The 72,089-nt window shown below is 38.8% G+C and overlaps 1 protein-coding gene across 2 annotated transcripts; it reads right to left on the bottom strand.

Moving 5' to 3' along the window:
- Window positions 1-20,518: 20,518 nt before the first annotated feature.
- Window positions 20,519-63,453, bottom strand: GSPT2 (G1 to S phase transition 2). 2 transcript variants are annotated; one of them, XM_060183546.1, is made up of 2 exons: window positions 63,375-63,453; window positions 20,519-22,818 (listed from the first exon to the last, which is right to left on the bottom strand). In XM_060183546.1, the coding sequence occupies exon 2, from the start codon at window positions 22,805-22,807 to the stop codon at window positions 20,936-20,938; it is 1,872 nt and encodes a 623-aa protein (XP_060039529.1). In that variant the 5' UTR covers window positions 22,808-22,818; window positions 63,375-63,453; the 3' UTR covers window positions 20,519-20,935. The 2 variants fall into 2 exon arrangements, with proteins under 2 accessions (XP_060039529.1, XP_007536907.2); XM_007536845.3 differs by lacking the exon at window positions 63,375-63,453 and adding an exon at window positions 22,926-23,005.
- Between the last annotated feature and the right edge of the window lie 8,636 nt (window positions 63,454-72,089).

Genomic DNA, 72,089 nt, shown 5'->3' with positions numbered 1-72,089 from the left:
CTGAGTCAGTTAAAAGTTGCTTCCAGGGAGCCGGGCGGTAGTGCAGCGGGTTAAGCGCAGGTGGCGCAAAGCGCAAAGACCGGTGGAAGGATCCAGGTTCAAGCCGCAGGCTCCCCACCTGCAGGGGCATCACTTCACAGGCGGTGAAGCAGGTCTGCAGGTGTCCGTCTTTCTCTCCCCCTTCCTGTCTTCCCCTCCTCTCTCCATTTCTCTCTGTCCTATCCAACAATGATACATCAATAACAGTAATAACTACAACAACAATGAAAAACAAGGGTAATAAAAGGGAAAATAAATAAATAATTTTTTAAATTTTTTTGAAAAATAAAAATTTAAAAAGCTGCTTCCAGTTTTCTTATCACCAGGAAAAACTATTTTAGGCCCCATTATAGTTTATAGTTTTAATGCTGAACTTTAGTTTGAATTCATTTGATGTGGCTTTTAAAAATATTCATGCCCTACCCCTTAATCCAGAAATTACCATTTCATTATTTCATATTTTGACATTGTATAGTTAAAAACTTCCTGATTTAGAAGCACACTGTTTCTTTTTATTAGTGACTTAATAATGATTAACAAGTTTGTAAGATAACAGGGGTACAATTCCACACAGTCCCCACCAACAGAGTCCTGTGTCCCATCCACTCCATTAGAAGCTTCCCTATTCTTTATCCATTTCTGGGAGTATGGACCAAAATTCTTTATGGGGTTCAGAATGTGGAAGGTCTGCCTTCTGCAACTGCTTCACCGCTGAACACTGACATTGGCAGGTCAATCCATGCCCCCAGCCTCAAGCAAACTTTTTCTAAGACTTCATTAGAACTGTGTTGGTTATCTTTGGGAGGTAAGAAAGACACAGAACTTTGTTGGTGGATAAGGTGTGGAACTATACCCTGAAATCTTATAATCTTGTAATCCAGTATTGATTACAAATATAAAAATTGACAAAAACATCCTGTGATACAAATTGCCATATCAACAAATAAATCATATTAAAATAGATAGCTCACATACAAATTTTGCCAACATTCACCTATCCTTTGGTTGATTTCTTTTTATTATCAGCCGCTTACCCCCTATGCCCACCCCCTGCTTCCACTCTAGGATTTTTTAAATTATCTTTATTTATTGTATTGAGACAGTCAGAAATTGAGAGGGAAAGAGGATATGGAGAGGGAGAGAGAAAGAGAGACACCTGCATCACTGCTTCACCACTCACAAAGCTTTCTCTCAGCAGGTGGGGACCGGAGGATCAAACCCTGGTACTTGCACATTGTAACATGTATGCTCAAGCAGGTGTGCCACCACCTACCCTCCACTCCCCTAGGATTTCTTCTGTAAAACTGGACATTTTATCTGACAATACCTTAAAAAAGATGAAACAAAGATGTACTTAAAATGCTACTGGAGTAATGTGATAGGTGCTAATATGCCTAGACAATAATGAATACCTTATATCTCCAATATTCATTCACAGGTAAGATTTACCTTACTCTGTTTTCATCAACCCTTCAGCCTCATTACTCTGGTGAGACCTTTCCTTTCTCATAGGATTCTCTAATTCCATTTTGACTGGTTCACTTCCTAACAAAGCCCCAAAATACGTATATCGACCAGGTCCCATGAGATAGGGCATATGTACAAATGTATCCATAAATTAGGGCAAAATGTATACCTGAAAGCAAAAGTGCACAATAGTTTGCAGTGAGTCAATAAATGGAGCAAGCAAGTAGAAAGACCTAAAATGACATTATAAAGTTTCTAATGAAATAGTTTCCACTTAGACCTAGGTACCGTCCTCTCCTACTTCCTATTACACTTCTCTCAGTCACTCCAAAGCTGACCTTATCAGACAAAGTAAGGACTACAAAAGCTAAATAAGGGCAAGGGACTGACTGGCATACTTTAATGATGTCACCGGTCATCTCCATCAGGAACAACATAATAGACCCCTTTGTGGGCCCCCATAGGACCTTGCATACTCTACGCTACACCTGAGGAAGATGGGTCCTGATTTTGGGGCAGCTAGGAATGTTCTTACTCATGACCACAGAATGTGAACTCAGATCTAGAGGGATGCAGAGGTTACATAGGCTCCTAAGCTGAATAGGGGCCCCAAATCACATCAGATTGATGGGGTTTACAGTCAACAATATTTATATACCTTTCCCATATTTGGGAGCTACTCTTTTCCCTGATCCAGCTTTCTAGCCCTTTATCCAGCCATGACATCATCTCACCAGACAATAACTTGGATCCACCTGCATATCAGAGGTCAGGCTCAGGAAAAAAACCAGTATAGTCATGGGCCCTTTGGAATATAACTAAAACAGGCCTACTAGCTTTTTCCAAATCTTCATCTGCAATATTCCAGCCTTTAGGTTTATGATTAGTCAGCATTTTTGGCTTTATATTTTAACTCTTTTTCAGCCACCAGGTTCCAGATGCTACCCTGTTGCCAGGGGACCTCCCTGGAAAGACGACACCAACAATGTGTCCTGGAACCCAGCTTCCTCATAACCCCGCCCCACTAGAGAAAGAAAGAGACAGGCTGGGAGTATGGATCAACCTGCCAACGCCCATGTTTAGCATAGAAGCAATTACAGAAGCCAGACCTTCCACCTTCTGTACCTCATAATGACCCTGGGTCCATACTCCTAGACGGTTAAAGAATAGAAGAGCTATCAGGGGAGGGGATGGGATGTGGAGTTATGCTGGTGGGAACTGTGTGGAGTTGTACTCCTCTTATCCTATGTTTTTTGTCAGTTTCCTTTTAATAAATAAAAAAATAATAAAAGCTTATTTTCCACTTGTTTCCTTCAGCTCTGTGTCTCTTATTTGTTTCATGGATTGGTGACTGGAGACTTGAACCTGGGTCCTTGTACTACTTCTCAGCCTCATATTGATATGTTTTTTGGGAGTCGGGTGGTAGTGCATCGGGTTAAGTGCACATGGCACAAAGTGCAAGGACCGGTGTAAGGATCCCGGTTTGAGCCTCCAGCTCCCCACGTGCAGGGGAGTCGCTTCACAGGCGGTGAACCAGGTGTGCAGGTGTCTGTCTTTCTCTCCCCCTCTGTCTTCCCCTCCTCTATCCATTTCTCTCTGTCCTATCCAACAACGACAACAGTACTAACTACAACAACAATAAAAAAACAAGGGCAACAAAAGGGAAAACAAATAAATGTAAAAAATTTTTTTAAGATTTTTTTCTGAATGAGTCAATGTCACACTTCTGTGAAGTTTCTGCCCCACATTGATGCCCCACACCTTACTGTAGTAGTGTCTGAAATTATGTTGCTGCTGAGGTGAAGTATAATGTCAGCCTCTGTGGTTCTTTGTGACCTTTTTATATTCTACTATCCTAGAATATCTAGTATCCAACTAGTATCCTGCAGTCTTGCTGTAGATGTTGATTAAAACAAGGCCTGACAGTGAAAGAAAGCTTTTACTCTGACATTAGGGCCCCTCAATGCAGTTGCTATGGGAGATGATGCATCCTGATTATGTTGCTACCATGGTAACTTATGCACTTGACCCAATCTTGGTCAGACTTGACACACCAAAGGCAGCTTTTCCACAGCTGCCAGCGTTCTTTGTCAGTTCTGAGTGAGAAAACAGAGCAAATGTAATTATTTTCCTAAAGATATTTACTACCCTTATTATTTATTTGGTTTCATAATTAGAAAGGATTGCTTCTGGGTTTTCCAAAAATATTTTGTTAGAAAGTATGTACACATACATATTGTTGATATTTGGGTTATATTAGGATGGGCACACAAATCGTTGAAGAAGCTGCTGGAGGAGCACCATGATCATACATTAACAGTTACTGAAATGAACCAGAGTAAAGGCAGTCTTTTAATATATATTATTAGAAAGAGGCAGGGAGAAATTGAGATGGAAAGAGGAGAGAGGGAGAGAGAGAGAGATACCTGAAGATCTTCTTTACCACCCTGCAGGTGGTGACTCGGGCCTTGAACCTCAGACCATGAGCATTATAGCATGTGTGCCCAACCAGGTATTTCACCACCAAGCTCCCAGTAAAGACAGTCTTCACTGAGCACACTCTAGTTACCAGGCTGTACTTCTTGTCCTTTATATGTAGCTTATTAGCACTAGCTTATTCAATGCATAATAAACATAAAATAATGAGTACATGGTGCATAAACTGCAACAGAAAAGAATAAAGAAAATAGACAACCTGTTAGATGAGAAGTGATTTTAAAAAGTTATAATTTACATTTCTCCTGCCATATAGATTTGATAGTCTTCAAATATATGTGGAAGTCATTTGTATGTACTTTTCTAAACCATTTGATCAGGTCATTAACCCATTTGTATAACTGATTTTTGGTATTTATAACTTGATTTTAAAGAGTACAGTTATTTGGAATATTAGATCATTGTGTCATATGTAATAAAATATTTTCTTCAAGTTGGTTGAGTTTCATTTGTTTTTCTAGTTTTACTTCTGTACTTGCCATAACAACAGTGTTTACTTACTTATTTGTACATAGGTCATATGTGAAATTTTCTTTTGCTTGTGCCTGAGCTTTGATTCCTTGATAGAAGTTTTCTCCACATGCCCAAGTTATTATAGAATCTACTTCAATTTTCTTTTAAAATTTAAGGACTCCATTTTTTTGTCAGTACATATCAACCAGAAAACAGTTTGGAATCATTACTTGTATGGCACTTAGTAAAATGCTCATCTTTTCCACAAATATGATGTAATCTCTACTATGTTACATTTTAACATGTACATTAATGTTTTCCAAAACTTTCTATACTGGTTCACTAGTTATTCATTCAAAGATCAGTACCATATGGTTTAGACAATTAAAACTTAGTCTTCCTTATTTTTTGGTGGTATATTAAAGTTATTCTTGAATTTTTGCATTTTCTTTCTCCAGAGGAACCACTACTTCTTTAGGAATAACAAAACAAAAAATAAATGGTTGGTATGATCTTATTTAAGATTTATTAAAATGCAAAGCAACTACACATTTTATTTTATTGGTGCTTTTGAATAAATTATATCTTAATGATATTGAACCTTTCCATCTAAGACCAGGCCTACTTTTAGAGTTTTCAGGAGTCTTGAAAGTTTTCTTCTTATTACTTTCCACATTTATATTTCCACTTTTCAAGTTTATACCTAAGAATTCTAAGATGCTATTGTTGTTATTACAAGTAAAGTCTTTTTTCTCTATATCTTGATTCTGACTATCATAGGTGCATTTATGATCGATTTAACTCAAGTTTATTTATCTATTCATTTATTTTGAATAGAAACAGAGAGAAATCAAGAGGGAAAGGGGAGTTAGAGAGATACGTGTAGTACCACTTCCCTACTAAATAAGGCTTTCCCCCTCTCCAGGTGGGGGCCTGGGTCCTTGCACACTGTAATGTGTGCACTCAATTAGATGTACCACTGATCAGCCTCCATTTTAACTGATTTTATATTAACTTAAGCCTTCTTAATTTACCAACCTTTCATTGTTTTGCTAGCCTTCAAATAGTTTCAGATTTGTGCCTAGAAAAATTTGTATGTAAATAATTAAATTAAAAAAACACAACCTAATATCCATAAGTAGAATTATCTTTTAAAAAAATTAGTGTTTTGAAAAATTGTGTTGGCTAAGAAACTCCACTGAAAGTTTGAACAATTGAGAGAAAAGACATCATTTTCCTTGTTGTTGACTTTCTCTGGAATGCCTCTTTTATTTTACATTAAGGATATTAATATTCTTCCTGGGACTCTGGAGCCTCAGACATAAGAGTCTCTTTGCCTAACCATTTTGCTATCCACCTCCTACCACCACCTCCCCCTGTCTTCATCTCCTCTCCTGATTTCTCCCTGTATGTACCCAATAAATAAATAAATATTTTTTTAAAAGGTGGTCTAGGAGGTGGCACAGTGGATAAAGCATTGTATTCTCAAGCATGAGGTCCTGAGTTCAATCCCCAGCAGCACATGTACCAGAGTGATATCTGGTTCTTTCTCTCTCCTCCTATCTTTTTCATTAATAAATAAATAAATTACTTTAAAAAAAACTAAATAATAAAAAAAGAATCTGGCAGTTTTCAGGTGATCTTTGGTAATACTTAAAAAAAAATTCTAAAGTAAAAATTAGATACCAAAGGTCCTAATTTCTTTCTTCCTTTCATTCTTTCTTCTTCTTTCTTTCTCTCTCCCTTTCTTTCCACCCTAGCACTGTTCAACTCTGGTATATGGTAGTGCTGTGGACTGAACCTAAGACTCTAGATCCTCAGGCATGAAAGCCTTTTTGCATAACCATTATGATTTTTCATTTTGCACATTTCCAAACATACTTACTTCCATTTTATTAAATGACTCATGTAAACTCTAATATAGCAGAAGATTAATGAGTATTACCCTTTTTATTTAGGAATAAAAACCTAGTTTTTTTGAGAGATAATTCATATGTCATACAGTTAATTAAGATGAGCAGTTGGAGTGGAGATGTTCTGCTTTTTGTCTTTTGTGTTTAATAAAAAAAAGAATGTTAATGTTCTTTAAGTACTGATACAAGTTTATGTACACATGCACACATACATATATGTGTACACAACTTTGGGTGTATATTTGTGAGCAAAAATGAACCCATGTTGATACAAGTAGTGTGCCTTGATAAATATGTATTTTATCTATAACACTCACATATCTCCATATATGTGTAATATAACAATGATTTTCTATTTTGTTGCATATTTTTTGTTTGGTTTTGATAGTCTGTAATGAGTGTTATATTTAAATTTCATTGAATTGTTTTTCATGATTTCTAGAGATTTTTCACATTTCCCTCTTAGACTCATCACAATATTAATTACATCAATATGTTTCCTAATTACTGAATCATACCTGATTGCCTAGAATAATGGGATCATTGGTTCACGATGTATTACATTCCTAAAGTGTTATTAGAATCAGTCCACTGAGGAGCCAAGTAATGACATACTCTGTTGAGAACACACATTATCATGCTCAAGGAGTCAGGTTCAAACTCTTAATCCCTACATGCAAGGGGGGAAGCTTAATCCCTACATGCAAGGGGGGAAGCTTCAGGAGCAGTGAAGCAGCGTTGTAGTTGAGTGCCTCTCTTTCTCTCTCCCTCTCTATCTCTCCTTTCCCACTCAGCTTCTTGATGTCCTATCAATAAAATAAAATAAAATAAAATAAAATTTAAATGAATCAGTCTAGGAGCCAGATAGAATGCTCATGCTACAATTTGCAAGGACCCCGGTTTGAGTTCCAGGTCCCAACCTGCAGGGGAAGAGCTTCATGAATGGTGAAGCAGTGGTACAGGTCTTTCTTTCTTTTCCTATCTTCCCCTTCCTTCTCAATTTCTGTCTGCTTCTATTCAATAAACAAATAAAATATTAAAGCATTTTAAAAGAATCAGTTCAGTGATAGTACATTTAGGATATCTGCACCAAATCCATAAAACTGCATTTATTATACTGTCTTCATTATGTCTTGGTGTCAGTGTTATACTAATTTCCTAAAAATAATTCACCTTTTTATTGCTATCAGGGTTATTATGGGGACTTGGTACTTGCAAGAATGAACTCACTATTCTCAATGGCCATTTGTTTCCTTTATTATTTTATTTTTATTTATTTTTCTGTTTTGTTTTGTTTTGGATAGAGACAGAGAAATTGAAAGGGAAGGGGAGATAGAGAGAAAGAGACATCTGCAGTACTGCTTCACAACTCATGAAGCTTCCTTCCTGTAGGTGGGGACCTGGGACTTAACCTTGGATCTTTGTACATAATAATGAGTGCACTCTACCAGGTGAATCACCACCTGGTACCAATAATTAATATTTTCATTATGTTGAGATAAATACATTATATTAATACATAATATTAAAGAAATAAATTATGATTAACTGGGGGCAACATTTTGACAAAACTGAAAAGATTTAACATCTAATGCTTTGTTATGAGGCAATTATGTAATAAGTCTCGATTTCTTCTATGACAGCTATTAATTTTAAGACTTTCATTTGCTGGGAGTCGGGTGGTAGTGCAGTAGGTTAAGCGCAACACAAAGCGCAAGGACCAGTATAAGGATCCCAGTTTGAGCCCCCAGCTACCCACCTGTGGGGGAGTCGCTTCATAGGCAGTGAAGCAGGTCTGCAGGTGTCTTTCTCTCCCCCTCTCTGTCTTCCCCTTCTCTCTCCATTTCTTTCTGTTCTATCCAACAATAATAACTACAACAATAAAATGACAAGGGCAACAAAAAGGGAATACATAAATAAATATTTTTTAAAAGACTTTGATTTGCTGGGCTGGGGAGATATCATAATGGTTATGACAAAAAACATTCATGCCTGAGGCACGAAAGGTCCCAAGTTCAATCTCCAACACCAGCATAAGTCATAACTGAGAAGTGCTCTGATAAAACAAACAAACAAACAAAATCTGTCAGTATCTGGGGAAATTGCTCAATATGCAGGATTTGCATGCTTGAGTCTCCATCGGTGCCAGGTTCAATCTCCATAAGCCAAACCTGACAGGCACTTTATTTCCTCTTATAAAAATAAATGAATCTTTAACAAACTATTTCCATCTCTATTAAAGTCATTTTGAGAAATTATTTCTTCTTAGGGAATCATACTTATCATTTAGGTTTTCAATGTATTGTGAAATAAATATTTCATTATTATTTGATTTGTTGTTTCAGTGGTTGTCTTCTTTTAATTTATTATTTTGTGTATCTGCAGGTTTTTCCCCTTATTAATTACATCATCTAGTCACTGATTCTTTATTGTTAACTATTTCAAGGGATCCCCATTATCTTTTTTTTTAATAGGGATTTTTTTATTTATAAAAAGGAAACACTGACAAAACCATAGGATAAGAGGGGTACAACTCCACACAATTCCCACCATCCCCTCCCTTGAAAGCTTTCCTATTCTTTAACCCTGGGAGTATGGACCCAAGGTCATTGTGGGATGCAGAAGGTGGAAGGTCTGGCTTCGGTAATTGCTTCCCCGCTGAACATGGGTGTTGACAGGTCGATCCATACTCCTAGCCTGTCTCTCTCTTCCCCTAGTGGGGCAGGGTTCTGGGGAATTGGAGCTCCAGGACACATTGGTGGGGTTGTCTGTCCAGGGAAGTCTGGTTGGCATCATGGTAGCAACTGGAACCTGGTGGCTGAAAAGAGAGTTAACATATAAAGCCAAACAAGTTGTTGACTAATCATGAACCTAAAGGCTGGAGTAGTGCTAATGAAGAGTTGGGGGGGGGGCTCCATTCTGTATATAGCTAGTAGGTATATTTCAGTTATATTCCAAAGGGCATGTGGCTATATGAGGGTTTTTCCCCCCTGAGCCTTAAATCTGATATGCAGGTAGATCCTAGTTATTGTTTGGAGAGATGATGTCATGGCTAGAAAAAAAAAAAAAACAGAAAGCTGGATCAGGGAAGACAGTAGCTCCCAGATATGGGAAAGGTATATAAATATTGTTGACTGTATACCCCATCGATTTGATATGATCTGGGGCCCATATTCAGCTTAGGAGCCTATGTGACCTCTGCATCCCTGTAAATCTGAGTTCACATTCTGTGGTCATGAGTAGGGACATTCCAAGTTGCCCCCATATCAGGACCCATCTTCCTCTGATGCAGCATAGAGTATGTTGTCCAGCCTCCTTTCATAGGATGGAACATTCTCTAACATTGTTAATCCAAGTTGAGAGCAAGGTCCTATAAAGGGATCCCCTGTATGTTTACTTAATTCCACTATTTACCCATCTATTATACACTTAATGTTTCCTTCTATTTCTATCATATCTTTTTTGTGTTTTCTTTTGGTTGATGTCGTTGCTTTTTTCTTAATTAAACAAATTAAAATATAAGTGACCTGGCAGTGGCACACCTGCTTGACCACACATGTTACCATGTGCAAAGACCTGACTTTGAGTTCCTCACCTGTGGGGGCTGAGGTGGGGCATACTTCAGAGTGGTGAAGCATTGTGGCAAGTGTCTTTCTTTCTTGTCATTTACCACCCTTCTCAATTTTTCTTTGTCCTATCAAATAAAAGGCAAGGGAAAAATATGGGGGAAATGGTTGCCAGGAGAGGTGGGTTTGACATGTATAAGCACACTTCCCCAGCAACAACCCTGGGATAAATTATATATATGCACCTCACATGTTTTAGTTCCTCAGCTAGCCACTATAGGTGTAGAGAAGAATTTAGTGTATTCATAGATCTCTACTAGCATTAGGTTTGGTGGGGACATCTCAATTATTAATTGTGCATTTATTTCTAACAACAACAGCAAAATTTAAAAGAACAACAATTCAAATCACTTTACTGCATAGGAAGTTTTTTTTTTTTTTTGCTTTTTTTTAAAGATGAAATCATTATAAAATAGTAAAGTGGAATTTGGCAATATCTCCCATTAATTCCAATTCTTTTTTTAATCTTCTGTTTTTTTTTTATTTTTTAAGAAATACTCTTATAGGGGTTTGGCGATAGCTCAGCGGGTTAAGTGCACGTGGTGTAAAGCGCAAGGGCCAGTGTAAGGATCCCAGTTGGAGACTCCAGCTTCCCACCTGCAGGGGAGTCACTTCACAAGCGGTGAAGCAGGTCTGCAAGTGTCTATTTTTTGTTCCCCTCTCTGTCTTGCCCTCCTCTTTCCATTTCTCTCTGTACTATCCAACAACGATGACAATAACAACAACAACCACCACCACAACAACAATGATAAAAACAAACAAACAAAAAACAAGGGCAACAAAAGGAGGAAAAATAGCCTCCAGGAGCAGTGGATTCATAGTGCAAGCATTGAGCCCCAGCAATAACCCTGGAGGAAAAAAAAAAAAAAAGAAATACTTTTATTTATTATTGAGTAGAGAGATTGAGAGGAAGAGGAGTTAAAAAGGAAGACAGACAGAGAGGCACCTGCAGCCCTGCTTCACCACTTTTGAAGCTTTCTCTCCAGGACGAGGAACTGGAACCTATGTCCCTATGCACCGTAATGTGAGCGCTTAACCAGGTGTGCCATGGCCTGGCCCCAAAATAGTCAAGATAGTCATTCAGGGGACAATTCAAGGGGTTTCAAATGAACCCTTGAAATTAGTTTTTTCTTTAACCAAATTACTGCTCAGCTTATAGTGGTGGGGGAGATTAAACCTGAGATCTGGGAGCCTCAGGCATGAGTCTATTTGCATAGCCATCATGTTATTTCCCACTGGAACATAAATTCTAATTCTCACAAATCAAAGAAACACTGAGAAAATGTTGATTGCAACAATATATCTTAAAGCCAAATGAGAATAATTAAATGTGTATGAATAGTGGGAGAAATTGAAAAATAAATAATTGAATGTAAAATATAATGACTATATATATTTATATGAAACAACCTCTAGAATATACTGACATACAAAAATAACATATGAAGATAGGGAAAACCATATAGTACATTATCATTATCACATATGGTAAGCATAAATATAAATGGAATTTTAATTAGTAAACTAAAAAACTATGTCTATGGGAGTGAGAAAGTACATAGTGAGAAGAAAAAAAACAAGGTGAACATTGCTAAAGCATGTAGTTCTGTGGGCTTGAGTTTGGTATTAGGTAGCAATTTTATGAATAGCATTTTATATATTCATAAAAATTAAGATAAATGAAAAACATCATGAGCTTAATAAGATTTGCTGGTACATCCAGTTGGTGTGATTACCACACAGAAACTATCTTGAATGAATTTACTTACTTTTTTTGTGATCACTGAAGCTTCACCACAATCAGCCAACATTTTTTTCAGATAGAGAGAAACAGAGACAGAGAGAGGAGAATGCTACAGCATTGAAGTGTCTGCCAGTGCTCAAACTTGAGTCATGAGTGTGGTAAAATAGGTGCACTGTCCAGGTGAACTCTCTGACCAGCCCTCAAAATGGTTTTAAAATATAGTAAATTGGGAGTCGGGAGGTAGTGCAGCGGGTTAAGCACACGTGGCATGCAAAGCACAAGGACCAGCATGAGGATCCCGGTTCAAGCCCCCATCTCCCCACTGGCAGAGGAGTTGCTTCATAGCCAGAGAAGCAAGTATGCAGGTGTCTTTCTCTCCCCCTCTCTGTCTTCCCCTCCTCTCTCCATTTCTCTCTGTCCTATCCAACAACAACATTAATAACAATGACAATAATAACTACAACATTAAAACAACAAGGGCAACAAAAGGGGATAAATAAATAAATATTTAAATATATATATATATATATTAAACTGCGCTGGGCAGTGGCGCACCTGCTAGAGTACACCCATTTTCCTGCACAAGGACCCTGGTTCAAGAACCTGGTCCCTACTTGCAGGGGGAAGCTTGAAGAGCAGTGAAGCAGCTCTAAATGTATCTCTATCTCCTCTTCCTTTTTCAATTTTTCTCTGACCTATCAAATAAAATAATAAATAAATATTTAAAATGTAGTAGATTGACTTGTTTTGTACATTCCTAGTGGGATGCAACCCGAGGACCTAAAAATCATTTGAAAATTTTAACGATGTTTTCAGATTCATTGTTGTTATTGATATTTTCAGTCATGTTTTTTTTCTACATTGTTGGGTGTGAATTTGAGAACACTAGTAGGTAGGTGGCCAGGTGATGGCTCACCTAGTTGAGCACACATTATAATGTGTAGCCCAGGGACTTCCGTTAACAGCACTGAAGCCATTGGGGTCCTTTCTTATTCACATGATATGTGATAATGTGTTCTTCCTCTTTAAATTTATTGGTGTGACAAGAGGTCACAGAAAGACAATGGTAAAAACTGGGAAAAAAACAGCTGCAGGAGGAAATAACACATCTACATCTCTGTTGGAAATAAGAGGATGCCTTTTATTCAGTGTTGCAAATATGACTGAAGAGCTACTATTAAATATATATTGGATATGCATAAAATAAAGTGAGTGATTCAGTGACTTAAACATGATTTATTTTGCCTTCTCATATGCTTAAACTGGGGCTAGATTTCAATATCCTCTGTTTGGACTTTTGAAGAAGTTCATCAATCAGTGAGAGGTATCTTCATTAGAAGGCTGAGAAATGTATGCAAATGTCAGTGCATGTAAATTCTGATTGCTTGATAATAATCTGTGTAAAAAATAAGGGGCTTTTATGAATCTCCTTTTGATTAGTTCATGATTTTTTTCTTAAATTTATTTATAAAATAGAAAATATTGACATAACCATAGGATAAGAGGGGTAAAATTCCACACATTTCCCACCACTAGGGTTGCATATCCCATCCCCTTTGCTGGAAGCTTTCCTATTCTTTATCTCTCTGGGAGTATGGACCCAGAATCATTATGGGGTGCAGAAGGTGGAAGGTCTCACCTCACCCCTGTGAGAATGGCACACATCTAAAAGGACAGCAGCAACAAATGCTGGAGAGGCTGTGGGGACAGAGGAACACTTCTGCACTGCTGGTGGGAATGTAAATTGGTTCAACCTCTGTGGAGAACAGTCTGGAGAACTCTCACAAGGCTAGACATGGATCTTCCATATGACCCAGTAATTCCTCTCCTAGGGATATACCCCAAGGACTCCGTAACACTGAACCAAAAAGATATGTGAACGCTTATGTTCATAGCAGCACAATTCGTAATAGCTAAAACCAGGAAGCAATCCAGGTGCCCAACAACAGATGAGTGGCTGAGAAAGCTGTGGTATATATACACAATGGAATACTATACATCTGTTGAGAACAATAGCTGACTTTCTCTGACCCATCTTGGATGGAGCTAGAAGGAATTATGTTAAGTGAGCTAAGTCAGAAAGATCAAGACGAGTATGGGATAATCAGACTCATCAACAGAAGTTGAGAAAGAAGAACAGCGAGGGGAAACTCTAAGCAGGATTTGCCTGAATTTGGATTAGGGCACCAAAGTAAAAACACTGGGGTGAGGGTGTATGTTCGGCTTTATGGGGCAGGGGTGGGGGGGAGGATGGGACACAGTCTTTTGGTGGTGGGAATGGTGTTTATGTACACTCCTATTGATGTGTAGTCATATAAATCACTATTTAATTAATATGAGGGGGGAAAATTGAATGTCTCAAACTTTTTAATGCACAGACCATAGGCTGAGTCTTTGATATGTTGACTCTCCTAAAAGCTTAGACCAGTAAGAACAGAAACAACCGGTGGCACAGTTATATACAAGTAATGAAAAAGGACATAAATTATGGTGATGTTGTGTATGATACAGTAAATCCCAACAAAGGGATTTTTCAAAGTTAACCCAATTGCCAAATAATGTGATTATAACAATAACTGTCTATTGTCTTCTTAACCCTAAGACAGCAGGAACCGCCCACTTCCTCTATAGAGCCTATATTTCTCCAGTCCTGGAACCTCTAGGGTGGGGCTCACTCTCCTGCATTCTTCTCTCAATTCATACCAAATGATATCACATCTGCTAATCCCAACCTAATCAACGCAAGTACCACCTCAGTATGCTTCATTTCAGACTGTGTCCAGAGATGTGAGGCATGGAATGTCAACCCCTCAACCTCATTACTTGGGTGAGACATTTCCTTTCTCATAGGACTCCTTAATTCCACTTAGGGTGGTCCGCTTCCTAACAAAGCCTCAAAACCTAGATATAGACCAGGTCCCATGAGATAGGGCATATGTTCACATGTATCCATAGATTAGGACAAAATATATACCTGAAAGCAAAAGTACACAATAGTCAACAGTGAGTCAGTATGAAGTTCATAATGAAATAGTGTCTACTTAGACTTAGCCACCCTCCTCACCTATTTCCTATTATACTTCCCTCACTCACTTCCAAGCTATCCTTATCAAAGCAAGAACTACAAAAGCTGGAAAAGGGCAAGAGACTGGCATACTTTAACAATGACCCTTTAGTCACTATCAAGCCACCCCATCACCTGGGGCTCTATTCAGGGAGTCCTGAGATTCCCAAACAGACATGATGGTCCTAGACTTTGAATAAATTCATCTCTCCATTGTTACCAGTCGTCTCTATGAGGAACAACAAAACAGACCCCTTCATGGGACCCCATACGACCTTGCCCTCAACTTGGATCAATAACAGTAGAGAATGTTTCATCCTAACAGAAGGAGAAATATGGGATGATCTCACTCTCTGGCAGAAGTTGAAAAACAAGATCAGAAGAGAAAACACAGTAGAACCTGAACTGGAATTGGTGTATTGCACCAAAGTAAAAGACTCTGGGTGGGGTGGGGAGAATACAGGTTCCAAAAGGATGACAGAGGACCTAGTGGGGGTTGTATTGTTATATGGAAAACTGGGAAATGTTATGCATGTACGAACTGTTGTATTTACTGTCAAACGTAAAACATTAATTCCTCAATAAAGAAATTTTTAAAAATGGTCCATCCTCTGGAAGGAGGCTGGACAGCATACTCTATGCTACACCTGAGGAAGATGGGTCCTGATACTAGGGTAGCTTGGAATGTTCTTACTCATAACCACAGAATGTGAACTCAGATCTAGAGGGATACAGAGGTTACATAGGCTCCTAAGCTGAATAGGGACCCCAGATCATATCAAATCGATAGAGTTTACATTCAACAATATTTATACATCTTTCCCATATTTGGGAGCTACTCTCTTCCCTCATCCAGCTTTCTGGATCTTCTGTCAGCCATGAAATCACCTCCCCAGACAATAATTAGGATCCACTTGCATATCAGATTTCAGGCTCAGGGGGAAAAAAAACAAAAACTCGTATAGCCACAGGCCCTTTGGATTATAACTAAAATATGCCTACTAGCTATCTACAGAACGGAGACACCCCCGACTCTTAATCTGTACTACTCCAGCATTTAGGTTCATGACTAGCCAACGACTTGTTTAGCTTGATATGTTAACTCTCTTTTCAACCACCAGGTTCCAGATGCTAGCATGATGCCAACCAGACTTTCCTGGACAGACAACCACACAAATGTGTCCTGGAGCTCTGCTTCCCCAAAACCCCATCCCACTAGGGAAAGAGAGAGGCAGGCTGGGAGTATGTATCGACCTGTCAACACCTATGTCAGCGGGGAAGTAATTACAGAACCCAGACCTTCCACCTTCTGCATCCCACAATGACCTCAGGTCCATACTCCCAGAGGGTTAAAGAATAGGAAAGCTTTCAAGGGAGGGGATGGGATACTGACTTCTGGTGGTGGGGATTGTGTGGAGTTGTACCCCTCTTATCCTAGGTTTTGTCAGTGTATCCTTTTTATAAAGAAAAAAAAGAAGGTGGAAGGTCTGGCTCCTGTAATTGTTTCTCCATTGGTTCATGATGTTTTTTATTATTTATTTTCCGTTTTGTTGCCTTTTTTATTGTTGTTGCAGTTATTATTGTTGTTGTTGATGATGTCATAGTTGTTGGATAGGACAGAGAGAAATGGAGAGAGAAGGGGATGAGAGAGAAGGAGAGAGAAAGAGAGACGCCTACAGGCCTGCTTCACCGCCTGCTTCACTCCCATGCAGGTGGGGAGCCGGGGGCTCGAACTGGGATCCTTATGCTGGTCCTTGCTCCTTGTGCCACATGTGCTTAATACACTGCACTACCACCCCACCCTCTGGTTCATGATTTTTATAGGCAGAATCTTTATCTACTTACTTGTGAAAGAAACTATACTTTTTTTTTTAATTTAAGAGCCGACAAAAGATCTCACTTGGATAGTGTGCTGCTTTGCCATCTGATGGATTTTGTTAACATTTATGTGTACCGCTACATGTTTCTAAGTAAATTTTTAAAAGAGCAAGTTCTTACACAGCAGGAAACTGGAATCATTACATTGTGGAAGGAAGTGATATTTGGTTGAGTGTACACATTACCATGTGCAAGGACCCAGGTTCAAGTCCTCAATCCCCATCTGCAGGAAATAAGCTTCATGAGTGAAAGTGTTGCAACTGTCTCTTTCTCTATCTCCCTACTTCCAGTCACCACCTGGTTGAGTGCATGTATTACTATGTGCAAGGTTCAAGTCCTCAGTCCCCACCTGCAGACGGTAGGCTTTATCAGTGGTGAAACTGTGCTGTAGATATCTCTTTATATCTCTTTCTCTCTCTTTTCCCCCTTCACCCAAAATTTATCTGTCCTATCAAATAAAATTTAAAAATTAAAAAAAATGACACTAGAGTTTTAGTGATTTTGTTCTGTTTTGTTTTCCCCATTAGTTTGGTGTCTTCAACAACTGAGATAATGTGCTAATCACTGAAAAGTACTGGCTCCTAAACCTACTTTCAAAGGTTTGTGTCCTCCTCTCATTTTTTTAATTGGAGAATTAATGATTTACAGTGAATAGTTTTTGATACATGTGTACAATTTCTCAATTTTCTGCAATACATTCTCACCCCCAGCCCACTATTGTGTACCAAGACCTGAAAGCCCCCCCCACCCCTCAGAGTCCTTTATTTTGTTGCAAGACAGACACAAAACCCTTGCTTTCATTTTTTTTTTTTTTGCCTCCAGAGTTATCGTTGGGTCTCAGTGCCTGCACTAAGAATCCACTGCTACTGGAGGCCACCTTTTTCCCATTGTTGTTGTTGTTGCTTTTAATTCTGCTATTATTGTTGCTGGATAAAACAGGGAGAAATTGAGAAAGGAGGGGAAGACAGAAACGGAGAGAAAGACACCTGCAGACCTGCTTCATTGCTTGCAAAGAAAACCCCTGCAGGTGCACAGCCAGGGGCTCAAACCAGGATCCTTGTGCCAGTCGTTGTGCTCCACTCTATGTGTGCTACCACCCAGCCCTCCTGCTCTCTCATTTTTAATAGCTGTTAGAGTTCCTGGTGAAGAAATTCCTATACAGCTTAATGATTAAGATAATGAGGGACCAGATTTTGATGGGAAACTGGGAAATGATATGGGGAAAAAAAGTTTTGGTCTGGTTTGTGATTTTGGCCTATTAGTGGATGTGCACAATAATCTTACTGGCAAATGACTAAAACTGCAAAACAATGAGACTGATGCAACATCAAAAATAATTTAAGTGGCTGCCAGGGCAAAAGTTTAAGCACTGGATTGGTCTGTACTTGGTACAAAATTCAAAGCATAGAAGCAAGAAAAGGAACTCTAATGGTGAAATTCTTGTCAAAGACATTTTTTAAACATTTTACTTTTATCATTTTAGTATAATTCTGGGGAGTATAGTGAAGTACTCATGCTATCCTTATACTTAGAGACAATCAGAAAGAGAAGACAGTGGGAGAGACTCTGCTCCATCAACTATGAAAGTTCATTTGGTGCTGTCCGTGGTATTACCATATGAGGTCAGGAATAAAAACCAGTCTCACCTATGGTAAGGTATTAGCTCTGCACAATGAGGTGTTTCTTGACCCCACCACTGATATATTAATTATCAACAACTGAATCTGGGCTGGAGAGATAGCACCAATGTTTATTTGTTTTCTTTTCCTTTCCTTTTCTTTTCTTTCTTTATTTTATTTATTTATTTTGCCACCAGGATGATCACTGGGACTCAGTGTCTACACAATGAATCCACCACTCCTAGTGGTCACTTCTCTTTTTTTTTTCTCTTGTTTGATAGGACAGATAGAAACTGAGAGAGACGGTAGAGATAGAGAGGTAGAGAGAGGCACCTGCATCACCATTTGTGAAGCTTTCCCCCATGCAGGTAAAGACTGAAAGCTTGAACCCGATTTCTTGTACATGGGAACATGTGCTCCTCAGATTTTCATGCCAGAAGGACTAGAAGTTCTAGGTTCAATCCCTGGCATGATAATAATCCAAAACTGAGCAGTGCTCTAGAAAAAAAGAAGAAACCCAAATCCAAGACACTATGACTCCATCCCTGTAGATTAGGTTAGCTAACATGACATAATAAAGAACCTAATTTCCCATGTGAATACCCTGAAGATTTATGATGAATGATTCAGAGTCATCCTACTGGATGATCTGACAAGGTCAGTGTTCATCTCTGATGAGAGAAAGCTTGTAAGTACCTGGGTTCACAAAGAGAACATAGAGAAGGGAACAGGGTGTTCTGGTAGCAGTTTTTACTCTTGTTCAGCCAGTCCATGTGTGTGAGGAATTAACTTTGCCTATCACTTAAGCAGGTTTTAATATTGAACCAATACCCACTTACCAAGACAGAAAATTCTTGTAGCTGTTGTCATTCAAGTGATAAGATCAGTCTTCCAGCAATAAAAGGAGACATGTCAGGATCCACAGCTGGTGCTATCCTCAGTACACTATTCAGAGAGAAGTTTAGTATCTCTAATCCCAAAAATGGTTAGTGTTTGGATTGTAAAAACGACCTTCAACCACCAGGTCCCAGATGCTACCATGATGCCAACCAGACTTCCCTGGACAGACAACCTTACCAATGTGTCCTGGAGCTCTGCTTCCCCAGAGCCCTGCCCCACTAGGGAAAGAGAGAGACAGGTTGGGAGTACGGATCAACCTGTCAACATCCATGTTCAGCGGGGAAGCAATTACAGAAGCCAGACTTCCCACCTTCTTCACCCCATTATGACCCTGGGTCCATACTCCCAGAGGGATAAAGAATAGGAAAGCTATCAGGGGAGGGGATGGGACACAGAGTTCTGGTGGTAGGAATTGTGTGGAGTTGTACCCCTCTTATCCTATGGTTTTTGACAGTGTTTCCTTTTCATAAATAAAAGCTAAAAAAAAATAATAATGACCTTCTACCTTTCCCGTTAAGCCTAAATACTGAAGTACAGAAAGGTAGAATGGTCTCAATTTCCAACTCAAGACTCTACATAGCCCCCACTTTTCAGTAAATGACTTTTCCAGTCCTATTGCAGGAATTAATCTTCTCATCAGCCATGGGTGTCCCATATCACAGGTCACATGGTGAAAAACTGAAGGAAGGGTATTACAATGAGGGAGTATAGATAAGAACTCACTCATCATATGATGTGAATCACCAACTGTATTTGTAATTTGGTCATGCTCAAATTAGGGACCTGATCAAAAGTCTAAGTCTTTCTTATTCAAATCACAATTGAGGTTACAGAAGAATTTCTTTATTCACTGAACTTGGATACAAAAAAATCAAGGTTCATTGGAGAGAGCCCCCATGAAATAAACTGTTTTCAAAATTTTTTTCCATTAATACAAACTTGTGCGTGGCTTGTACATACCTCCAGTGAGTGGAGCATAGTGTTCACTAGCCCAGGTAATCAAGTGTATGCACTAATGTGAGGAAGAATGCTAATTGTAATAAAGCATGTGAAAATGTCAAAGATTGGGGCTGAGTGGTGGCACACCGATTGAGCGCAAGTTACAATGCACAAGGACCTGGGTTTGAGACCCCAGTCCCCACCTGCATGGGGAAAGCTTTGCAAGTGGTGAAGCTGTGCTGTCTCTCTGTCTCTCCATCACCTCCTCCCTCTCGATTTCTGGCGGTCTCTATCCAATAAATAAAGCTAATAAAAATTAAAAGAAAATGTCAAAGATTATTCAAAAGCTTTTCATGAAAAAACCATTTCAAACACCAATGGAGAGTTTCAAGTGTAGTATTTTATTCACATGTTAGCTTTTCTTAAAACATATACACACATACACACTGACACATTCTGGTCTGTGGAACAGGATTGTCTAAATAACCTAAGGGAAAATGAAAAATTAAGAGTATATTAATTTTTCATTGTTATAGACAATTACATCCACATCACTTACAAAACGATTACTGTTCTGTCCACAGAAGCAGAATGGTACAGGAGAAAACTTGTATGTAACTCAACAGTGACATAACTGAGATCTCAACATGAGAAAGCTAACAAAAGATGGATATTTACTGTGAAACTTCTTTTTGCAAAATATTGGTAAAAGTCTATCGATGGACCCTAAATAAAAGGTGGTAGTGAATGTCTGTAGTCAATTTTCACAGTATTGTGTAGGAACATCAAGAGACTGCTTAGTCCTTGTCTGGGACTAGCTTCAGAACTTTTCCGACTGCAATGGTTTTACCCTCATCTCTCAAAGTAAAACGGCCCATCTGAGGAAAATCTTTGAATGTCTCAAGACAGATAGTTCCTGCAGTCCTTAAACGGGCAATGCACACTTGATCTTGCTTCACAAAACGGGGCCGTATCTTACTCTTCTCTCCTGACTTTTTGTCTACTAAGGAGATTAAGGCTGTTATCTCAACTTCCTCAATACAAGTATGAATGTGCAGCACCGCATTATAGCCTGGGCAGATGATGGACTTATGCTCAATGATCACTATCTGAACGTCAAAAGTACGCCCAGAATGGCACAGATTAGTAGGGTCACAAAGTATGAATCCTGGGAGAATCTCTTCTTCTTCAATTCCTTTCAGTCGGATTTTAAGGTTTTCACCTGGGGCTACACAGTCAGTCTCAGCATCATCAGAAAGTATTCCAAGAACTTCCACACTATGCTTGTTTGGCATCATCACAAGCTGCTGGCCTTTAAAAATGGATCCTGATTCCAGCTTTCCTAGAACCACAGTGCCCATATCCTTGTATTTATCCACAATTGGCAGTCTAATAGGTCCATCAATTGATCTGCTGAAGTTTGGCAAATTATCCAAATATGGAATAAATGGCAATCCAGTGTACCAGGGGCAGAAATCTGATTGTGCTTTAATATTTGCCCCAGTAAGCCCTGAGCAGGGCATAAAGTGAATGTCCTTTTTGGGGCTGAAGCCCACTTTTTTCAAAAAGGGTACCAGTTTTTCTTTACATTCTTCATATCTCTCACTGCTCCAATTTACTGTGGGATCATCCATTTTATTAATAAGCACTACTAAATGCTTCACCCCTGCTGTCTTTGCCAACATTGCATGTTCTCGGGTCTGCCCACCTTTTTCAAATCCGGTTTCAAACTCTCCTTTCCTAGCAGAGATTACCAGTACAGCCAAATCAGCTTGAGAAGCACCACCAATCATATTTGGGACAAAACTCTTGTGGCCAGGGGCATCTAAAATCGTGAAATGTTTCTTTTCTGTTTCAAAATAGGCACGGCCCACTTCTACTGTTTTACCTTTGTCTCGTTCTTCCTGGTTTGTATCTAAGGCCCAGGACAAATACCAAGTTTCTCTGTTTTTTTCCTTAGCTTCTCTTTCATATTTCTCAAGTGTTCTCTTGTCAACCATTCCTGTTAGAAACATTATTTGTCCACCAATGGTTGACTTGCCAGCATCTACATGCCCAATGAATACCACATTTACGTGTTCTTTTTTAGGAGTACCTGAGGGTACGGCCACAGATTTAAGTTTTTTCACTTCCTCTTTCTCCTCCATCATTTCCTGACCATTTTCTTCTGGTTGCCCTGAATCTCCCCCTGGTTCAGCTTCACTTACTTCTTTATTATGCTCCCATGACTCTTCTAGGGCCATCTCCACCTCACCATTTTCTACAACAGGTTCTGAAAGTTCCATAGTAATTGATGAATTGGAACCTTCAGGCAACACTAACTGCTCCTCTTTGGGTTTTTCCACAGGTGCCCCCCGTCCCAGCCTTTTACCTTGAGGGTCGCTCGTGCGAGCGCAGATTTCATCCATGCTGGCGATGTCTGCAGGGGGGGTCTGCGGTGGAGCCGGTTCCCGCAGGAATGATGGCACGAACTCCGCGGCGTGCACATTAGGCACGAAGGGTTTGGCGTTGACATTTAGCTGCCGGCTGAAGGCTGAGCTAAGGTGTTCACGCTGGGCCTCTGCCACGTCTGCCAAGGCTTGGTCCTCGTTCTGGGATGAACCCGGTATTTCCATGTCCACTTGATCCCAGCAATCCGGTGCCGAGTCGCTGCTGCTGCTGGGATCCATGGTCTCAGTACCTGATGGGTGGAGGGGAGGGAGCGGGATCAGCGGGCTTAACAAAAAACGGGTGAAGCTGGGAGGGAAAAGGCAGATAGAGGGAGGGCCAAGGGCTAGCGACACGAACCTGAGCAGGGTAGATAGGCAGCGAAGTCCCTACTCTGCATTCGCAGCTGCAGAGGCAGCGGCAGCAGCAGATATGGCGGCTCAACACTCTCCTCTTGTGTAAGCGGATCTCCTCCCCCAAACCCTAACCACTTCCGACTCCTCCACCTTGCACCCAAAGCTGGGCTTAGATTGACCCCTCACTGCCATCCGTACCCCCACCCAACCACCCCTCTTAGGTCACAAACTGGGATGACAATGTCCAAGAATAAAATTTCGTTTAAAAATGAAATTTTTCATTCATTTTTGTGCAGAAGACCCGGGAGAACAATTTGACTACAGTCTGATGGATAGACCTAGGCAGACACACCTGCTTTGTATGTCTCAAAAGTGTCAAGTAAATGTGAAAATTCTTATTGGAAAAAAAAAGGACAAATTAGTGACTAATGACATTCATGACATGCATTTACATTCGCTCCTTGTTTTGAAACCAGGAGTCCTTTAGCCCCTTTTCCACTGGGGTCCGGTAAGCCTGTAAATTTAGCTGATGTCTTCCATGGAGTAAGGTTGAGGGTATGACTTCTCATTTCATATTATACACTGTATCACGCTCTGATAGAATTTCTAAATCTTGACATTGCCTGATAGTCAAGTATTAGACTACCCTGACTAGAGAGTCTGTAGCCAAATTTAGGCTTAAATTGGGTTTAAACTTTTATGTGTCTTTTAACATGATGACCAATTCCTACACGCATTCTGGCAACCTACCTATCCAAAATGCACACCTGTAATTGGGGGGGGGAGCATAGGGACCAGGCGGTGATGCACCTTAACCAGCAATTAATCTTAACCAACACACATATTACAGTGCTGGAGGACCCATGTTTAAGCCCCCGGTCCCCACCTGAAGGGGAAAAGCTTAACTACTGGTGAAGCAGGGATGCATATGTCTCTCCCCCTAAATAAGACCCAGAAATAACATCAGTGGGGGAAAAAAACTGTTTGCATGAGGATAAGGAGGATGTGAGAGGGAAAACGAATTTTTGAACTATCCTGAGAAATTGAGTGAAAGCTGATGGCAGGGGTCAGGCAGTAGTGCAGCAAATTAAGCACCCATGTTGCAAAGCGCAAGGACCTGTGTAAGGATCCCGGTTTGAGCCCCCAGGTCCCCACCTGCAGGGAGGTCACTTTACAAGCGGTGAAGCAGGTCTTCAGGTGTCTGTATTTCTCTCCTCTCTGCCTCCCCTCATCTCCTCTCTAGATTTCTTTCTGTCTGATCCAACAACAGCATCAATGGCAACAATAACAACAATGACAAGTGCAACAGAATGGGAAGAAATGGCCCCCAGGAGCAGTGGATTCGTAGTGCAGGCCCTGAGCTCCAGCAATAACCTTGCAAGCAATAAATAAATACATAAATAAGTAAATAAATAAAGCTGATGTCATAGGGGAACCCACTATAAACTGTAAATGACAATGTAAAGAAATGAGCTAACCAAATCCATGAGTCTAAAATCACTTGACCCTGTAACTACAGTAAAAAGAGCCAGTGAAGGATAATGAATCTTTATTTTTCAATCTACAAATTATAATAATACTTTAATAATACCACAGTCAGCAAAGTGGTAATGCCAACCTCACACATTTGGTGGAGGGCCAGCAAATGCTGTGATGAAACAATCAATTCTGATGTCATCACATGTCACTCACTGATTTCACATATTTTCAGCTTGCATTTTTTAAGCACCTGTTTTGTAATCATCCATGTGAATGCAGATTTCAATTACAAAACTGACTCACATGGGGACAAATTGGATGTCAACAATAACAATGAAGGTGGCTTTAACTGTACCAACTGTGATGACAGATTAGGTTCATGATGGCTCTACAGAACAAAGACCTTATGAGTGTCCATGAAAAATGTTGGGACATAAATTCATGCTTTTGGCATTGGCTTGGCAGAGATAATGAAACAATTATACTAAAGCTTGCTCTCCACTTGTAGGTACTCCCATGAAACGTCACAGGTCACGAACCCAGGTCTTTGGGCATGGTGATGTGTGTGCTTTAGAGGCTGAGCCACCTGTGGCTCCAAACCTGTGCTCTCCCATAGGTTACAAGGGCTTCAGACTTCGTTACTGCATGCTGAACACTTTAATACCCTTGCCTCACATCTGATGCATTTTTTTCTTATTTTCTTTATGGCCACCAGGGTTATCTCTGGGGCTCAGTGCCAGCACTGAGAATCACCCTCCTAGTGGCCACTTTTCTATTTTTTTCATTCTGTTATAGTTGATAAGACAGAAAGAAATTGACATGGAGAAAGAGAGACAGAGAGAGAGAAAGAGTGAGAGAGAGAGAGACCTCCAGACCTGCTTCACCACAAGTGGAACACCCACTGCAGGTGGGGAACCCCTTGCACATGGTAATGTATGTACTTAACAAGGTGTGCCATATCATATTCCAAAAGCATATCATATTCCAAAAAAGTCCCCCAACACTTTCCCCACACATTCCTTTGGGCAGAACTGACTCACATGAATAACATTATCTACAGAGGAGCCTGGGGAAAATTGTGCTCTGACAATAGGGAAATGGATAGTCAGGACTGCATTGCAAAAATTATGAGCTCCACTCTGTGATCCTGCACATAGCCATTCTTTGAACAAAACAGTCTCTCTCACCATGGAGCACTGTCAGGAAAGGCTGTTGGGCTGTTGTGAGCAATGAATGAATCCTGTGTGAAGGAGAAGCAGAAGCCTGGAGCTCAACACAAGTAAGTTAAGGTATAACTAACTGTACACTGAAGTAAGTATACACCAGAAGGTTGAGTCACATACACTAGCCAAGCATTTCCACACCTGCTACTTTCTTCAGTCCTCCTAACTGCCCCATATCAAGGAACTACTGCCTTACAGATTAGCTTAATCATGCCCACATTGCTGTTCTCAGCCCCAGAATGTTGTGACTCAATACCCTGTCCTTAAACTCCATCCTGTAAGACGCGAAGTTCCTGAAATCTCAGTACTGCAAACCGAGTGATCACTATCACCTACTTAAGTGGATATAAGTGCCTCAGTGCCTCTTGTATACTCTGAGTTGTGAAAAATACAGGCAGAGGAGGGAAAGGCTTCATCTAAAATGACTGAGAGTGTAATAACCTGGATGTTGTAAAGAATTTAATTTTAACCAATTATCTCATGTCATGAGAACATCAACTGAGACATCAGAATCCTGCACATTGAAGAGTTGCCATGTGACATTTCCTCTTTCCTCTGACTCTCCTAAGCTCTCTTGAGGATATCAAGACATTGCCAAGTGCCAACCTTTCTGTTCACAATTAATGCTATAGGTATGAAAGAACAAGGCAGCAGGACAGACAGTGGAGACTGCTTCTGTTGATTGCCTTCTATCTTGTTGATGGATGCATGATTGCATCTGAGTTATAAAAACAGTTTGCAGTAAACAAAGGGAAACATTCACATTCAGTGTTGGAGTAGGTAGGTGTTATCTTGTGTGCCTACCAGATGCGGTCCCCTTAAGGACTCAGATGGGTGAAGAGGTTGTGTCCACAGAGACTGACCCTGACACAAGCTCATTTTGTCTTCCTCACTTGAAATGACTGCGGGGGCCAGATATCTCATGTCACTGCTCTGGCCTTCAAAGATTCAATAACTGACAAAAGGCAGTATACATGAGGTCTGAAAAACCTGTGTATATAATTCTTTACCTCCCTTAAGTTATTCCCAAATAGAAATGAAATGCTCTGTGACTTGTATACAATATTTTCCTCCCTATCTTGTAGAAAGCAGAATACATGGCTCACTCATTGACTGGACTGAAGCATCACATCTGTAACCTGGACGGTTTGTCATGGGGAAGAGGAACACTTCCTTTTGGCCTCAATATTTCCCCTAGTGCAGGAGTGGGAAATGGGAACATCCTGCCATAGGCTATAACATTTGGTCTGATTCTGGCAAGGAAACGGGAGCTTTTTCCATAGTAACAGTGATGATTTCTAAACGGATAATTCTGTATGACTCTCAAATGATGCTGCAGATATCCAAATGGTCTTTGGCAAAAAAGGAAAAAAAAAAAAAAGAAAAAGCAGTTGCCCATCTCTGCCCTAAATTCTCAGGAATATGACTCAGAAAGCATACAGAGAATTATGCACAGACCTATAGTGGGTCAGCATTCTTATTGCTAGACTTTTTTTAGACTCTCTAGTAAAAATGGAAACCTTGATATATCTATTAAATGACATCATATTAAAATGAGTTTATGATGGAGAATACAAGAATACTAACCCTGAAAATGTTAGGCTAAATGAGTTAACTCAGACAACAAAGGACAGCACGGCATGATTTCATTTATGTGTAATGTCTAGAATAGTGAAATTCAGAGAGAGGTAACGTGAATGAGGTAGCATGAATGAGAGGTAAGATGAATGGGTAGTAAACGGAAGGAGAAGTCTAACTCAGTGGGGCCAGTTTCTGTTCAGGAAAGAGTATAATGGCGCTGGTTTGCAATATGTTGTATATAATTAATGCCACTGAATTCTACAAATAAAATCACTAAAGTTGCAGGCTTAATCCTATATGTACAATAAGGATCTTCAAATGTTTAGGGCTTTAAAATATTCATCAATTTAAACTATCTTTATTTATTGGATAGAGATAGCCATAAATGGAGAGAAAGGGGAGCTAGAGAGTGAGAAAGACACAGAGCCACCTGCAGCCCTGCTTCACCACCTCCTGAAGCTTTCCCCCTGCAGATGGGGACTCAGGGCTTGAACCTGGGTCCTCGTGCATTGTAATATGTGTGTTCAACCAGGTGCACCACTATCCAGCCCCCATATTCATTATTTTAAAATATATCTGCCACAGTATCTTCATGGCCTCAGACAAAAAAAGTCCATTGCATTTCCTGTGACACACTACTCACTGGTTCTTATATACATTTCTAAAGATTTATTTTAAATTTTTAGATGAATTGGGTGCTTCAGAACAAATCTGGGAATTCAGTCAGGCCAATTCTGTCCTCTACTGATTAGCTAACACCATATATCATTTTTGAAATATTTTTATCTATTTATTTTTATCTTATTTATTAGAGACAGCCAGAAATCAAGAGGGTAAGGTGAGATACAGAGGAAGAGAGACAAAGAGACACCTGCAGCATTGCTTCACCACTCATATAGCCTTCCCCCTGCAGGTGGGGACTGCGGGCTTGACCTGGGTCCTTGAGCATTGTAACATGTTCACTCAACCAGGTGCACCACCACTCGGTCCTATTTTTTTTTCAAGATTTTAATTCTTGCATGAAGACAGAGAGAAATCATGAGAGAGAGAGAGAGAGAGAGAGAGAGGAAAATGCAGCACTGCTTGAACACTCCTGTAGTTTTCTGCTGAAAACGTGGGGACCAGGATTTTAAACATGGGTCCTTGCACATTATAGCACATGTGTTTTAGCATATGTGCCAGCAACCAGCCCCTAATATTTTTATTTATGAATGTATTCTTTAACACAATACAGGGTATCAAACCCAAGGCATGAACCTCACCCCTGGCTTGGTTCCTTTTAATTAGGTATGAGAAGTGTCTACAGACTATCAGGCCAAAGAATCATCCAGAAGGGATCCAAGTCTATCACTGGATATTGACCGCAAAGTCTGGGCACAGAGTCCACTCCATACCAATGGTGCAATTCATATCAGCTGCCACTTCTCCCTTCTCTGCAGTACTTCTATCTGAAAAATCTCAGGAACAAACCACAAACACCATCAACCTCCCCCTTTCTGGGCCCTTTTCTCTATCCCAGTCAGTTCTGTGGTTTCCATTACACAAGTACACTCAAGATTCTTGATATTGGTGATTAAATTGTTCAGTTTTACACTTTCTTAATCTGCATTTGTCTGATCTCAAATTACATATTTTAATTTCTATTTGGGGGATTAATGTATTACATTTGACAGTAAATACAATAGTTTGTACATGCATAACATTTCTGTTTTTCACATGACAATACAACCCCCACTATGTCCTCTGTCATCCTTCTTTGACCTGTACTCTCCCCCCAACCCAACCAAAAGTCTTTTACTTTGGTGCAATATGCCAATTCCAGTTCAGGTTCTACTTCTCTTTTCTCTTCTGATCTTGTTGTTCAACTTCTGCCTGAGAGTGAAGTCATCCCATCCCATATTTATCCTTCTGTTTCTGACTTATTTCAATTAACATGATTTTGTCAAGCTTCATCCAAGATCAATTGGCTGAAAACGGTGAAGTCACCATTTTTAATAGCTGAGTAGTATTCCATTGTGTATATAGACCACAACTTGCTTAGCCACCCATCTGTTGTTGGACACCTAGGTTGCTTCCAGGTTTGAGCTATTACAAATTGTGCTGCTGAGAACATTATGTGTACACAGATCTTTTTGGATGAGTGTGCTGGATTCCTTAGGATATATCCCCAGGAGAGGAATTGCAGGATCATATGGTAGGTCCATTTCTAGCCTTCTGAGAGTTCTCCAGACTGTTCTTCACAGAGGCTGGACCAATTTTCATTCCCACTAGCAGAGCAGTAGGGTTCCTTTGATCCCACAACCTCTCCAGCATTTGTTGCTGCTACCTTTTCTGTTGTACGACATTCTCACAGGAGAGAAGGCGTATCTCATATCTCATTGTTGACTTTATTTGCATTTTTCTGCCTATCAAAGAATTGAAGCATTTTTTCACGTGTTTCTCGTCCTTTTGGATCTCTTCTGTGGTGAATATTCTGTCCATGTCCTCTTTCCATTTTTGGATGGGGTTATATATTTTCTTGTAGAGTTTGGCATGCTCCCACAAGAAAGATATGATATGAACATATATGGAAACTATAAGAATGAATAAAAATCAGGAAGCAGGATGAGATGCATATGGATAAGTGCATGTTACCAGGTGCAAGGACTTGGATAAGCCCCTGTTCCCCACCTGCAAAAGGAAACTTCATGAGCAGTGAAGCAGGTCTGCAGGTATCTCTCTTTCCCTCCACTTCTCTATCTCCCACTCTTGTCTCAATTTTCTATGTCCTTTCAAATAAAATAGAAAAAAAGAAGAGAAAATAAAAGGAAAGAAAAGAAAGGAGTGGGAAGAAGCTGAGAAATTAGAACAGAAAGGAAAACACAAAGTAGACATGAACTGAGTTTCGTGCATTGCACCAAAGTAAAGTACTCGTGGGGGCAGAGGGGATTTCAGGTCCTGGAACATGATGGTGATGGTGAAGGAGGACCCAGGCTGGGGGTCAGAGTGTTCTGCAGAAAATTGAGAAATTTTACACTTTTACCCACAGCTGTATTTACTGTAAATCATCAATCCCTCCAATAAAAATATCTTAACTTTATTTTTGTTTCTCCTTTCTTTTTTTCCTGCATTCTTCTGTATCACTTGTGATTACCTGTGATTACTTATCTACTTGTGATTACTTCTTCAGTTCTCTCTGAGCAAATTTTTATTTACTCTAAATTTTTAGAAGAGATCAGTCAAGTTCAGAGTGGTATGGCCTTAGAATTCTCTGTATTTTCAAATGAAAATTTTATAGTTCTCCAATGATTTCCTGTTGATGAGCTGATCTTTTTAATATTAAAATGTCCCCTCTGCTGTACTTTTTCTTGCATTATTACTAACAAAATATCCTCTTTGATTTTCCCCCTTGTTCCTTAGAAGATCTGTTGTTGTTGTATCTAGCCTCTATCAATATTTTCTTTGCATTTACTCTTCTGCAATGTGAATTAATATGCAGGGTTGCTTTGGGGTTGGAGGAGGGGCAGGTGTCTTCTGAGCTTTCTTGTTATATGATTAATACCTGTTATAAACTCTAGAAATTTCAGTAGATAATATTTAAATTATTAAATTTAAAAAGTGTTAAAGGGATTAATGGTTTACAGTAAACAGTAAATACAGCTGTTAGCACATGCACAAACTTTCTCATGTTTTTGAAAGACATTCCACCTCCCACTCCCCCCCACACACACACACCTAGGTCCTCCTCCACCATTATACACCAGAACCTGACAGCCTTTCTGCCTGCCCCCCCCAGAGTCCTTCACTTTGGTGCAATACACCAAACCTCCATCCAAGTTCTACTTAGTGTTTCCCCTTTCTGTTACTATTTATCAAATTTTATCCATGAATAAGATCATCCCGTATTCATCCTTCTCTTTCTAGCTTATCTCCCTTAACATAATTCCTTCAAGCTCCATCCAAGATAAGATGAAGAAGGCGAATTCATCATTTTAATAGCTAGTAGAACTTACTTTAAATTAAATTCATTAATCTAATAGCTAGTATAACTTACTCAACCACTCATCCTTTGTTGGATACCTGGTTGCTGCCAGGTTTGGGCTATTACAAATTGTGCTGCTATGACCATAGGTATACACAGATATTTTTGAATAGGTGTGTTTGGTTCCTTAGCATATATCCCTAGGAGAGAAATTGCAGGGCCATAAGGAAGGTCCATTTCTAGCCTTGTGAGTGTTCTCCAGACTGCTCTTCACAGGGGTTGGACCAATTTACATTTACACCAGCAGTGCAGGAGGGTTCCTTTGCCCCCACAACCTCTCCAGAATTTGTTGTTACTGTTTTTTTTTTTCTGATGTATAACATTCTCACAAGCATGATGAAATGACATAAGAACTAGGATGAAGGAGACTATTGGAGATATTTTTAAATAAAACTTTGGAGTAAGATGGTGATTCTAGGTATGTTGTAAAGCATCCAGAAAGAAAAAGATGAAGGGATTGAGTATTTAAAAAACAAAGTGAAGCATTACATAATAAGGTAAATCTAGCTAGAGTAAAGTTAAGTCTCCAAACATAGGTTTAAAAATTATTTGCTATTTGTATCACAAAGTATCAATTTTTCTAATGAGCAAATATTTTGGTACTGATCTATTCTTGAACAAACATAGTGACTAGTCTGTTGTAAGGATAACAGTGGCAGCTGAGACACAGGAACTGCCAGAGTCTAGTAACCTACAGCTATAGAAATGTTCCTTGATCAGTACAGCAAAATGAACTTTAACTCACACAGAGGAAACATGGTAAATAAAAATAGGCTAGGGAAAGACAGAAACAGGCTAGCGGTATGAATCCACCTGTCCATGTCCAGAGGAGAAGCAATTATAGAAGCCAGAACTCCCACACTCTGAATCCCAAAATGAAACTTGGTTCATATTCCCAGAGTTAAATGATAGTGGAAGCAAACCAGGAGGCTCTGTCCCTCCATTCCCTCAAGTGCTTGTCACCAGGAATCTTATTTTTATACTATCAATGAAAAGAAACTGAATCTTCAAAACACAAGAGGGGGAGTTGGGCGGTGGCGCAGCCGTTAAGTGCAGGTGGCGCAAAGCGCAAGGACCTGCATAAGGATCCCGGTTCAAGCCCCCGGCTCCCCACCTGCAGGGGAGTCGCTTCACAAGCGGTGAAGTAGGTCTGCAGGTGTCTGTCTTTCTCTCTCCCACTCTGTCTTCCCCGCCTCTCTCCATTTCTCTCTGTCCTATCCAACAGCATCAATAACCACAACAATGTTAAACAACAAGGGCAACAAAAAAACGGGAAATAAATAAATAAAACACCAGAGGAAGCCAGGCATGGTTTTGCTTATCTGAGAGAGAAGAGGAAAAATGAAGATACTTGGAAGTAGTAGGTGTAGGGGTGAACTAGAAATGAAGTGAAATTAAGGCCATTGGAAAAAATGAAGGGAGATTACATATATGGGTAGTTATAGAATTAGCTCATATTGGTGACCTTGAGAGAGCTACTACAGTTTTTTTAAATGTTGTATTTATTTATTTAATCTATTTATTTATTTATTTTTGCAGTTTTTATTGGATGGGTTGGAACACAGGACTCTAGTGGTGGGAACTGTATGGAATTATACCACTATTATCTTACAATTTTGTAAATCAATATTAAATCACTAATAAAAAAGACATGACAGCATCTGTAAGGAACGCTATGAAATAAGCATCTGGACTAAGAAGAGCTATATGTATTGGGGGTTTTGGATTTTATATCATATGTGTTTCCCCTGTGCATTTTTCTTTCTGTTGAAAGTAAAAACAGAAAAACAGAGACAATAACAAGGGTTTTGGAGCTATGCAGTCCTAAATTGGTAGCCACCTTTAACAAACTCGGTTTTAACTATAGAATGAAGTTATCTAGTACAAAATAAAAATGTGGGTGGCTGGGAGGATGTATGTTGCAGTACACAAGGACCTTAGTTCAAGGTTTCAGCCCGCAAATATAGGAGGGGAGCTTCACAAGCAATAAAGCAGAACTGCAGGAAACAGCGAACTATACAATGGGGTTTTTGTTGTTGTTCTAATATTTATTTACTTATTCCCTTTTGTTGCCCTTGTTGTTTTATTGTTGTAGTTCTTATTGTTGTTGTTACTGATGTCGTTGTTGGATAGGACAGAAAGAAATGGAGAGAGATGGGGAAGACAGAGAGGGGGAGAGAAAGATAGACACCTGCGGACCTGCTTCACCACCTGTGAAGTATTCCCCTTCAGGTAGGTAGCTGGGGGCTTGAGCCGGAATACTTCCGCAGGTCCTTGCGCTTTGTGCCACGTGTGCTTAACCCATTGCGCCACCGCCGAACTCTATATAATGGTTATACAAAGCATATTCGTACTGGAGATTCAGAAGTCTAAGGTTCAATCCCAGGCAGCACCAACACTGAGAGTAAAGCAGTTCTCTGGTTGAAAATCCACCTTCTGAACCACATAAAGACGCTAGGCCCGTACTCCCAAGGGGATAAAGATAAAGTTTCCAGTGGAGGGGATGGGATGCAGAACTCTGGTGGTAGAAATTTTGGAATTGTACCCCTCTTTTTTTAAAATCTTTTTAAAAAAATATTTATTTATTCCCTTTTGTTGCCCTTGTTGTAGTTATTATTATTGTTGTTGTTGATGTCGTTGTTGTTGGATAGGACAGAGAGAAATGGAGAGAGGAGGGGAAGACGGGGAGAGAAAGATAGACACCTGCAGACCTGCTTCACCACTTGTGAAGCGACTCCCCTGCAGGTGGGGAGCCGGGGGCTTGAACCGGGATCCTTGTGCTTTGCGCCGCCTGCGCTTAACCCACTGTGCTACCGCCCAACTCCCGAATTGTACCCCTCTTATCTTTCAGTCTTGTCGATCATTATTAAATCAAAAGAAAAAAAAAAAGAAAATCATCGTTATAATAAAATACAAAAGTAAATGCAAATATTCTTGTAATGACCATTTCTACATTACATCTTTAAAATCCTTCAGTACTGGGCAGGGGTAGATAGAATAATGGTTATGCAAAGAGTCTCTCATGCCTGAAGCTCCCAAGTCCCAGGTTCAATCACCCACACCACCATAAGCCAGGGCTCAGCAGTGCTCTGGTAAAGAGAGAGAGAGAGAGACAGACACACATAGAGAGAGAATCCTTGAGTACTATTGTATAAACCATGTTATTTTTTTCATTCATATACACTCCTCCAGCAATTACCCAGAGATTACAGCCATATAAGTATATATTTAGATTATCTTGTTTTGTTACTAACAAACTACTCCATTTAAATGAGCGCTTTGCAGAATCATGTAATATAAAGGTTGCATGGGACTGCTTCATTATTATACTAATTTGTTAGAAGAATGTCATTCCTAGGGAACTCACCAGCTTGATAGAACCATACTATATATTCTGTTCTTAGTACCTTCTCTTTGGTATAAAATGAATGATGAATTCTACTCTCTCTTTTTATGTCTTCATGATGACCTTGAGTCGCTACATACTTTGTTGAATGAATCATTGACTTCATGACATTTATTTCTTCCAAGTAGCCATATGACTATCTCCCTTGTAATAATAATTATTATCCATTTTATTAACCTTGTTAATTGAGTTAAATTATCATTCATACAAGTTCATTTTAACATAATTTTGTATTAGAGTTATTATGGAAGATGGCATGTTATAGAATGTTGTGAGTCTTACATATTCCAGTAAAATATTACACATAAGTATTTCATTCTAGTATTGCATGATAAAATTAAGAGTGTAGACTTCAAAAGTTTTAGCATTTATGAAAATTTTTTTTCTTTTTTATTTAAGAAAGGATTAATTAACAAAACCATAGGGTAGGAGGGGTACAACTCCACATAATTCCCACCACCCAATCTCCATATCCCACCCCCTCCCCTGATAGCTTTCCCACTCTCCATCCCTCTGGGAGCATGGACCCAGGGTCATTGTGGGTTGCAGAAGGTGGAAGGTCTGGCTTCTGTAATTGCTTCCCCGCTGAACATGGACGTTTACTGGTCAGTCCATACTCCCAGTCTGCCTCTCTCTTTCCCTAGTAGGATGGGTCTCTGGGGAAGAGGAGCTCCAGTACACATTGGTGGGGTCTTCAGTCCAGGGAAGCCTGGCATCCTGATGACATCTGGAACCTGGTAACTGAAAAGAGAGTTAACATACGAAGCCAAACAAATTGTTGAGCAATCATGGACCCAAAGCTTGAATAGTGGAGAGGAAGTGTTAGGGGGGTACTCACTGCAAACTCTAGTGTACTTTACTTTTACAAACTCTAGTGTAGCTTTCAGGTATATATTCTGCAGTAGTTTATGGATACGTGTGAATGTTTTAACATTTATGATTATGCTTCTGTAACACTTTAAAATTTAAAAAATGATCATTTTAAGAATTGAGTTAAGATTGCATTTATAATTTGCTGATTTATCAAAACTAAACACAGATTTCAGTTTTTAATCTACTGTTTCTGGAGATCTATATCACATATTTTCCATTGTACACACCACTGTAGTTTTTATAATTTATATAAAAATATATAAAACATTATATAAATATATAATATAAATATATATATAATAAATATATATAAAAAATAAATATATAAATATATAATATAAATATATAAAATATATAAATAAATATATAAAACATTATATAAAAATACATGTGAGTATCTTAAAAACTGTTCTTGTTTGGAAATTCTTTGCTTGAACATCCTCTAACCATTGTTTTCTGCCCTTTCATACTTTATAGTTTTCATGGTTGTATGACTTGTGTTTATAGATCCATTTTATTTACTTATTATGTGTATTTATCTATTGGATAGCGACAGCCAGAATTTGAGAAGAAGGGAAAATACAGAGGGAGAGAGAGACACGTGCAGCATTGCTTCATCACTTGTGAGGCTTTTCCCCTGAAGGTGGGGATCAAGGGCTTGAACCCAGGTCCTTGTGCATTGCAACATGGGACCACCACCTGGTCCCAGTCTGTTTAATTTTATATCACCTTGTTGAGAGCTAAATGGACCTTGTTTCTTTCTCGTTGGCACTTATTTCAGTAACTCTTGCAAGGTAGATCTGGTGATAGCAATCTCCTTTAGTATTTTATGTCTGGTTTTGTATGTCATTTTTTATTGCTTCTTCATATTTAAATGTTATTCTTGCATGTTAAAGTATTCATGGATGGTAGTTGTTGTATTTTAAAACCTGGGGTATACCACTGCATGGCAGATAACTTAGTGGTTATGCAAAAGGATTCTCATGCCTGAAGCTCTGAAACCTCAGGTTCAATCCCCTGCACCACCATAATCCAGAGCTGATCAATGCTCTAGTGAGAAAAAAAAACTCTGCCATCTCTCCTAGTCACCATGGTTTCTGCAGAAAATTTTGATATGAGTATGATTATAATGTCTTTAAGTTACATTCTTCTTCTCTCTTACAATTTTTATTGTCCTTGACTTTTGATGTGTCTTGGTATAGGTCTATTTGAGTTTAGGAATCTGTGAATTCCTTCTGCTTCCTAAACATGTTCAACTTGACTATATCTCAGATTTGGAAATTTTTCTTCTATTATTTCTTTGAAAATTATTTCTTCTTTTTTCTTTCCCTCGTCTTCTGAGACCCCTATAATTCTGATATTTGTTTTCCTAGTGGAGTTTTCAATCTCTTGAAGAGTTGTCTCATTTTTCCTAAACTCTTATTCTCCTTCAAAGTCAAAGAGTGTAACCAGTTTTTCTTCTATTTCTAATGTTCTCTGTTCTACATGGACAAGTCAACTTTCTTGACTTATTGTTTGAGAGTGGAATGGATTCAAAGTGTCCTTAATATCCTGTAACTGTTTTCAAGTTTTCCATTTTCCTATCAGGTGAATCTTTGAAGGCATAGATTTCTCTCTTAATCCATTTTCACCATGTTAAATTAACAGTTTTCTATTTCTTCCAATTCCCGACAGTATGTTTCCTAAGTTCTTTCTCTGATAGATCTTCTGTATTTGCATCATTAAGTTTATGACCCTCATCTTAGTTTTGTAGAACCAGTATTTCCCTAGTTTTACCCATATGTTTTGGTTTTGTTATTGATGACAGGTGATGCTGGGTCCTGCTTTGTATGTGAGTTGTGGAAGGAGGGGAGGAGCTTTGAAGTGACTTACTATGGTGGCACCTGATGTTCCTTAAACAGAAGTCTAGCCTGGTGCAGTGGTTGAGGGAGGATCTCAGACCTCACTCTCATCCCAGGCTGATTCCTGAACATAGAAACTCTACTATGAGATCAAAGTCACTTTTCTCACATAAAGGGTTGGCTGATAATGATTGCAAGGGTCTCCACAGCATCTGGGATGCCATAGAGTTTGGGAGGCTTCCCTGATGCCACAAAAGTACGGCATTCCCTGGTTCCTTTGAACACTTCCCTGGGGGTTGCTCAGGAGCCTATGGCTTCTTCTACGCCTCTAAACAGAAGTCCTAAGCTCCTTTTCTTAAGCCACTTGGTACCTGAATAATTGTTTAGGCATGTGGATTTGAAGTGATCACAAATATGACAGCCACTAGCAGTGCTGTACTGCCTTTCTACTTGAGTCCTTTTCTCACTGCCCTCCTGTTCCTGCTGTCTATGTACAATATCCAGAATTCAAATAGTGATGTTCCTTTCTTTACCATAAATCCCAGCTGTTCTATGATGAAATCCATCAAATTATTTTGCTGTAATAATTATTTTCTGAAAGATAGACAACTTTCTGTGACAAGTTTTCCATAGCTCTATCCTGGAAGTCCCACATTACTTTATTTTTGATGGCTGAATAATGATAGGAGATGAAAGCCATGATACAGATACATATATGTTTTTCTTATTTAATTTGTAATGGTGGAAACCTTGGATTGAGTTCAAGTGAAATTTATTGTTAGGTGATAAGAAGTTAAGACTCCCCCCTCCTAGAAAATATTATAGCTCTTCTGTATATGTTAGAAAGATTAAAAGGGACATTACTTTTCATTACAATGTAATTAAATCAATGTTATTATTATCACACATTCTCATTAAAAACAAAATTAAAAATTATGAAAAAAATAAAGAATGGCTGGGAAAATGGCCTGAGGTGCCAGGTTTAATCTTCTGGGCCATTTGTACTGGAGTGGTGCTCTGGCTGGTTTCTCTCTCTCTATCTTAGTACCTCTTCTCTGACCATGTGAAACTCTGTCCAATATATAACAAATAAACAAGTCTTTATAAGCACAACACTCAAGGATATAAGGTGAAAAATTTCAGGAAGAAGCATTAGGCTATAAGCCCAGTTACTCCTCAGCAAGGGTGCTGTTGATCTGCACTTTTTGCAAGACCTTGAGTGATTTTGCTACCATGTGCTAATTGTGGATCATCATTGCATTTCTCTGGAGCTTCAATTTCTTTATAAGTAAATGAAGACTTAAAAAATATTACTCAAGGTCGGCCAGATAGATCTCCTGGATAGTGCGTCTGTTTGGTAATAGCATCTGCCAGGTTCTAGTCGGCATCCCGCAATACCAGAAGGAGTTTTTGTATTATCTATTTCCCCTTCACTCCCTATGACTCTCACTTTCTAAATGAAAAAAGAAAGGCTGCTCACAGCAGTGAAACTCAGGTAACAAAAAACAAAGCAAAACAAAACAAACAAACAAACAAAAACCTTAAAGGTTTCTCTGTGAGATTTTATTGGGATTTTGTGGCTTGTTTGTTTCATTACCAGAGCACTGCTCAGCTCTGGTTTGTGGTGGTGCTGGGAATTGAATCTGGGATCTGGGAACTATGGTAGCTCAGGCATAAAACTCCTGCATAATACTATGCTATAGCCCAAGCCCTTCAATGAGATTTTATATGCAATGTATTTAGCATAGTAACTGGCATGCCATATTAAATACAACTATCACATTATTGGTGGTAATATAATTTGCATATGCAGCCCATTGAATATGATCTCATATTGCAATATAATTTTAAGTTAATAAACATTGTATAAGTTCACATCTCCACAGACACAACCATGAACCTTACTACATGAAACATGGCCATTCTTTCTACTGAGTTAAGTCATATGTCCCATCCATGCCTAATGCTCTAATAATCAAGCTATCCATTCATTGCAGATAATATCAAGTTCAGAACAAAGCACCTGTGTTATAAATCCGTCTTAGGAAATGTTTACCCTGGTGAGGCACATTTGGCTCAGAGATACTAGAACAAATACCTGAGTTCCCATGGCAACCCAGTATGTCAGGGAGATCTGTTTCCCATAGAAAACACAGGGTGGGGCTGTATCTTGGAGACAGCATGAATATTGGTAGAAGAGCTTGTGCTTCTCCCCTGTGTAATGTGTACTTTCCACTAGGCCTTTTCCCTATTACAAAACTATCCCTTGGGGTACCATTTTAATGCTTCTAGGGAGCACCCATGCACATAGGTGCAGGTCTCTGCCCTATCACCAACCCTGTAGACCACCCTCCTTGTCCTCATCTGCACTTTCTTCTTTGTGGGTTTGGGTAGCTCTTCTCTGCAGCTGAAGGAGACAGTGCAAATCAACATGGATGAAAATTGATTATATTCTTAGGTTGTTGGGAATGGTTCCTGTATGGTGTTGAACAGTTATTCAGTGTTCGTCTTCTCATGTAATGAGCCAGTTTCTCCAAATATTGACCTTTTACCATTGGGGAGAAAAAAATGTACTGTATTTCTGAGAAGTGTTCCATTGTGTTTTGATTGGATGAGTCATGAATTCAAAACCCTCAGCACATTCATGCCCAGGAGATTTGTGTTTGTATCTGTATTAAATGAATCTGAGGATGAGGTGTCAATTTTCTCAAAGAGAAGAATTGCTTCTCAGTAATATCAAAGCAGCAATTTGTCCAAGTTCTCTTCTTTTACAACCTTTTAACGTACAGCCATCTGGAAAAGTCTACCTTTGTTATTCCCTTGAGACTCAGAAAACATGAAAACATGATGTTCTGGCTACTGATTTTCCTATAATTAAAAAGTTTTGTTAGGGAGTCGGGTGGTAGTGCAGCGGGTTAAGTGCACATGGCGCAAAGCGCAAGGACTGGTCTAAGGATCTTGGTTACAGCCCCCGGCTCCCCACCTGCAGGGGAGTCGCTTCACAAGTGGTGAAGCAGGTCTGCAGGTGTCTATCTCTCTCTGCCCCTCTCTGTCTTCCTCTTCTCTCTCCATTTCTCTCTGTCCTACCCAACAACAATGACAACAATAAAACAACAAGGGCAAGAAAAGGGAATAAATAATAAATAACTTTTTAAAGTTTTGTCTTTCAAACAAGTGGTTTATATCTCTGTCAGTCTGTGGCAAACTCAGGTGTCAAAGTGTAAGTGGGATAAGATCTTAGAATTTCCACAGATCTTCATTTTCAGATTGATGTCCCATCACTCCTATGCCTCTTTTTGCTTTTAGGTTAAAGGTCAACTCTAAAAACAGTATCTTTCAGGCCCTACCTGCATCTCCAGTTCTCTTGTCACCTTCCCAATGTTTTTCTGCTCTTGAATAATATGAAGGAAAATAATAATTTCCAGCATATCCCTACATATTTGAAATGTACAACATGGCATCAGTGTTGTTGATAAGCTGGATCTCACACATGAACCATGTGATTTTGGCACTAGATAGAGGCAATTAAATCAGTCAAACCAAAACAGAAATCATAAAACAGATCTTTTCTAAGATGGTCCTTTTGAAACATATTCACGGTTTCTTCCTTCAGTGTGTGATGTTTTACAGTGATGACTAATAAGCTCCTCACTCAGTTGTCTGCATGTTTCTAGTGTTCGTTTGGTAAAGGAAATTGACATTTAAAATGTCAGCTGCTCTTTCACTTATTAAATATGCTACTTTATTCCCTAACATAGCACCTTTAGCATACTGTTCTCTCTACCCAGAGAAATCTTCCCCTCACTTCTTTACAGTCTCTGACATTGCCACAATTATTACTGCCACAGATGTGTTTCATGCATCTATCATGTGTTGGGAGAATTTTGGAGGCATGGCTACAGAGTAGAAGCCATTTTAGGCAGTTCTTCTGTGAAACTAGAAATAAACAATGAAAAATCATCCAAAATTTCAACAAAATACAACCAGGAGTTCTTCAGAAACTCACTAAGCCACAAGTGAGTCAATACATGTAGCTGGTGGGTAGACAATGGATGAGAAAGAGATCCTCAGAACTCAAGAAGTCACATTTGGTACACCTAGCTCCAGACTGGGAGTTTAGCTGCCAGACACATTTCTTGTGGCATGAGAACACCAAGAACAGCATTCTGGTTCCTCATTAGAGCTCATCTCTCTGAGACCACCGGATGTCAATTCAATGCTTGGTAGAATCTAGACTTAGCCAATAGGGGAAAGAATCTGGGGTTTAAGCCCAATCTGTCACATGCTTGTTGTGTGACCAAATCATATCCCTGTCTGCTTTTTTCTCTTTATCTTATCTTTGTATCTCTATTTTCTCTGTTGGATCTCTTATATTATCACTTTTATCTTCACTTTCTTATCTTTTTTACTTTCTCTTAATCACTAGGAAGTAATTAAGTGAAAAATCTAAATCTTGTTGAAGCCTCCAGAACCAGCTAGAAAAATAACTCCAGCCAACTCCCCAGCTACATTGTTTCACCTCAATGATTGAGTTCAAGGAACAGTACTGTTAAAATTTATGACTATAACCTTTTAAGTAACTAGCTTAGCCACAAATAGATCTAGGAAAGCATAATCAGGGGATTGAAAAAGTGGAAAGGACTCATCCAAGACCTAAAGAACTGGGCTCATTGTAAGTGGGAGCCATATATTTCTCTCTGCAATTTGAGCACAAGAGATCCTACCTCTCATCTCCCAGAGGCAGTGGTGTCACCATTAAAATAATAGCTCCACCCACTCCTGAGATACACCAAAGGGGACTGGTGTCAGGGGTCTAGGAACCAACAGACCATCTCACACCATACCTGATGAGCAACACATAGGACACAAATTTCAAAAGATACCAAATATAATGGTCAAGCCAAAAAGAAACACTGTAGAAATGAACCAGTACAGAAGCCCAGAAAAAAAAATTGCAACAAGCCAGACACAAATAAGAATGAGGAAAATAGCCAAACATGAATCATTACAATAATCACTGGAGTGAGAAAAGGTTTTGATGGTAATATTATGAAAAATGGGGAAACAACAAATAAGACACTGAAAGGAAACAAACTATCTTGAGATAATTATAGAAGCATCTACCATGTGTTTCCATGTTAGTTATATGGAATTTAGCAATGAACAAAACTCCACATCACCCTTCATCTCCTTTTAATTGCAGTTAAGCATATAAAAATTAATATATAGCAAACCCTAACAAAAGGACTTTTCAAAGTTAACGCAATTACCAAAAAATGTAATAACAGTAACTATCCATTGTCTTCTTGAACTAAACATCTTTGAGCCTTCCCTTATACTGAGGCATGAATAGAAAATCATCTCACATTAAAAGATAGGAACCCACTGTACAGTGTGGGCTTTCTGTAACATAATTCCTAGAAAGCTCACATGGCAAAAAAAAACCATCTCATTTTAAATGATGTACAATGAATATTGATTGTTTCACGAGCACTATGGTGGGTATATAAGTATATCAGGGCTAGAACAAGGGTGAGACCCTTGTTAATGTTAAATTAAAAGAGACACTGACTTCTGGATGATGATTCTGTACTTAGGCGATTTTGAATTTAAGAAATCCCTTAAATATTGTGTTAATTGTTTCTAACTCATCCCTACCAAATTTCATCCCTTAAAATGAGATCAGACCACATGAGAGGATGAATTCAAGAAGGCTACATGGAGACAACTCCTAGGCTGACTATCCTCAAAAAAAAAAAAAAAAAAAAAAAACCTCTTCAGATCCTGACAATTCTAAATGGAAGCAAGATTTCTATGCCAGCAGGAAACAAACTACAGAGGAGGGTACAAAGAAAAACCATGGTGGAGAATTATAACTGACTTATGAATTGGTATAAGAGTACTGAAAACGATAAAGGGGAGCTGAGCTGTGAGTCTCCCATTGCACCCCCCCCACCCCCCAAACCCATCTCGTAGGCCAGAGGTGGCTTATTTGGGAAATAGAAGCAGCTAGAGAAAAAGAGCACTCCTCCACTGTGGAGTCAAACTCTCAAGCAAGATTCCAAGGCTGAACATTTTTTCAGAATGCAGTGGGAGGAGAGGGGTCCATTTGACCTTGCCTGAATGTATCTGAGCTACCAAGCAAGTGGACTGATAGGTCTGCCCACTGAAACAATCAGGCATAATTTTATCAAACCAAACCCCTCCGCAACTACGAAAATATACTTGTTTTGTTAGCCTGCTAATTCCTTCCCAGATTCTCTGTGTATACCCCCTCAATTGGCTACCTTTAGTTTTCTGTTTAGCTTAGTTTTTGTTTCATTTTTGTTGCTGTTTTTTGGTTTTGTCTTGGTTGGAGGGATTTTCTTTTGGTTGGTTTGATTCCCAGGCTTTTTGTTTATTTGGCACTGTGTGTGTGTGTGTGTGTGTGTGTGTGTGTGTGTGTGTGTGTGTGTGTGTGTGTGTGTATAACTGCTTCAATCATCTATTCCCCACTTCAATTTGGATCTGAACTATAGACATTCCCAAACAATTTGTCAGGCTGATAGTTCTGCACACTTAAAAAAATCAGGCTAAGCTTCATCAAACCAGTATCTCTTCCAATTATGACTATATATATATACATATATATATATATATATTCTGTTGTTAATTTCTTCCCTGGTTCTCTGTTTATACTTTTGTTGGTTGCAGATGACTGTTTTTTTCTATTTTATTTAGTCTTTGTTTCTTTGGTGTTCCTGGGGGTGTTTTTGTTGTTGTTTGTTTTTTGGGAGGGGAGTTTTTGTGTGATTTGCAAGATTTTTGTTTGCTTGGTCTTTTCTAGCTATTTCTGGCACCTATTCTCCACTTCAATTTGGATCTGAACTACAGATAGTCCCAGGAAATTTGTCAGGCTGATAGATATATAGATTTACCCACTGAAGCAACCAGTCAAAGCTTCGTCAAACTAACACATTACTTGACTATGAGTACATATATTCTGTTAGTCTGTTAATTAATTCCTTGGTTATCAGTGTATACACCTTCTGTTGGCTAAGGTTGACTATCTTTTTTGTCTTTTGTTTAGTTTTTGTTGTTGCTATTGCTGTATTTTGTTTGTGTTTTCCTTTGGGGGGAGGAGTTTTCTTTAATTTTGCCCTTTTTTGCTAGTTTGTTTTGTAACTGTTCCAGTCATCGATCACCCACTTCAATTTGAACACAAGAGACCCTTCCTCTCATCTTGCAAAGGCAGTGGCAGTGGTGGCACATTAGCACAATAGGTACAGTCACTCCTGAGACAGAGCACAGTTTGGCTGCCTTCAGGAGTCTAGGAACCAATAAACAGGAGGTCACCCCACCCCATACCTGAACAGCAAAAGCCAGGACACAGACTGCAAAAGACACCAAATATAATGGCCAAATTAAAAATAAATAAATAACTAGAGGAATGAACCAGGGAAAAAAGTCCCATCTGCTCTATTCCTACCTTTGGATTCCTGCTTATTAAATCATTTGTCCTGCTTTATATCTTACTGCTTTTCAGCCACTAAGTTGCAGACAATATTATTCCATCCTAACTTCCCTGGGCAGACAACTTCACCAATGTGTCCCCAAGTCTCACCTCTCCAGAGCCCTACCCTACTAGGCTAAGATGGGATAAGGATTGACCTGCCAATAGCCATGTCTAGTGGAAAAGCAATTAGAGAAGCCAGACCTTCCACCTCCTGCATCACATAAAGAAATGTTGTCCATACTGCCAGAGGGATAAAGAATAAGGAAGTTTCAGATGGAGGGGATGGGACATGGATATCTGGTGACAGGAACTGTGTGGAATTGTACCTCTGTTATCTTACAGTATTGTTAGTCATTATTAAATCACTAATAAAAATGTTAAAAAGCTTATGCAACTATAAAAACCTGAGCACAAATGTAGGGTTTTATTTATAATAAATGAAACTCTTAAGCAATAAAATGTCCTTGAATAAGGGCTTACATTGAATAAATATCCCATCAATCTTTATCCGGTATCTATTAATAAGATTTTAGGTTGCTTCCATCTTCTGGCTATTATTAGTAGTGTAGTTATATACACAAGGATACACATCCTCCTGAATTATTGTTTTCATGGTGTGTGTGTGTGTGTGTGTGTGTGTGTGTGTGTGTATGTGTGTTATTGTTGGATCATAGAGTATTTATCACACTAGCTTTTGCAGGAAAAGGGATGTATTCGCACTTGACTGTATAATCAGGATTGGATCAATGCTTAAATTAGCCTCATCTTTTCATCATGTTATTGAACGTCTATGTAGGTAAGATGAGGGTCTGGAGGCTTCTATCTTACTTAATAAATAAGAGTAGGTAGGGTTGAATATAAATAGAAAGGGCCCTGTGTAGATCCTGCTTGCTTTAAAGGCAAAAACAAGTAGTAACTAAGATAGGAGTGAGTCTTCACACCACCAAAACATCTGACCTTCTGGATTATAACTTTTCCTTACCTTCTGCAAAAAGAGGTTCAGTAGGAAGAGGGCAAAAGTTACTATGCTTTACCTAAACAGATTCATCAGTATCAGGTCATCATGTAAGATAGACTTGTCCCTTTAGGCTTATGGTTTCAATTGCTGCCTGTGTTATGGTAGGCTTCCATCAATTTATCCCTAAATAGAAGTTTATTACTTATAACTATTCTCATTATTTTGAATGGGGAAGATCAGCAGGAAAATGTAGAGTATATGAACATCTGACTATAGTCCTTTTATTATCCAAATTCAGTTTTAACATTAACTGTCTTTGAAAAGAACAGCTTCTGGAGTTCCTCTCCTCTCCTCACCTGGGTCAACTAGGAATACCAAACAAGATCACCCGGAGCCACAAAAAAGCAGGACTAGAACTACTTCAGGAACCCACCAAACCACTGGTGAGTGCAAACACTTGTGGCTCATGAACAGGGAGGAGCCTAAGGAGAGAATGAGCAGCTGGTAACAGTCCAGCAGTTTACCAATGGAGGCATCAACTCCAGTCTGTTTTACCAACAAAAAGACTGCTGAAGGGAGGAGAGGACTCCCCCTAAGACTCACCAAATGGAATTGTGAGTCTCCATGCTACTGCCCTCAGAGGTGGGAGAATCAGGGGGAAGGCCATGTGCTGACATCTGGAAACAGAGAAATGACCAGGAAACTCAGAAGAAGAGCCACACCTCAGTGGACTAGCAGTGCGGCAATATAGTAGATCCTTTCCACATTGTTCTCCTGATGAGAACATGGTGAAAAAGTGCCTCAGAACATACAGACTATAAATGCGACTTGTTTAGAAACTCACAGAGTCCTGCTGTGCTGCCTGGCTTGGCAAAGAAACTGAATTGAGCCCAGAACTTTAGATCCTTGAGGTGTGGGAGTCTCTTTGCATAACCACTGTGCTATATCTCCCCCACCCTGCTTTATCTATTGGTCAGGAGTGAGTGATTAAACTAAGAAGCCTACTTATAGTTTAAAAGCCCTCATGTTCCCATAGCTAGAGGGAAGAAAAAGAATAAAAGAGGCTTTTTAACAGCCTCTGTGCTCCAACTCGGGGATCAAAATAATATTGAAACAACTGTTAACTATAATCTTTTAAGTACCTTACTTAGACACAAGTCAATCCAGGCAACAGTGATCAGTAATTTGAAAAGTACTGAGAGAGGGACCTCATATCATACTATATAGAATGGTTAAACCAACAAGAAGAAATATTGGAGAAATGAACCAGGACTAAAAAGCTAAAAGCCCCCAAAAGTTGAACTACAAAATATGAGGTCAACATCCAAACACTTGTTAAGGAAATAGTCACAGGAGTGAGTAAAGAGTTTGAAAGATTTTTCATCAGAAATTCAGAAACAACAAATGAGACTCTGGAAGAAAATACTTATTATCGCAAGGTTACTAGAGAGCTGAAAGCTGAAATAGCTCATCTAAGAAAACAACTAGCTGAACAAGCTAAAACAGTATCAGAACAAGGTAACAAAATAGATAAACAACAGAAAACAGTACAGGGAAGAGAGAATAGAATAAATGAGGCTGGAGACAGAATTAGCAAAATCGAGGACAAATTAGAGACAACTAAAAAGGAAGTAAGAGATCTCAAAAAGAGATTAAGAGATACAGAAAACAATAACATACACCTATGGGATAACTTCAAAAGAAATAATATATGCATTATTGGCTTGCAATATTGGCTTGCCAGAGGAAGAAAGAGAGGGAGGGGAAGAAAGCATTCTTCAGCTGAGAACTTCTCTAAGTCTAGACAACATAAAGATATAAAGGTTCAAGCAGCCCAGAGGGTCCCCAAACAAAATTAACCGAGACTTAAAGACACGAAGACACATCATATTGAGAATAAAAAGAAATAAGGATAAAGAAAGGATCCTGAAGGCTGCAAGAGAAAAGGAGAGAGTTACCTACAGAGGAAAACCCATAAGATTAGCAGCAGACTTCACACAAACACTACAGGCCAGAAGAGAACGGCAAGGTATCTATCGAGTGCTCAATGAGAAAGGCTTTCAACCAAGACTACTGTATCTTGTTAGACTGTCATTCAGACTAAATGGAGGCATAAAAACTACTCAGACAAGCAACAGTTGAAAAAATCCACTATCATCAAGCCTTCCCTGAAAGAAGTTCTGAAAGTTGTCCTATAAACAGACAACCATGGATATGATATATGAACATATGATATATGAACATTCATTCATATATATATGAACATTCTAAAAATATACAATAATGACTTTAAAATATCTTCAGTCTTTGATATCAGTAAATTTCAATGGCCTTAACTCACCTATTAAAAGGCACAGAGTAGGAAGATGGATCAGAAAACACAACCCAACAATATGCTGTCTACAGAAAACCCACCAAACTCAACAAGACAAACACAGACTCAAAGTGAAAGGATGGAAAACTATCATACAGGACAGTGGCCCACAAAAAAGGACAGGAACAGCTATTCTCATATGTGACATGATAGATTTTAAAATAAATAAAATTAAAAAAAACATAAATGGACATTACTTAATGCTCAGAGGACCCGTCAATCAAGAGGACTTAACAATCATTAATATCTATGCACCCAATGAGAAGCCACATAAATACATCAAACATCTACTGAAAGAGCTACAACACTATATTAAAGCAATACAGTTATAGTAGGGGACTTCACAACCCACTCTCTCAACTGGAGAGATCATCCAGGCAGAAAATCAATAAAGACATGAGAGAGCTAAATAAGGAGATAGACAAACTATAACTATTGGATATTTTCAGAATTATTCACCACAAAAAAAACCAAAACAACTGTAATACACATTCTACTCAAGTCTACATGGGTCATTCTGAAGGATAGACCATATGTTCAGACGCAAAGACATCAACAACAAACTCAAGAGCATTGAAATCATCCCAAACATCTTCTCAGACCACAGTGGAATTAAACTAACACTTAACAATCAACAAAAGATTAGTAATAGTCCCAAAATGTGGAAGCTCAGCAGTACACTACTTAACAACTACTGGGTCAAAGAGGAAATAAAGGAGTAAATAAAAATGTTTCAAGAGTTCAATGAAAATGAAGAAACATGCTATCAAAATATTTGGGACACAGCTAAGGCAGTACTGAAAGGGAATTTCATAGCCATACAAGCACACATTAGGAAACAAGAAAAAGCACAACTAAACAGCCTGATTGCACATCTTAAAGACCTAGAAGAAGAAGAACAAAGGAACCCTAAAGCAACCAGAAGGACAGAAATCACTAAAGTTAGGGCAGAAATCAATAACATTGAAAATAAGAAAACCATACAACAGATGAACAAAAGTAAATGTTGGTTCTTTGAAAGAGCGAACAAAACTGACAAGCCTTTAGGCAAATTCACAAAACAAAAAAGGAGAAGACTCAAATAAGTCGGATTGTAAATGAAAGAGGAGATGTCACAACAGACACCACAGAAATTCAACACATCATGTGAGGCTTCTATGAACAACTATATGCCACCAAGCTAGAGAACTTGAAAGAAATGGACGGTTTCCTAGATACCTATGAACTTCCAAAATTAAATAAATAGGAACTAAATAATATGAACAAGCCCAACACAGCCAATGATATTGGAACAGTTATCAAAAACCTTCCCAAGAATAAAAGTCCAGGACCAGATGGTTTTACAAATGAATTCTATAAAACCTTCTGAAAGAGCTAATACTTCTACTTTTAAAAGACTTACAGGAGACTGAAGACACAGGAATACTCTCTTCCAGCTTGTATGAAGCCAACATCACTCTGATACCAAAAGCAGACAGGGACACAACCAAAAAAGAAAACTACAGACCAATAACTCTGATGAACATAGATGCTAAAAGATTGAAAAAAATTCTAACCAATCAGATAAAGCAGTATATAAAAATAATTGTTCATCATGACCAAGTGGGGTTTATCCCAGAGATGCAAGGTTGATTTAATATACATAAATCAATCAACATGATCCACCACATCAATAAAAGCAAGACCAAAAACCACATGGTCATATCAATACATGCAGAGAAAGCCTTTGACAAAATATAACATCTCTTTTTGATCAAAACTCTACAAAAAATGGGAATAGATGGAAAATTCTTCAAGACAGTGGAGTCTACATGTAGTAAACCTACAGCCAACATCATACTCAATGGTGAAAAACTGGAAGCATTTCCCCCTCAGATCAGGTACTAGACAGGGCTGCCCACTATCACCATTACTATTCGACATAGTGTCGGAAGTTCTTGCCATAGCAATCAGGAAGGAGCATGGAATTAAAGGCATACAGATTGGAAGAGAAGAAGTCAAACACTCCCTATTTGCAGATGACAAGGTATACATAGAAAAACCTAAAGAGCCAGCAAAAAGCTTTTGGAAATCATCAGGCAATACAGTAAGTTGTCAATCTACAAAATTAACATACAAAAGTAAGTGGCATTCCTCTATGCAAACACTAAGCTAAAAGAAGATGAAATCTAGAAATCAATTCCTTTTACTATAGCAACAAAAACAATAAAATATCCAGGAATAAACCTAATCAAAGAAGTGAAGGACTGAAAATTGTGTACTGAAAATTGAGTCACTACTCAAGGAAATTGAAAAAGACACAAAGAAGTGGGAAGATATTCCATGTTCATGGGTTGGAAGAATTAACATCATCAAAATGAATATACTACCTAGAGCCATATACAAATTTAATGCTATCCCCATCAAGATCCCAACCACATTTTTAGGAGAATAAAACAAATGCTACAGATGTTTATCTTGAACCAGAAAAGACTGAGAATTACCAAAACAATCTTGAGAAGAAAGAACAAAACTGGAGGCATCACACTCCCAGATCTCAAATTGTATTATAGGGCCACTGTCATCAAACAGCTTAGTACTGGAACATGAATAAACACATTGACCAGTGGAATATAATTGAGAGCCCAGAAGTAATCCCCCACATCTATGGATATCTAATCATTGGCAAAGTTGCCCAGACTATTAAATGGGGAAGCAGAGTTTCTTCAACAAACAATGTTGGAAAAAATGGGATGAAACATGCAGAAGAATTAAACTGAACAACTATATTTCACCAAAAACAAAAGTAAATTCTAAGTGGATCAAGGACTTGGATGTTAGTCCAGAAACTATCAGATACTTATAGGAAAATATTGGCAGAACTATTTTCTGCATAAATTTTAACGACATCTTCAATTAAACAAATACAATTACAAAGAAGACTAAGGCAAATCTATGAGACTACATCAAATTAAAAAGCTTCTACACAGAAAAATAAACCACTAACCAAACCAAGAGACCCCTCAGAGAATGGGAGAAGATCTTTACATTCCATACATCAGACAAGAGTTTAATAACCAAAATATAAAAAGCTTGTCAAACTCAACAACAAGAAAAAACAAATAACTCCATCCAAAATTGGGGAGAGGACGTGGACAGAATATTCATGTCAGAAGAGATCCAAAAGACTGAGAAACACATGAAAAAATGCCCCAAGTCTTTGATTGTCAGAGGAATACAAATAAAGACAACAATGAGATACCACTTCACTACTGTGAGAATGTCATACATCAGAAAAGGTAGCAGCAACAAATGCTGGAGAGGTTGTGGGGACAAAGAACCCTCCTGCACTACTGATGGGAATGTAAATTGGTCCAACCTCTATGAAGAACAGTCTGGAGAACTCTCAGGAGGCTAGAAATGGACCTACTCTATGATCCTGCAATTTCTCTACTGGGGATATATCCTAAGGAATTCAACATACCCATCCAAAAAGATCTGTGTATACATATGTTCTTAGCAGCACAATTTGTAATAGCCAAAACTGGTAGCAACCCAGGTGTCCAACAACAGATGAGTGGCTGAGTAAGTCATGGTCTATATACACAATGGAATACTACTCAGCTGTAAAAAACGGTGACTTCACCGTTTTTAGCTGATCTTGGATGGACCTTGAAAAATTCATGTTAAGTGAAAGAAGACAGAAACAGAAGGATGAACATGTGATGATCTCACTCTCAGGCAGAAGTTGAACAACAAGATCAGAAAAGAAAATAGAAGTAGAACCTGAACTGGAATTGGCACATTGAACCAAAGTAAAAGACTCTGGGGTGGGTGGGAAGGAGAACACTGGTCCAAAAAGGATGGCAGAGGACCTAGTGGGGGTTATATTGTTATATGGAAAACTGGGTAATTTTATACATGTACAAACTATTGTATTTACTGTAGAATTTGTAACACATTAATTCCCCAATTAAGAAATTTTAAAAAATTCATTACAGAATACAAACAATAGCTTGTTACTGTAATAAACAGTGTTATAAGTAACAGTGAAAAAAAAAAGAAAGGAAGCTCTGGAGCATCATATCAAATTTAAGTTAACTAGTTAACTGGGTTCTAAAAAATAAAATGTTTCAGCCTATGAATGGAAAAAAATATGCAAAATAAATTATTAATGAGTGCTACAATTTCTACCTCATTAATCTTACATTAAATGTAAATTGGTCAAATATCTAATCAAAAGTGAAAGATGCACAAATGCTCTCCAGTTGTTGCTTATAGTTGTTATTCTTTAGATTCATCAACATATATAGAAAACACATGCATGATGTATTGCACCAAAGTAAAAGACTGTAAACAGAACTTGGACTGTAGTTAGTGTATTGCACCAATGAAAAAGACTCTAGGGTTGGGGGGAGAGTTCAGGTCCTGAAACATTATGGCAGAGGAGGACCTAGTGGGGATTGCATTTTAATATGGAAATGTTATACACGTACAGCTAGTCTCAAAGATTCATTAGAAAACAAATCATCCAAGATTAATTAAAAATAAAGATCCTGTATTGTGGGAGTAAAGGAACATTTCTGCACTGCTGGTGAGAATACAAATTGGCCCAACCCCTGTGGAGAACAGTCTGAAGAACTCTCAGAAGGCTAGAAATGAACCTACTCTATGACCCAGTAATTCTTGTCCTAGAGATATATCTTAAGGAACCAAACACATTCATCCACAAAGATCTGTGCTTACATATGTTCATAGCAGCACAATTTGTAATAGCAAAAGCTTAGAACAATCTAGGTATCCAACAACAGATGAGTAGCTGAGAATGTTGTGGTATATATACACAATGGAATACTACTCAGCTATTAAGAATGATGAATTCACCTTCTTCTCCTCATCTTGCATGGAAACTGGGAGAATCGTGTTAAGTGAGTTAAGCCAGAAAGATAAGGATGAATATGGGATCATCTCACTCATGAACGGGAGTTGAGAAATAAAATTAGAAAGGAGAAACACAAAAAAGAGCTTGGAATGGGTTTTGTGTATTGCCATCAAAGCAAAGGATTCTTGGGGAGAGGAGGAGGGGACGTTCAGTTCTTGTTGCATGCTAGTAGAAGAGGACTGAGGCTGGGAATGACAGTGTTTTACAGAAAACTGAGAAATTTTGCACATATACTAACAGCTGTAATACTATAAACCATTAATTTCCCCAATAAAAATATGCATTTTTTAAAAAGTCATATTTTTTATCTAAGACAATTTCTCAATCTCAGGTCGATTCCTCCCTCTAGGTCAGCCTTGTACCTTTGAGGCCACAGTTTCCTGGGCTGTTCAAGGATGGAAAATGATAAAACAAATATTTAAAAATGGGGGGAGGTGTGGTTTATGGAGTAGCTGTAATCAGACCTTTGCTCTCCCTGATACAACTATTGTACACAACAAGAGATCGAACTGAACACATAATCTACAGCTGAAAAAAATCCATAGCCTCAGGTGGATGACGGCACATGCAGTTGGGGAAACAGAAATGGGTTGGAAGACATGGTCAGTCATGCCATCTTGGACAGTAACACAGCAGATTCCTCGGAAGAAAAGAAATTGGAGCTAAAAGCCTCTCAAACTTTGACTCATGGTTTTTATTTTTATAAATGTTTTTATTTTTTATTATCTTATTTATTTTTTGGATAGAAACAGCCAGAAATAGAGAAGGAAGGGGGAGATAGAGAGGGAGAGAGACAGAGAGAAACCTGCAGCCCTGCTCTACCACTTGTGAAGCTTTTCCCCTGCAGGTGGGGACCGGGGGCTTGAACCCAAGTCCTTGTACACTATAACATGTGCACTCAACCAGGTGTGCCACTACCCAGCCCCTAGGGTTTTTTAAAAATTATTTTGTTTAAGTGTTTGCTTTTGTTTTTTCTCAGTCTGAGTTTAAGACAAAGACAAAACTCAGCCCACAAGATAGCCCAAAACAACCCTTCCCCCCACCCACTTTCACAGATTATACAAATAAGTGGAACACAAAGACCACAACAGCACCACCTGCTGGCCAACAATAACGAACATTATACATGTGAAAGCAAAGAGGTAGAAAGTTAAACAATACACCATTTCAAAGAGAGAGGAACAAACTAGATGAAATCCAAGAAATTTCAGATGCAGAGAGTCTATCAGAGACAGACTATAGAAAGCTTATGAGAACTCTAGAAGAATATAAGCTAGAATTGAAAGAACATTTTACTTTGGAATTTGATAAGAAGCTACGAAGAGTGAAAGAAGAACTCAAAGAAGAGTTCACCATGCACTTAAGCAACATGTAGGAAAAATTTCAAACAGAACTTCAAGGACTGAAAGAAAACTTCAGTGCAGTTCAATCTCAAGTAGAAAGCTTAGGTAATAGACTCACACAAACATAAGAAAGAATTCCCTATCTAGAAAACACATTTAGCCCACTCTTTCAATTCAAAGATGAGGGAGAGGAATGGTTTAGAAAGAATGAAGCTACTCTCTGAAACTGCAGGCTCCATAAAAAGGTAGACTATACTAGTTATAGGGTTACCTGAGCAAGTAGACCAGGTTAAAGGTCCAGACTTAATTTTCAGAGAAAGTTTAGATGAAAATAACCCTAACCTAGGCAATAGTCAGTACATACCTATTTTGGAGGCAGACTGATCACCCAGGTTCACAAATGCAAATCGACCAACACCAAGGCACATTATTGTAAAATTATCAAAATTCAATGACAAGGAGAAAATTCTGCAGGCTGCTAGGGGAAGGAAAGAATTTACATACAAAGGGAGAAATATCAGACTCTCATCAGATTTTTCTTCACAAACCCTAGAGCAAGGGGAGAGTGGAATGACATATTCAAGGCACTAAAAGAGGGAATTTCAGCCACAAATTTTGTACCCTGCAAAATTATCCTTCACGTATGAGGGAAAAATAAAGGTATTCCCAAATATTCAAAAACTAAAGGAATTTGCCGCTATCAACCCCACCTTACAAGAAATACTGAATGGAGTCTTACAGGAAAGGAGAAAGCAAAGGAACACACATTCTCAGCAAGGTGAACAGCAGTAGACTAGAAATAAAAGCACAATAAAATAGGAAAGAACAACAAAAAATTAAGGGAGGGAATTAAAAGACAAAGAAGCCCTGTCAAATGTTTGTTAATCAAGATCAACTTAAAAAAGGCTTTTCTAAATACACAATGCTAGTTATTACACACATGGTAAACACAAACCAAAACAGGGAACAGAGATTTACAGAAAACACAAGAAAAATCAGTGAGGAATTCACTACAGAAACTCATTCACACAGTAGGTTAAATAGAAACAAATGGGCAAAGACTCAACAATTTAAAATAAACTCAAAACAAAAATGGACATAAATAAGCTACATATATCAATAATCACCTAAAATGTGAATGGCCTACATTCATCTGTCAAAATACTCAGAGTAGTTAAATGGATTAAAGAACAGGATCCATCAATTATATGTCTTCAGGAAACACACATCAAAAGAAAAGACAAACAGAAACTGAATATAAAAGGTTGGAGCAAGATGTTCCAAGCTAATAACTTAAAAAAAAAGGCAGGGACAGTTATCCTTTTTTTCTGATAAAATAGACTTTCAGGCAAAGAAAGCAATCAAAGAAAGAGAAGGACATTACATTATGGTATCAATCTAACAAGAAATATAACCATCATTAATATATATGCCCCAACTTAGGCGCATCCAAATATATAACACTTCCTGAATTCAAGGGAGACATTGATAGCAACAATCATAGTAGGAGATTTCAGCACACCACTCATAGCAAGAGACAGAACATCTGGACAAAAAAATCAATAGAGAAATAGCGAACATAAATAAAACCATAAATAAAATGGACCTAATAGGTATATACAGACGTTTCCATCCCAAAAGTAATGGATACACGTTCTTCTCAAGTACATATGGAACTTTTCCAAGGATTGACAATATGCTGGGCCACAAAACAGTATAAACAGATATGTAAATATTAAAATTATAAAATGCATCCTCTCAGACAATGAAAGCATGAAATTAGAATTAACCAAAAAAGGAAAAGAAGTGTCCCCAAAGCCTGGAGACTAAACAATATGCTGTTTAACAATAAATGGGTCATTGAAGAGATCAAAAAAGAAGTGAAGCATTATCTTGATACCAATGTAAATGAAGAAACCAGCTACCAGACTCTATGAGATGTAGCAAAAGCAGTGCTGAGAGGGAAGTTCATAGCAATGCAGGCCCACATTAATAAACAGTAGAAATCACTAGTAAACCATATAACAATCCACCTCAACCAATTAGAAGTGGAGCAAAAAACAAACAAACAAACAAAAAAACAGGCAGTAGGAGACAGGAAATAGTTAAAATCAAAGCAGAAATCAATAAAATAGAAAACAAGAAGACCATCAGGAAGATTAATGAAACCAAGAGCCGGCTTTTTGAAAGGATAAATAAAATAGATAAGCCACCAGCTACACTCACCAAGAGAAAAATAGAGAAAGCTATTGTATAATCCACTCAGAAATGAAAGAGGAGATATTACAACAGATAAGGTAGAGATTTGGAAGATTATTACGAACACCTGTACGGAACCAAATTTGACAACTTAGAAGAAATGGATACATTCTTAAGAGTCATACACACTACCAACCTTGACACAAGAGGAAGTAGATAAACTTAACAGGCCAATCACTAGTAAATAAGATGAAACAGATGGGACCAGGCGGTGGCCCACCTGGTTAAGTGCTCACATTATAGTGTGCGAGGACGCAGGTTCAAGCACCTGGTTCCCACCTGTTGGGGAAGAGCTTAACGAATGGTGAAGCAGGGCTGCAGCTGTCTCTTTGTATCTCTATCTCCTCCTCCTCTCTCAATTTCTCCCTGTCTCTATCCAATAAATAAATAAATAAATAAAATAAAGAACAGTAAGAAATTAAAACAGTAGTCAAAAGCCTACTCAAGAACAAAAGCTCAGACTCTGATGAATATAATAATGAACTTTACAATACACTCAAAGAAGAACCTAACCTCAAACTCTTTCAGAAAATAAAAGGAGAAAACTCCCAAATACATTCTAGGAGGCTAACATCACCCTGATCCCCAAAGCAGGCAAGGACCCTACAAGAAATGAAAACTATGGACCTACATCCCTGATGAACAATGATACAAATATCCTCAAAACAATCTTGGCTAATCAAATGCAACAACAAATTAAGAGCATAATTCACGTGGTCTGGGAGGTGGCACAGTGGATAGGCTTTGGACTCTAAAGCATGAGGTCCCGAGTTCAAATACCCATCAGCACAAGTACCAGAGTAATGTCTGGTTCTTTCTCTCTCTCTCTCTCTCTCTCTCTCTCTCTCTCTCTCTCTCTCTCTCCCCTATCATTTCTCATGAATAAATAAAATATTTAAAAAGAGAGAGAGAGAGAGAGAGAGAATAATTCACCAAGATCAAGTGGGATTCATACCTGGGAAAAAGGGATGATTCCAAATCTGTAAGTCAATAAACGTAATCCACTATATCAGAAAACAGAAAAAAATCACATGATTTTTTAAAAACATAATGACATTTTAATGGACTTTGACAGAAATTTGAATAGCTTTTTTATTTATTTATCTTATAAAGAGGAAAAAATCATAAAATCATAGGATAAGAGGGGTGCAACTCCACACAGTTCCCACCATCCAAACTCTGTATCGCCTCCCCTCCCTTGATAGCTTTCCTATTCTTTATTCCTCTGGGAGTATGGACCCAGGGTCATTATGGGATGCAGAAGGATGAAAGTCTGGCTTCTGTAACTGCTTCCCTGCAGAACATGGACATTGACAGGTCAATCCATACTTCCAGTCTGCCTCTCTCTTTCCCTAGTGGGGCAGGGTTCTTGGAAAGCAGGGCTACAGGACACATTGATGGGGTTGCCTGTCCAGTGAAGTCTGGTTGCCATCATGTTAGCATCTGGAACCTGGTGGCTGAAAAGAGGGTTAACATATAAAGCCAAACAAATTGTTGGCTAATCATGAACCTGAAGGCTGGAATAGTGCAGATGAAGAGTTGGGGGCCTCCATTTTCTAGATAGCTAGTAGGCATATTTTAGTTATATCCCAAAGGGCCTGTGACTATGCTAGTTTTTTTTTTTTATTTGTTTGTTTTATTTTTTTTCCTGAGCCTGAAATCTGATATGCAGGTGGATCCAAGTTATTGTCTGGGGAGATGGTTTCATGACTGGGAAAAGGACTACAAAGGTGGATCAGGGAAGAGAGTAGCTCCCAAATATGGGAAAGGTATATAAATATTGTTGACTGTAAACCCCATCGATTTGATGTGATCTGGGGCCCATATTCAAGTTAGGAACCTATGTGACCTCTGCATCCCTCTAGATCTAAGCTCACATTCTGTGGTCCTGAGTAGGAACGTTCCAAGTTGCCCTGATTTTAGGACCCATCTTCCTCAGTAGGAGCATAGAGTATATTGTCCATCTTCCCTTCAGAGGATGGAACATTCTCTACTGTTGTTGATCCAAGTTGAGGACAAGGTCCTATGGGGGCCCACAAAGGAGACTATTGTGTTGTTCCTGATAGAGATGACTGGTAATGTTGGGGAGAGGGATTTATTCGAGGTCTAGGCCCGTCATGTCTGTTTGGGAATCTCAGGATTCCCCGACTAGGGCCCCTGCTGATGGGGTGGCCTGATAGTGAGTAAAGACTAGTTATTAAAATATGCCAATCTCTTGCCCTTATTCAGCAATTTGTTAAATCACATGATTTTATCAATCAATGTAGAAAAAGCATTCAGCAAAGTGCAACAAGCATTTATAATAAAGGCCCTTGAGAAACTGGAAGTGGAAGGAGAATTCCTAAACATAATAAAGGAGATACATGAAAAGGGAAAATTGAAAGCTTTTTCCCTAAAATCTAGACAAAGGTGCCCACTCTCACCACTTTTATTCAACATAGTCCTAGAAGTCCTTGCCTTAGCAATCAGACAAGAAAGAGATAGCAAAGGAATCCAAATCGGAAAGACTGAAATTAAACTCATGTTATCTGCAGATGATAAGTTGTTATACCTAGAGGACCCCAATAATTCTGCCAAGAAACTACTGGAAATCATCAATACACTCAGTAAGGTAGCAGGCTAAAAATCTATACCCATAAATCTGTGGCATTTCTTTATGCAAAGGATGGGTCAGAAGAAACGAAACTGAAGGAAGCAATACCATTTACAATTCAATCCAAGAAGATCAAATAACTAGGAATAAGTTTTTAAAAGGATGTAAAGAACCTTTTCAAGGAAAACTATAAGACACTGTTAAAAGAAATAGAGGATGACACAAAGAAGTGGAAGATTATCCCCTGTTCATGGATTGGGAGAATAAATATCATTAAAATGGCAATTCTGCCAAAAAGCAATCTACAGATTCAGTGCAATCCCTATTAAAACCTCAAGGACATATTTGAAGGAAATTGAACCGATTCACTTTTTATAAATATTTTTTTTAAAAAAAAGATATATTTAGAGACTTCACCCCATGGGCAAGGGAAACAAAAACAAGATTGAACAACTGGGACTATAACAAATTAAAAAGCTTCCATTCATGAAAAGAAAACTCCATAAAGATAAACAGGAAATCCAGCAAATGGGAGAACATATTCTCACATCATACTTCAGACAGGCACTTGATATCAAACATCTATAAAGAACTCATACAGCTCAACAAAAAGAACAACCTAATAATAAAGTGGGCAGAGGACATGCATAGACAGTTCTCTAAAGAAGAAATATTCATGGCCCACAGACATATGCCGAAATGCTCTAATTCACTCATCACAAGAGAAATGCAAATTAAAAGGACATTGAGATACCACCTGACACTGGTAAGAATGGTCTTCCTCAGCAACACAGGAGAGAATAAATGTTAGAAAGGATGTAGAGAGAAAGAAACTCCTGGTGGGAATGCAAAATGGTACAACCATTATGGAGAACAGTATGGAGAATCCTTAAGCAAATACAGATGGAAATACCTTAAGATCCAGCAATTCCACTTCAAGTCATTTATCCAAGAGATAATATCACTAATTCTAAGGGATATATGTACTGCCATGTTAACAGCCACATTATTCACAATAGCAAAAATTTGGAAGCAACAAAAACATCTCTCAATAGGTGACTGGATAAAAAAGTATGGGATAACCCAGGCAGTAGCAGAGTGGGTTAAGCGCACATGGAGTGAAGTGCAAGGACTGGTCTAAGGATACTGGTTTGTAGTTTATGTACACTCCTATTAAATTATAGTCATATAAATCACTATTTAATTAATATGAGAGGGGGAAATTGATCGAATGTGTCAAACTTTTTAATGCACAGACCATAGGCTAACTCTTTGAAATGTTGACTCTCCTAAAAATTTAGACCAGGGAGAACAGAAGCAACCGGTGGCGTTATTCTGTAAGACACAGCTATATAAAAATAATGTCAAAGGACATAAATTATGGTGATGTTGTGTATGATACAGCAATGGTATTTTCAAAGTTAATCCAACTGCCAAATAATTTTATTATAGAAATAACTATCTATTGCCTTCTTAAACCCTAAGATAGCAGGAACCTCCTGTTTCCTCAATAGAGCCTATATTTCCCCCAGTCCTAGAACCTCGAGGGTGGGGCTCACTTTCCTGTATGCTGCTCTCAACTCATACCAACTGACACTACATCTGCAGATCCCAGCCTAATCAACGCAATGAGTACTACCTCAGTATGCTTCACTTCAGACTGTCCAGAGATGTCAGGCGTGGAATGTCAACCCTTCAGCTTCATTACTCAGGTGAGACCTTTCCTTTCTCATAGGATTCTCTAATTCCATTTTGGGTGTGATTCACTTCCTAACAAAAACCTAAAACCTAGACCAGGTCCCATGAGATAAGGCATATGTTCACATGTATCCATAAATTAGGACAAAATATATACCTGAAAGCAAAAGTGCACAAGAGTCTGCAGTGAGTCAATATATGCAGCAAGCAAATAGAAAGACCTAAAATGTCACTTTAAAGTTCCTAATGAAATAGTTTCTACTTACTTAGATATCCTCCTCACCTACTTCCTATTATACTTCCCTCAGTCATTCCAAAGCTAACCTTATCAAAGTACAGACTGCAAAAGCTGAATAATGGCAAGAGACTGGCATGCTTTAATGATGACTCTTTAGTCACTAGCAGGCCATCCCATCAGCAGGGGCCCTAGTTGGGGAGTCCTGAGATTCCCAAACAGACATGATGGGCCTAAACCTTGAATAGATCCCTCTCTCTATTGTTACCAGTCATCTCTATCAGGAACAACACAATAGACCTCTTTGTGGGCCTCTATAGGACCTTACCCTCAATGTGGATCAACAAAGGTAGAGAATGTTCCATCCTCCGAAGGAAAGCTGGATAACATACTCTATGTACCACCTGAGGAAGAATAGTCCTGATATTGGGGCAGCTTGGAAGATTCCTACTCATGACCACAGAATGTGAGCTCAGACCTACAGGGATGCAGAGGCTACATAGGCTTCTAAATTGAATATGGGCCCCAGATCAGATTAAATTGATGGGGTTTATAGTCAACAATATTTATATACCTTTCCCATATTTGGGAGCTACTCTCTTTCTTGATTCAGCTTTCTAGCCCTTTTTCCATCCATGACATCATCTCCCCAGACAATAACCTGGGTTATTGTCAGGCTCAGGCAAAAACTAATAAAGTCATGGGCCCTTTGGAATATACCTAAAATAGACCTACTAACTATTTCCAAAATGGAGACCTCTAATATTCATCTCCAATATTCCAGCCTTTAGGTTCATGATTAGTCAACAATTTATATGGTTTCATATGTTCACTCTTCTTTCAGGCACCAGGTTCCAGATGCTAACATGATGCCAAACAGACTTCCCTGGACAGACGACACCACCAATGTGTCCTGGTGCCCTGCATCCCCAGAGCCCTGCACCACTAGGGAAAGATAGAGACAGGCTGGGAGTATGGATTGACCTATCAGCACCCATGTTCAGTGGGGAAGCAATTACAGAAGCCATAACTTCTACCTTCTGCATCCCACAATGGCCACAATGGCCGTACTCCCAGAGAGATAAAGAATAGGGAAGCTATCAGGGAAGGGGAGGTGTTAGGGAGTTCTGGTGGTGGGAGACATGTGGAGTTGTACCCATCTCATCCTATGTTTTTTGTCAATGTTTTCTTTTTATAAATAAAAAAGTAATAAATATTTTATTAGAAAATATGTGATGCCTAGGAACGTTGTTTTATACCATCAATGAAAGAGAAGCAAATCTGGAAAACACCAGAGGAATCCAGGCACTGATTCTCCCATCTGAGATAGGAGAGAAAAAAGGAAAGACACTTGGAAATAGTAATAGATGCAAGGGTAACTTAGAAAGGAAGTGAAGACAGGAATGGGAAAAGTATATATGTATATTTATCTACATATATGTGTGTGTCCATGTGTGTGTGTTGTGTACAAATATGCAGGTATATAGATATATAGTTACGGACTCAGACCATATCAGTGATCTTGGGAGAACTACTGCAGTTTCCACCAGAGGGGCTAGAACATAGAATTCTGGTGCTTGGAACCTATGGAATTATACCATAATTAACTAACAATTTGTGTAAATAAATATTAAATCATTAATAAAAATAAAAATATATTTTCAGCAAGTAGGCCCTAATAAAAACATAATATAAAATAGAAAAAGAAAAGAAAATATATAGTTCCTTCTTTAAGTCAGTCTACTAGATTGCCAAGCTTACTAAATCTAAATATAATCACAGGGGCCTATTAAGCACTTTTACATTGAAGTATATAGTTGCTTATCATTTGTGCCAAGATTTTGTCTTCATCCATACCACTCTGAATGTATCTAACCTGACATTTGCCAAGATTTTGTTGGAACAGTGACACCATTCTAATTATCTTAGTCTTTACTGTTCTGCATTCCCTCCTTTTCTTCTTTTCGGGGGGCACACATTTTAAGTACCTTCAGGATGACTTATACGTAGTTAGTCAACTTTTTAAAGTAATTCCCCTGTGGTATCAGTAGAAGCTAAACAGCAGTTCTCCCTATTCAGCTAATAGTAACATTCTTGAACCATTTTACCTAAATATTTCTTTGATCACTGACCCAGCAATTGTGTAAACTTACATTTTTGTGGGGTTTTTCCACAGAAGTTCTGTTACAAGGATGTGACTGGTTAAATCATCACACATTGGCAGCTTGAGCTCAGTCTCTCAACCCTTCCTGGAGATGGATGGGACTGGAAGTTCTACCCTCTATTATCATTAGTTTCCCTGGCAACCAGACCCATTCTCCAGTGTTCTTTAAAGCCACATACACTAAGAAAGTTAAGAAAAAGACACTTCAGATTAGGCAGTGGCACAACTTGTAGGGCAAACACATTACCACATACAAGGATTGCAGTTCAAGGCCCCAGTGCCCATTTGAAAGTGGGATCTCCCCTTCATCATTTTTCTCCTTAAACAAAGTTTGTAATGACCTTAACTCTTTTCATAATTTAAAAAAATTATTGGAGGGATTAATGATTTATAATAAATACAGTTGTTTATATATGTGTAAAATTTCTTAATTTTCTGCAAAACACTATCACCCCCAGCTTAAGTACTCCTTCACTATGATGTACCTGTACTAAAAAGCCCCCTCCTCTTCAGAGTCCTTTACTTTGCAAACACACCCGTCCAAAAATATCTGTGTATACCTATGTTCATAGCAGCACAATTTGTAATAGCCAAAGCCTGGAAACATCTGAGGTGTCCAAAAACAGATGAGTAGCTGAGAAAGTTGTAGTAAATACACATAATGGAATACTACTCAGCTATTAATAATGATTAATTCACTTTCTTTTCATTATTATTTTTATTATTCTTTTCATTATTTTGAAGGACCAAGGTAAGAAAGAAAGAGGGTAAATGATATGAATGTCTGATCTTATTGTTGGCTTTTTGTATACCAAATTCAACTTTAGCATATAAGGTGTACTTGTAAAAACAGTTCCTGTACATAGATTCCTGAGAAATACTATATTCTTCTAGCCCAGTTTATTGGTTTCAAGCCATCTCCTCCCTCCAGGGTTATATCAAGTTGCCCATTTTCCTTTGGAGCATGGTTTCAAGAATAGCCAAACCTTTGGAGTCAGGCAGTAGCTCAGCGCCTTAAGCACAGGTGGTGCAAAATGCAAGGACCAGCTTAAGGATCCCGGCTCCCCACCTGTAGGGGAGTCACCTCACAATCGATGAAGCAGGTCTTCAGGTGTCTGTCTTTCTCTCCCCCTTCTCTCTCCAATTCTCTCTGTCCTATCCAACAACGATGACAACAATAAAACAACGAAAGGGAATAAATAAATAAATATTTTTTTAAAAAAAAGAATAGCCAAACCAATGCTTAAGAAATAACTTGGGGGAGCGGGGCCAAGATGGCGACTTGGAAACAACAGCTGGCGTGAGCTCCAAACAGAAGCAGCTTACAACCTGGGACTCTCTGGATAGGCCACCAGGTTCCAGATGCTAGCACACGCCAACCAGACTTCCCTGGACAGACAACCCCATCAATGTGTCCTGGAGCTCCGATTCCCCAGAGCCCCACCCTACCAGGGAAAGAGAGAGGCAGGCTGGGAATATGGATCTACCAGCCAATGCCCATATTCAGCGGGGAAGCAATTACAGAAGCCAGACCTTCCACATTCTGCACCACATAACGACCTTGGGTCCATACTCCTAGAGGGTTAAAGAAGAGGAATGCTATGGGAGAGGGGGTGGGATATGGAGTTCTGGTGGTGGGAATTGTATGGAGTTGTACCCCTCTTATCCTATGGTTTTGTCAGTGTTTCCTTTTTATAAATAAAATTTGAAAGGAAAGGAAGGAGAAAAAAAAGAAAGAACTTCAGAAGACTCACACTGACTGAATTGAAACTGAATTGAGACTGAATTTTATTCTAGGGCAAGTGAGAGGTGGTACAGTGGGATAACACAAGACTTTCTTGTAGAAGGTCCCAAGCTCATGCACCAAAGCCACATGAGCCACTGAGATGCTCTGGTCTATATTTCTTTCATTAATAAATAGAAATATTTAAAAAATATTTTTGAGAACTTACTTTAAGACTAGAGAGAAAGTTCAACCTTTTAGAAACAGGATTTGCATGCCTAAAACATTAGAATCAATGTTCAGCACCACCATATGCCAAAACTAAGTGCTCCTCCTCTCCATCTCTCTCTCTCTCCCTCTCCCTCTCCCTCTCTCTCTCTCTCTCTCTCTCTCTGTCTCTCTCTTTCTCTCTCAAAGAAATCAATTAAAATTTTACTTTAAAGGTAAAGGTGGATTCTCATGTCTGAGGTTACAAAGTCCCAGGTTTAATTGCCTGAACCACCATAAACCAGAGCTGAGCAGTGTTCTGGTAAAAAACATAGTAAGTCTGGGGGGTATATAATAAGTCTTTAAATTTTACTTTAAAAGTAGATTTATTCAAAGTTACAGATCCGGGAGTTGGGCGGTAGCACAGTGGGTTAAGCTCAGGTGGCACAAAGCACAAGGACCGGTGTAAGGATCCCGGTTCGAGCCCCTGGATCCCTACCTGCAGAGGAGTCACTTCACAGGCGGTGAAGCAGGTCTGCAGGTGTCTATCTTTCTCTCCCACTCTCTGTCTTCCCCTCTTCTCTCCATTTCTCTCTGTCCTATCCAGCAACAACAAGAATAACTACAACAACAATAAAACTAGGGCAACAAAAGGGAATACATAAATAAATAATTCTTCCTCTTAAAAAAAAAGCAGTTACAGATCCTAGATTTAGAGAGCTAGATACAGTTATTCAGAGTTACAGATCCTAGATATTATAGGTGAGGGCCTAGGCAACTTGGTACATGTATACACAGTATCCATAAATTATGGGCAACTATATACCTCAAAGTAAAAGTGATTTGACTTAGGCATAATAAGCTCAAAAATCTAGTCGAATGGCCTAATGAAGGTACTGAATTTGTCTAATCAAGTATTTATTACTTAGGCCTACATATCCTCCTCTCCTATTCCCTACCTCATATGCCTCAATCATTCTATCTACTCAACTAACTACACAAATGAAAATAAGATATATCTTTGAATCTCTTCTGAAAACACCAGCATTATTCTTACCCTTTGATATATATATTTTTTACTTTTTTATTATTTTTGTCTATTGGCTAGAGACTGCTAGAAGTTGAGAGGGGAGGGGTGATAGGGAGAGAGACATCTGCAGCTCTGCGTCACCACTCACAAAGCTTTCCCCCTGTAGGTGGGGACATGGGGCTCAAACCCAGGTCCTTGTGCATTGTTACATGTGCTTTCAACGAGGTGTGCCACTGTCCAGCTCCTAACTCTTGATAATCTTTAGGGGAAAAAAGTATACTATTGGCCAAGAGATATACTGGCAAGATATATATCAAGTAAAGGACAATTATTGTCCCTATGACAATCTTTATTAGAGTCATCAATTAAGTAAATACAGTAAAACTTGAGGTTAAATTAGAATCCACTAAAATTCTAGGTGATTTCCTACCCAACTTGAGGTCAAATCCCATGAACCAATTTGGATACAACAAATGACACTCAACATTTCAACAGCTGGGAGAAAATCCAGGCTCATCAGATAAAGAAGGTACTACAAAAGCTGAAAAAGGGAAAAAGACTAGCTCATTTAATTATGATCTTTTTGATCACTACCAGACCTCCCTGTCACCTGGGGCCCAAGTCAGGGAATCTTAGAATTCCCCCATAAATATGATACGCTTAGATATCTAATAGTCCCCTCTCTCCACCATCACGGATCACTTCCATCAGGAATGACGTCTTAAGTCCTTTTGTGGGTCTTCACAGGACCTTGCCCTCACTATTATGTAGCAATGGTAGAGACTGCCCCAGTTTCCCAAGGGAAGACTGGTCTTAAAATGAGTGCAGCCTGTTAATGGTATTTATATACTTTCCTCAAGTTTTTGGAGCTACTCTCTGCCCCAATCCAGCTTTCTAGTTCTAGTCTCAACTTTGACTAAATCTTCCTAGACAATATTTTTAGTCCAGCTCCATGTTAACTATCCAGCTCAGGCAAAAAAAAAAAAAAAAAAACTACTAAAATCATGGGCTCCTTGCAACACACATAAAATAGACTTCCTAGCTTCTTACCATCCTAAAATCCCTATTCTCACATACTCTATTCCTACTTTCTGGTTCCTATTAAACATTTTGTCCTACACCATAACACTGCCTTTCAGGCACCAAGTTGCAGATGCTACTATGATTCCATTCTGAACTTCATAGGCAGATGACCTCACCAATGTGTCCTGGAGCCTCACCTCTCCAGAGCACTACCCCACTAGGGAAAGATAGAAACAGACTGGGGATATGGGCCTACCAGCTAACATCCATATCCAGCAGAGAAGCAATCACAAAAACCAGAACTCTTACCTTCAGCACCCCCTAAAAGAAATTTGGTCCATACTTCCAGAAGGGAAGAAATGTTAAGTGAAGATGACTAGAGGGCTCTGAACTCCAATTTCATCAGAAATAAAGAATGAAGAGGAAATAAGGAAAGATATTCAGAAGTAGTAATAGATGTAGGTGTGACTTAGAAAGGAAGAGAATGGCAGGACCACAGGGAAAAAAGGGCAAAGATAGATGATAGATATGGATAGATGATAGATAGATAGATAGATAGATAGATAGATAGATAGATAGATAGATAGATAGATACAAAAATAATAGTCAACCCCCGGGAGTTGGGGGGTAGCGCAGTGGATTAAGTGCACATGGCGCAAAGCACAAGGACCAGCTGAAGGAACCCAGTTTGAGCCCCCGGCTCTCCACCTGAGGGGTGTCCCTTCATAAGTGGTGAAGCAGGCCTCCAGGTGTCTATCTTCCTCTACCCCTCGCTGTCTTCCCCTCCTCTCTCCATTTCTTTTTTTTAAAGTATTTATTTATTTATTTATTCCCTTTTGTTGCCCTTGTTGTTTCATTGTTGTGGTTATTATTATTGTTGTTATTGATGTCGTCGATGTTGCAGAAGACAGAGAGACTGGTATCCTTACGACGGTCCTTGTGCTTTGTGCTACAACTGGGGGCTCGAACCGGGATCCTTAGGATGGGACAGTCCTTGCGCTTTGTGCCACATGCACTTAACTCGCTATGCTACCGACCAACTCCCACCTCTTGCCATTTCTGTCTGTCCTATCCAGCAAAAACGACATCAATAACTACAACAATAAAACAAGAGCAACAAAAGGGAATAAATAAATAAATATTTTTTAAAAAGTAATAATAGTCAACCCATATCTGTGACCTTGGGAGAACTACAACAGTTTCCAAAGGAGGGAATGGGTACATAGAACTCTGATGGTGGGAACCGTGTGGAACTGGACCCCTGTTACTTCATAACTTTGTAAATCACAAATAAAAAAAGAGAAAGAAAACATTTTAAAGAATGAAAACGTACAGTTATCCAGAAAGTGTGATAAAAATGAAGGGATAAAATACAGAATCATTTAGAAGAGGGCCAGTACTACAATGTTGAAATCATTTATTTCTACAAAGATAATACACACTCAATGGAGAATACATGGTAGTCTTTTTTTTTGCCACCAAGTTTATTGCTAGGGCTCAGTGCTGGCACTATGAATTCACCACTCTTGGTGGCGACATTTTTTCTTTTTAAATTTTATTATTATCTATTTTCCCTTTTGTTGCCCTTGCTGTTTTATTGTTGTTGCTGTTGATGTCATCGTCTTTGTATAGGACAGAGAGAAATGGAGAGTAGAGGGGAAGACAGAGAGGGGGAGAGAAAGAGAGACACCTGCAGACCTGCTTCACTGCGTGAGAAGTGACTTCCCTACAGGTGGGGAGCCAGGGCTCCAACAGGGACCCTTCCTTACCCGCTGCGTTACTGCCCGACCCCTCTTTTTTCTTTATTTCTTTCCACTTTATTTGATAGGACAGAGAAATTGAAAAGAGGAGGGAGAGAGAGACAGAGAAAGTGAGAGGGAGACCTGCAGACCTGCTTCACTGCTTGTGAGGCTTTCCCACTTTAGGCAAAGAGTTGGGGGATTAAACTGGAGTCCTTGTGCATGGCAATATGTGCACTTAACCCTTTGTTCACCTCCCACCTGGAAATAATGGTCATTTTAACAAATGGAGTGTATCTTTAATTCATAAAAGGATTCTGCTACATACCTGCTAGAACAGTTGACATTAATAAATATGAAGACTGACAGGGGAAATTCTGCTGGTTGAATGCAGGACTCAACATGTTCCTGCATTCTGCCCAGCACCATATGTACTGGAGTGGCACTCTGATTCTATCTTTCATATGAAATTCTTTCTAATGTGAAATAAATAAATTACAGCTTTAAAAATGTTTTCAAAATATGGAGAATACCAAATGCTGGCAAGAATGTAGATAAATATGACTATCACATATTGTAGCTGGGTACACAAAGCAGTACAATCTCTTTGGTAAACATTTTTTTGTATAAAAAGGAAACATTAGGACAGAAATCACTAAAGTTAGATCAGAAATAAACAACATCGAAAATAAAAGAACCATACAAAAGATCAATGAAGCCAAATGTTGGTTCTTCGAAAGATTAAACAAAATTGACAAACCCCTAGCCAGACTCACCAAACAAAAAAGAGAGAAGACTCAAATTAATAGAATTGTAAACGATGCAGGAGATATCACAACTGACACCACAGAAATCCAGAGAATCCTGCAAAACTTCTATAAAGAACTATATGCCACCAAGCTAGAGAATCTGGAAGAAATGGAACAATTCCTAGAAACCTATGCACTTCCAAAACTGAACCAAGAAGAACGACAAAATCTAAATGCACCAATCACAGACAAAGAAATTGAAACCGTTATTAAGAATCTCCCCAACAACAAAAGTCCTGGACCAGATGGCTTCACAAACGAATTCTACAAAACTTTCAGGAAACAGTTAATACCCATACTTCTTAAGCTATTCCATAAGATTGAAGAAACAGGAATACTCCCTTCCACCTTTTATGAAGCCAACATCACCCTGATACCAAAAGCTGATAGGGACAGAACAAAAAAGGAAAACTACAGACCAATATCTCTGATGAACATAGATGCCAAAATATTAAACAAGATCTTGGCCAACCGGATACAGCAACACATCAAAAAGATTGTTCATCATGACCAAGTGGGATTCATCCCAGGAATGCAAGGCTGCTTCAACATTCATAAGTCAATCAATGTCATTCACCACATCAATAAAAGCAAAGCCAAAAACCACATGATTATCTCAATAGATGCAGAGAAAGCCTTTGACAAAATCCAACACCCATTCATGCTGAAAACTCTACAAAAAATGGGAATAGATGGGAAATTCCTCAAGATAGTGGAGTCTATATATAGCAAACCTACAGCCAACATCATACTCAATGGACAGAAGCTGAAAGCATTCCCCCTCAGATCGGGGACTAGACAGGGCTGTCCACTGTCACCGTTACTCTTCAACATAGTATTGGAAGTTCTTGCCATAGCAATCAGGCAAGAGAAAGAAATCAAAGGGATACAGATTGGAAGGGAATAAGTCAAGCTCTCACTATTTGCAGATGATATGATAGTATACATAGAAAGACCTAAAGAATCCAGTAGAAAATTACTGGAAGTTATTAGGCAATATAGCAAGGTATCAGGCTACAAAATCAATGTACAAAAATCAGTGGCATTTCTTTATGCAAACACTAAATCTGAAGAAGAAGACATCCAGAAATCACTCCCATTTACTGTTTCAGCAAAATCAATCAAATACCTAGGAATAAAGTTGACCAAAGAAGTGAAAGACTTGTATACTGAAAACTATGAGTCGCTACTCAAGGAAATAGAAACTGATACCAAGAAATGGAAAGATATCCCATGCTCATGGATTGGAAGAATAAATATCATCAAAGTGAATATTCTCCCCAGAGCCATATACAAATTTAATGCAATACCCATCAAAGTTCCACCAAGCTTCTTTAAGAGAATAGAACAAACACTACAATCATTTATCTGGAACCTGAAAACACCTAGAATTGCCAAAACCATCTTAAGGAAAAGAAACAGAAATGGAGGCATCACACTCCCAGACCTTAAACAATATTATAAAGCCATCATCATCAAAACAGCATGGTACTGGAACAAAAATAGGCACACAGACCAGTGGAACAGAATTGAAAGCCCAGAAGTAAATCCCAACACCTATGGGCATCTAATCTTTGATAAGGGGGCCCAAAGGATTAAATGGAAAAAGGAGGCTCTCTTCAATAAATGGTGCTGGGAAAACTGGGTTGAAACATACAGAAGAATGAAATTGAACCACTTTATCTCACCAGAAACAAAAATCAACTCCAAATGGATCAAAGACCTAGATGTCAGACCAGAAACAATCAAATACTTAGAGGAAAACATTAGTAAAACACTTTCCCACATACACCTCAAGGACATCTTTGATGAATCAAACCCAATTGCAAGGAAGACTAAAGCAGAAACAAACCAATGGGACTACATCAAATTGAAAAGCTTCTGCACATCCAAAGAAACTATTAAACAAAAAGAGAGACCCCTCACAGAATGGGAGAAGATCTTCACATGCCAGACATCAGACAAGAAACTAATCACCAAAATATATAAAGAGCTCAGCAAACTTAGCCGCAAAAAAGCAAATGACCCCATCCAAAAATGGGCAGAGGAAATGAACAAAACATTCACCACAGAGGAGATCCAAAAGGCTAACAAACATATGAAAAACTGCTCTAGGTCACTGATCGTCAGAGAAATGCAAATTAAGACATCACTAAGATACCACCTCACTCCT

Source organism: Erinaceus europaeus, chromosome X, assembly GCF_950295315.1.
Source record: "Erinaceus europaeus chromosome X, mEriEur2.1, whole genome shotgun sequence".
NCBI lineage: Eukaryota > Metazoa > Chordata > Mammalia > Eulipotyphla > Erinaceidae > Erinaceus > Erinaceus europaeus.
Note: the sequence above shows the minus strand (reverse complement) of the source record. Positions and strands in the feature narration are given on the sequence as shown.

Bases quoted from the DNA above. Each gene is read 5' to 3' on its own strand.
- GSPT2 (XM_007536845.3), bottom strand. From the start codon at position 22,965: ATGCAGAGTAGGGACTTCGCTGCCTATCTACCCTGCTCAG. The intron at 22,819-22,925 runs GTTCGTGTCGCT...TCCACCCATCAG, and splicing joins TGCCTATCTACCCTGCTCAG to GTACTGAGACCATGGATCCC.